We start from the raw sequence: 72089 nt of genomic DNA, 5'->3' as shown, positions 1-72089 counted from the left end.
GTTTAAAGACAATGTAATGGAGAAAAGAGTAGTCTTTTCAATGAATAGTGCTGGAAAATTACTACTTTTGTACTTCCAAGTAAAAAACCTTAGAACACTTTAACACTTATTAGTATATTTCTTTTATTTTTTCATGCATTTTATTTTATAAATTTTGAATATATAAAAATTATCATTAATTTATAGATTTAAAATTTATTTAGTGTTTTTCTGTACATATTTTTCCATTTTTTCTTTCTAAATATCCAAGCTTTCATCTGTTTATTTTATTTTATCTTCTATTTAGCCATAGAAATATCTGACTTTTTATTTCAGTTAGGTCTGATGATCGGTTATTTGTTTTCCTCTCCCTGGAAATGTCTTTATTTTGCTTTCATTTTTAAAGTTATAGGTTGAGGTATAATTCACATGACATGTGATGCACCAGTTAAAATATAAAATTCAAACTGTGTTAGTATATTCACAGAGGTGTACAACTATTATCACAATAAATATTAGTTTATTTTCATCATGCCAAAAAGAAATCTCATACTCATGAGCAATCCGTCTGCATTTCCTCCAAGGTGGCTGACACTAGAAAAATTCTACTGTACTTCCAGGCTTTATAAATTTGTCTATTCTGGACATTTCTTATAAATGGAATCAAAAAAACGTGGTCTTCTGTGACTAGCTGTTTTTTACTCAGTTATATTAAATTTTTACTTAGTATAATAACAGTTCAGGGTGCCAAACTAATGTTTGGGCTATTTTGGGGGGCTCTACTTTTTTTTTTTTTTTTTTTTTGAGACCGATTCTCGCTCTGTCGCCCAGGCTGGAGTGCAATGGCTCCATCTCAGCTCACTGCAAGCTCCGCCTCCTGGATTCTGGCCATTCTCCTGCCTCGGCCTCCCGAGTAGCTAGGACTACAAGCACCTGCCACCATACCCGGCTAATTTTTTGTATTTTACAGTAGAGACAGGGTTTCACCATGTTAGCCAGGATGGTCTCGATCTTCTGACCTCGTAGTCTGCCTGCCTCGACCTCCCAAATTGCTGGGATTACAGGTGTGAACCACCGCGCCCAGCCAGGGCTCTACTTTTTTAGTGAATGCTGAATGCCAAATTTTTAGCCTCTTCTACGACCAGCAACACAATACTGGAGTATATGAAGCTGATTTTTTTATTTACCTTTTACCTCTTCCTAATAATTAAATTTAAGAAGAGTACCAAGTAGTTCCACTACCAAAAATGACACATGATATATTTTGGAGTAACGCTTCCACTAGAATAACTTTAAATTCTTTTAAAAAGAAAAAAAAAAATCAAACTTAATATGTGAGAGTTTTAACAAGGCAATAGGACTTGTGGAGCTAATGTATTAAAACAGTGAAACTTCAGAGACAAAAGCCCATCATTGAAAGACATGTTCCCTAGAGGTGTCTGCCAATTTTGACGCAAAGAATAAGAAGGTAAACATATCTTTAGACAAACTCACTGAGCTGAGGGTTGGAGGGGTGTAAAATATTCACATTCAGTATTCACCAAGAAATAGAGCCCTGAAAAACAGCCTAATATTGTTTTGGAGATATGTAAAAGAGCTTGGCTCTATTCTGCCTAAAAATATTTTTTCTTATGTAAATTATCTCTGAAAACCCTTTTCCTATATTTAGTCAATGCATGCTTAGTATATGCAATCTATCAATTTTACTTCATTTAAAGTATTTCCTTGTCTATGATAATGTCACAGAGTACTTCAAAAATCACACTTACTTTCAATAAGCATCTATAAGTTTCTATATTACTTTATCTTTAAATAAAATAAAACAACACAAATATAATTAATCAAACATTCCTCTTTTCAGATGGAATCAACTTATAAGTGGAGGCATGTTTTAAAGTGGATACAGTGTAATTCTACAGTCTCTGAATGAAATAAGTATAGTTTTTCTATGCCAGAAATTGTAATAGCAGCAAAAATTAAGCACTATCTATGCCATTTTCTAATTAGTGTCCTAGTTAAAGCATTGTAATGGAATAACCACTTTGAAATATGGCCTAAATTTAATCAATGTCTCTCAACTCCTGCTTAGTGATGAGGTGTTCTTTTTGTTTCCTTTTAGCCAGGAAAAGAAGCAAACTAATACTGATAGTCCACAGTACCAATCACTGGTTTCTATCATATGTATTATCTCATTTAATATTCATGGTAGTCCTGCTAGGCAGTTATCGTTTTTCTGGAAGGAATTTCTAGCATAAAGAGGTCACTAACATTTGCAGTGATAGTGCTGGGAAAGTCACTTTAAATTTATTAGAAGAAATTAGAAGTATGGTAGACAGGAAAGGCCTGGAAAGTACCTTTTATGACTCAGAGATCCAAATACTTAACCTAGGTAGAAAGGTTTGTGCAGGCTTAACATTTCAATATATTTCATAAGTGCTAAATTTAATAAATCATAGAGCAGATCATAAGAAAATCAAAAGATACTGTGAGACTACTGGAACTATGTTGCACAATTAGGGGTTCATCCATCATTTATACACATATTTGTAAAAATGAAATCTAGGGGCTATCATTAAAAGTTAGTAGAACACATAGACAAGAATTCCATTCAGGACATAGGCATGGGCAAGGACTTCATGTCTAAAACACCAAAAGCAATGGCAACAAAAGCCAAAATTGACAAATGGGATCTAATTAAACTAAAGAGCTTCTGCACAGCAAAAGAAACTACCATCAGAGTGAACAGGCAACCTACAAAATGGGAGAAAATTTTCACAACCTACTCATCTGACAAAGGGCTAATATCCAGAATCTACAATGAACTCCAACAAATTTACAAGAAAAAAACAAACAACCCCATCAAAAAGTGGGCGAAGGACATGAACAGACACTTCTCAAAAGAAGACATTTATGCAGCCAAAAAACACACGAAAAAATGCTCACCATCACTGGCCATCAGAGAAATGCAAATCAAAACCACAATGAGATACCATCTCACACCAGTTAGAATGGCAATCATTAAAAAGTCAGGAAACAACAGGTGCTGGAGAGGATGTGGAGAAATAGGAACACTTTTACACTGTTGGTGGGACTGTAAACTAGTTCAACCCTTGTGGAAGTCAGTGTGGCGATTCCTCAGGGATCTAGAACTAGAAATTCCATTGGACCCAGCCATCCCATTACTGGGTATATACCCAAAGGACTATAAATCATGCTGCTATAAAGACACATGCACACGTATGTTTATTGCGGCATTATTCACAATAGCAAAGACTTGGAACCAACCCAAATGTCCAACAATGATAGACTGGATTAAGAAAATGTGGCACATATACACCATGGAATACTATGCAGCCATACAAAATGATGAGTTCACGTCCTTTGTAGGGACATGGATGAAATTGGAAATCATCATTCTCAGTAAACTATCGCAAGAACAAAAAACCAAACACCGCATATTCTCACTCATAGGTGGGAAATGAACAATGAGAACACATGGACACAGGAAGGGGAACATCACACTTCGGGGACTGTTGTGGGGTGGGGGGAGGGGGGAGGGATAGCATTGAGAGATATACCTAATGCTAGATGACGAGTTGGTGGGTGCAGCGCACTAGCATGGCACATGTATACATATGTAACTTACCTGCACATTGCGCACATGTACCATAAAACCTAAAATATAATAATAATAATAATAATAATTAAAAAGATAAAAAAATAAAAAATAAAAAAATAAAATACAACCCAAAAAAAAAAAAAAAAAGAATTCAAAAGCTATTTAGCCATGGAATTCAATCTTCATGTAAACTATAATTTGGAAGAAGATTTTAAGTTTAAATTAAGTGTTTCAGTTATTGTTTTACATAAACCAGTATGTTTATTGCGGCACTATTCACAATAGCAAAGACTTGGAACCAACCCAAATGTCCAACAATGATAGACTGGATTAAGAAAATGTGGCACATATACACCATGGAATACTATGCAGCCATAAAAAATGATGAGTTCGTGTCTTTTGTAGGGACATGAATGAAGCTGGAAACCATCATTCTCAGCAAACTATCGCAAGGACAAAAAACCAAACAACACATGTTCTCACTCATAGGTGGGAATTGAACAATGAGAACACATGAACACAGGAAGGGGAACATCACACCCCGGGGCCTGTTGTGGGGTGGGAGGAGTGGGGAGGGATAGCATTAGGAGATATACCTAATGTTAAATGACGAGTTAGTTACTGAGTTCAGCACACCAACATGGCACTGTATACATATGTAACTAACCTGCATGTTGTGCACATGTACCCTAAAACTTAAAGTATAAAAAAAAATTACAGAATGTTGTTGCCAAAAATTTAATGAGAAAATATAAGAGGATAGTAGAGAAACGTCTTCACCTCTCATTCTTGACAGTAAATTTGTTACAATTCCATAATCCTGCAATTACATTGGAGAAACTGAAAGCTGGAATTAGATGGATTAATCTGTACTGAGGTAAAAGTTAATTATAGTATTTTATAAATTCTCATATACGGAGGGCTTATCAATAAATATGTATTTCATATGTTATTATAATTCCTGGAATATGTAAATACATCATTCATGGAAAAGAATGTAAGGTCAAAATTTTCATAGATTCAGAGTAAATCAGTTTATCATATATTTTTGATTATTAGTATTTGAAATTAAATTCCATCCTATTCATATACTATAACAATATATTCAATGTCATTTAAAACTATATGTGGAATTATATAGTAGGAGTCCAGCTTCTTTGACTGAGAATATAGATATTCCCAAAAGATACATTATTCCAATATATACAATGAATTTATATTAAATAATTTGAATAGATTTTATGAAAGACTTTTGGGTGAGAATTACTCAAACATTATTATATTAAAAAATTATTGTTTCTGTGGTGTCTGATGTAAGAAAACTCTTTCCCAGACAATTTCCAGACCCAATCAGCTAGTGGAAAATTGTCACTGGATGTACAATCACCAGCCTTAGACCTTAGTTTGATTGACTGGAGAGTATTAACTGAAGTAGGCATCTGTTATGGATGGTGGGTAAGGCAGGACTGGGAAAAAACTGAGAATGACAATCACCGTGTGGGTTTAACAGCATTATATTCATTTTAGAGTTTATAAAGAGATTAGACACCAAGGTCTCAAATATTTAAATGACTTATTCAAAGTTAAAGAACAATGAGATAATCAATTTTAGCTTTGAAATAAAATCATTTTATTCCAAATTTAATATAGCTGCCTCTCGACGTTGTATTTATGAACATTGAAACAAAATTTTAGCTCATTCTAGTTTGTACTGTAAAATGTTGAATGTGAGAAAGGCAAATACCTTTGTAAAAATGCAACTAATATCTTAATTTTGATTCTTCCTATCTTCTTAAGATAGAAAATTTTTCTTAAAAAGTATATGTTCAGAGTTCAGAGATATGTTCTAATTTTCTTCATGTTGTAATCAGGGCATAATTTGTTAGCACTACTTTCACATTTTAGTGTACTTTTTTTCAGAGTGATCAAAAACTTTCTTTCCAAAGCACCAACAATGAACGAATTTTTTCTAGAAGAAAGCTAGTTTAGAAACGCAGAGGATAATGGATTAATGATTCAAAAAGAAGTCTTTGAAAACAAATTTTTTACCTACCTACTCAAGTTCCCCTTGCTGAGAATAAATTTTTCGAATAAATAGCATGTCATGTCCGGATCTAACTGGAATTAAGGAAGATTTTCTAAGAGTTTCTTTACTTCTTGACTCTTCTTTATCCTAAGAAAATATCTTTTATATATAGAAATGAATCCAACTGATTCCCTGTCATTTGATTTAATTTTAGCCCTTCAGTCACAAGCAATGCCCAGTGAACTGCAGATTCTCATCAGTTCAGAACAAGGCCACACATGGAGACAAAGCAGATGAATAGTCTGTTACTATAACCCAGAGGAGCTGACCTTGGCATTGGTGAGACCCAAATTAGTATCAAAGCTCATATTTCATTGAATAGCCTCTCTCATAGCCACAGCTTTGACCAGATGTATGGAAGCTAAGAAAACAACCTCTTACCTTTAGCAAATATGAACTCAGTCATAAAACTTTTACAAATAATTGAATCATATAAAAGAGCTTATTCTAAGCTTATTTTTCTTTCTTTTTTCCCTTCTCTTAGGACTCAGATCCTAAACAATTTCATTGTAATATTAACAATTACGTGATTCATGGTACATTATTTTAGGTTTCTTGGTTGTTACAGAACAGAAATTTAGAGGTTTTTGCAAATAGGCTCCATTATATTTCAAGTGCTTTTTACTTAATGATTTTTTTAAACAAATTCAGACAAACAATACTTAACTGGCTTCTAGAAAATTGTTCTATTTGATATATCAGTACCTCTCATTTACCTTTTAAATAAATCCTCGAGAAATAAACTCAGGACAATTTCAGTTTGCGTGTGTGTGTGTGTCTGTGTGCACGTATGTGTGTTCCTTCCTAAAACCGTCTTTGTGGACAGTCCAATTCTAAAATGTAATTGCAATTCTGGAATATTGTTGCATGACATTCTGCTGAAATTTGACTACTGAATCCATTTATACAACCCCTTTAGATAATGTATGCATATTTTCCTTTTTCAAATAGAAAGAAGTAAATGTGATGTGAGTACTGTTTCAAATACTAGTACCAGAAGTTTTTTAAACAGGTCAATTTTGCTGATACAATTTTGGAGTCTATTATGAATAAATTGCCCTTTCTCATATATCTTCATTATATGCTATGCTTCCTAATTTCCACCATTTCCCCCCAAATTTGAATAGAGATATTCAAAATCTTGGCTAATAAAAGGAAACATACTCCATTTACTAACTAGAAAAGTAAGTTCCTTTACTAAATTTAAGTTAGATGATATACCAATATATTATGAAAATTGGTTCTGTTAATTTTTCCTTTCAAATTATTTTCTCTATTACAAGTTCTACACCTTTAAGAAAGATTTTTAATGATGAAAAAAATTACAAAGCAGCTGAATAAAGCTTCTGTCTTGGCTTGTCTTGTGCTGCTATAACAGAATACCACAGACTGAGTGATTTATAAAGAACATAATTTTATTTAGAGGCTGGCATCTCACAAGGGCTGTCCTGCTGCTTCATCCCATGGCAGAGGGGGGAGGGGCAAAAAAGAATGAGACAAAGAGCAAGAGGTGGCCAAACCCATATTTTAAAATAAGAAAACCATTCCCATAATAATGGCATTATTCTATTCATGCAGGTGGTGCCCCCATGACCCAAATGTCTCCCATCAGTTTTCATCCCCTAATGCCATCACATTGGGAATCAAGTTTCCAGTATATAAATTTGTTACTGAAACACCTGGCATTTTGTCTAGGTTCTGCTGCTCACTGCACAAAAAGCAAATCACAGAGACAAGTATTGCCAAGGAAGAAGGCTTTAATCAGGTGCTACAGCTGAGGTGATGAGAGATCAGTCTCAAATCCATCTCCATGACCAACTCAAACTAGGGGTTTATATAGCAGGGAAGAAATGTAGCAATGTTTTGTAAAAGAGGAACTAGGGAAGGGCAAAGAGGCAATCATGATGAATGAGGGGTCCTGCATCTCATTGTCTGAATGCAGTGATCGGGTGAGTTTCAGTTCTTTGAGTCTTTTTTTGAGCGGCCCTAAGGTGGTTTCCTGATGAAGGAACTCAGATAAAACAAATGTAAGGTTCAAGCTTTAGGACAAGAAGGGTCAATTTCAATGTTTATTTGAAAAACTATCTGTGTGACTATTGGATCAGTTTCAGAACTTTGGGGGACACATTCAAACCATAGCAACTTCCAGTGAGGAATTACACTTGCTCAAAACTATCACTCTGCAGTGGGGTTCAATTTATCCAAAGCCATTCCCCAGAGGCTGGATTCTGAAAGAGATAGCCTCTTACAGAACATCAGGGAAACCCACTATAGAATAGTTTTTAAAGTAATTAACCCTATAGAGTTCTGACATGGAATATCAAGACTGGAAACAACTACAATGCTTGCATCCCAGCTGATTACATCAAGTCTGGAACCTACACTCTCATAAACATTGAACAATAAGTTGATAGAATAGGGCTCAAGACCAGTATTACGCTCAACCCTTCTGATTATGGATTCCAGTCACTGCCCACATCAAAGGAGGGAATGGCTCTTCTCGAATCACACACGACAAAGGGGAAGTCTCTCATGGTGTCTAATGTCTAGCCCTGTGTTCTGTCCCATAATGCACTGGGTAGTGGGAGACCTGCACATGGGAGATGTATATAATTGATACAGGCAGTTGCCTTTGTTGACATAAAAATTTAATTCAACGCAATTTCTTAATTCTAACATTTCATGGAGAATATGTTTTTTTTTTAAGTTTGATTTTAAAGTTTGTATTCTCCATAGTTCTAGAGCAAGGATTTTCCAGCAGTGTAAAGAAAAATATTTTCATATGATATCAAAATATTTTGTAATCACTGTAATCTCCATTGTCAACCATGCATTCTGTGATAGATAATAAAAGAATGTTGTTTTAGGTAACTAAATAGTCTGATAATGTGTTACCTAATCCATGAGTAAATATATTAAAATGACATCTGAAAAAAATCTATTGTTTAATAACTTGTGAGGAAAACAAGAGTTGAAAAAAATGTTGATGACTCAGAATCCATCAACATAAATCATTGGCACAAATGAAAAAGATTAAACTTTCAAACAATTAAGAATTGTGTTTCAAGCCTATACCATTTTATCATGATTTCTTAACCTCATGCTTCTGTATCTGAAAAGTTTGGATTTGACAGTCTTCTTTCTGTATAGACCACTGTTCTTAACAACAACAGCAAAAATTCTGTGAGCTTCAAAATTTGAGTTATTTTGAATTGAAACAGACCCTTCATTAATTTGTCCATTTATAAATATTTGCACACAATTATTCTATGGAAAGCACCATTCTACACTTTTTTTTTTTTTTTTTTGAGAGAGTCTTGCTCTTGTAGCCCAGGCTGGAGTGCAGTGGCGTGATCTCGGCTGACTACAGCCTCTGCCTCCTGGGTTCAAGCAATTCTCCTGACTCAGCCTCCTGAGTAGCTGGGATTACAGGTACCCGCTATCATGCCTGGCTAATTTTTGTACTTTTAGTAGAGACAGGGTTTCGCCATGTTGGCTAGGCTGGTCTCGAACTCCTGACCTCAGGTGATCTGCCCACCTCGGCCTCCCAAAGTGTTGGGATTATAGGCGTGAGCCACCACGCCCGGCCCATTCTACACTATTAAAGGCACATGAAGAATCTAACGTGCATACTTACTTAAAGAAGACCAGGGAAATGGTTTACAGACAGTGATCACAGCTTTATTTGGTATGTAATCAATTTACAGTTTCTGTATAGAATTTTAAAATATTAATTAGAGTAAAATAGGATATGTTAGGATACCAGATTATGAGATGAGACAGATGGATAAAAAAGAGATTTGGATAGGATAAGGTAGTGAGAAGAGACGAGAAGAGAAAACAAGAGGAAAGGATAGGAGAAGGGAGGAGAGGAGAGAAGACCCGTGGGATATGTGTATTTTGCAATAGCCAGTTGTTTTGCTGACATATTAATAAAACTTATTCCATGCAGTTTCTTAATTCCAAAATGTCACAATTTTTATCGTGCTCTGTAATAACAGGTATACTGTTCTAAGACTAGAAAACAGTAGACTAGAGTAGCCTGAATGGTAAAGGTAAGAATAAGAATGCATACTCTGGATCACCCTGTAAAGTGTATTCCTTACTGAAAGTGTTAGTCAAAAAGTTTGAAAGCTATAGTTGTGGTGCAAACTAAATGAATGCAAAAAATTATGACATAAAGAAGAAAATATTAAATGTTTAAAGAGTCAAAATATGAGGATTCAGAGATGGGAAAAGATTACTTCACTTGGGGAAATATGATGATCATTCAAGTACCCTTGGTAGCATTTCTCTGAAATAGGAAAGAATTTCTTCAGAGAATTAAGGGGTGGAGGCAGTGAGATAGTTTCAATGGAATAGGAAATGATCACCCTATAAATTTTCCTTTAAAGAGACGTTATTTCTTACAAACATCAATAATAGCAAATACATACATAGAATTAAGATCAAAGATTTGATAAAATGTATTTCTTTACATTTTAAGTTCACTTTGTAATAATAATGCCATAAATAAAAATAATTATCACTTTTCACTCCCTAGTATGTCTACAATATCATCCTAGATATTTTATGTAATTCATTCTGTACAAAACCATTATGAGGTAGGTATTTCCTATAACTCCCACTTTAGGTGATGAAAATTAACTCTGAAAGCTTGGGAAACTTACCTCTTGGTCATTCATGTAGCATGTGGATGAGTGGGTACAGATTTTATATGCAACTATATTTCTCCCAAGCTGCTGTTCTGAACCACCACATTCTTCTACTCTTGGAAAGTATAGGGATAATTGACTAGAGAAAAAAAAATGTTTCTAAGTACATACAAATGCATTAATACAGTGATCTTTCAGTTATAAAGAAACTAGAATATGTGAGAGCTGCCTACTCTAAAGAATCTCACAGTAACTAATCTACTCCTATCTTTTTATAGGTTTTCCAAGTTGGTTCAAACTAATGTGAACTTTCTGGATCTGATCCAGTAATCCACAATGCACAATAGTAGCTTAACCTCACTTTTCTCTAGATGGATTTTTGGGTATGAGTTTCAAGTCTTTTGACGTCAAATACTAAAACCTCCAGTAATCCCAATGCAGATGTGCAACAAGACAATTTTAGCTACAGCCTCATGCATAAAATACAGCTCAATTTTTATAAAAAAAAGTTTGGAAGAAACATATTAGGATATCTATTTACATTTTAATGGGATATGGGTCTGGGGCTACATTTTCCATCATATGGAACTAGTTTCCTAGTAAAGTATTTTGAATCCTGCTGACATTTTGCCTTAGTGCCTCTCAATCATTTAAATATAACATTTAAGTTTACGTAATCTTCCAACATATTTAATTTTGTTCTGAAACTCAAATATTAGCCCCTAGAGTATAAGTGCAACATGTAAATATGCATCTTACAAAATGCCAGAAATAAAGGATCAATACCTATGAATGAGAGAAGCATATTAATAATTTTCACAACTACTTACAGAGCAGTTTGTAAAGAGCAGCCTGACAGAAGCTCAGCCATTTCTCTAGCACCGTGATCTTTGAATCTGGGGGAGATTTAAAGTAATGAGGTCGCCAGTATTTTTTAATATGCTCCACTCCAGTTAGAGCCTTGGGTTTTTTTCTTTAATGTGACATAAACCTATAAAATTCTCTTTCATTCAATCCTGCTCCTTTTTACCTAGGTGACACCTATGAATTAAAAAATAATTTGTGCACTATGCATCTGTATAACTTTTCTAAAACAGTTGAAGCCTCACTGTGCATGTCCTCCTTCCTCAGCATTTTCTCTTCACACCTTTCAGAGAAATTCACAGTCTTGAATCTGTTTTTATCATTACCAACATATCTTTATAATTGTCCTACCTATCCGTTGTTTTGAATGTTTTGATAATATTTTAATGGCATTATTTTATACATATATATTCATATCTATAAAAATTAACTCACTGTTCTTTTCAGCAACAACTTTTGAGCAATTTTCAGCAATGAATTTAAGCATTTACATTGAATTGACTTATTTTAATTTTTGTATAGTATATTATTGCAAAAACATTCCTATATTGTTAAGTTGTTCTCTTCTTAAATAAACATTTAAACTTTTTCTAGTTTTATAATAATGTAAATGTCATTCTTGTGCATGTTTCCTTGTTCACGTATGTGGAAAGTTAGTGAATAAACAAAGTGAAATGGCTGAATTAAAGGTTATTTGAATAGACGAGTTGATTAGGTATTGTCATGCCTGTATTTCTCCCCAGTGTGTTTAAGTCAATTTACTTAGCTTCAGTCAATGGATGAGCATATTGGATTTTTTATTTTTCATTTCAGATGATGTTTGCAAAAAGTTTGTTTCTCTTTTACTTATATGATGTTTTATGTTTTGTAGCAGTTTTGATCTGTTCTGAATACTAATCTATGTTCAGTTATAGGCATTGCAATATTTTCTTCCAAATTTGTCTCTAAAACTAAATTATAAAGTCTTATGACAGAGTTCTTTTTTCTTGATATTGTTTGAATGTATTCAAATCAGGAGTCTTTTTAAAAGTTTTATTGTGAAATAATTTTAGATTTTCACAAGAATTGTAAAGACATTGCAGAGTTCCTATAGATCTTTACTCAGCTTTCTATACTGTAAATACCTTAACTAACCAGGGTACATTTTTCAAAACTAAGAAATTAATATTGGTCAAATGCCATTAACTAACCTACAGACTTGATTCCACCAATTTTTTTTACTAATTCTATTTTTCTTTGCCAGGATACCATGTTGCATTAAGTCATCTTGTCATAGTCTTCTTCAATCTCTGACATTTTCTCATCCTATTCATGTTATTTATAACCTTAACACTTTTGAAGGGTAATTATTAAGATTTTGTAGAATATTTTTCAATTTGAGTTTGTCTGAAGTTTTCTCATGGTGAGACTGAGTATATGGATTTTGAGAAAACTGTCCTACTCATTGCATCAAACCAGGGGTATATGATATTTATGACTTAGAAACTTTGATCATTCAGTGAAAGTAGAGGTTGTTAGGCATCTCTACTTTAAAGTCAACATTTTACCTCTCCATACTCCATACCTTAGAAATTCTATTATTTTTAAATTTTTACTTTACCTGTGTTTCTTTAGAAAAAGTTGCTATACTGATATGATAAAATATTATTCTAGTTTTGCTCTCTCTGTTTATTAAACTACATGAAATTGGTGTTTGCTATTGATGAGAGTTATAGACCCAGTACATTCTCAAAAGAGATAATCAATTTTTCCATCAGTATTAATTTCTTTTTCTTCCATTCTGATCTGCAAGTATATTTCTGCCATGTATGAAGTTTCCATAGAAATGTGGATATTTCTTTCTTGGATTTCAGTTCTGTTTAATTGGGAAATGTCTATACCCCTCCAGGATTTTGACAGGGTGGTAACTAATATGATTTTATAGTAAGTTTTCTCATGTTGTGGAACAAGTTCCTCCATCATGTGCAATTTAAAAATTGCCTTTGTTATATTCATTCCTTTGCCCATGCAGATCAGTATTAGAAAGATCTGATAAACTAATTTCATTGGCAGATTAAGTTAAGGAGAATAAAGGCTTTTCTAATTTTTTTAATCTTATTTATAAGCGTAGCAAATTCCTTCTATTGATGTCATTTTCTTAATTATTTTATTTCTATCTATATTTTAATTAAAATCAATAATATTACAGGCTTTATGATTTTTTAGATTTATTAATAGACACTTTATATTTTGCTGTTATTATAACAACAAAATGTGTCACATTTTAAAACCGTATTTTTAAAATATTTGCTGCTAGTGCAGAGGAATGCATTTGATATACTAATGTTTATTGTACATTTGGCAAACATGTTAAATTGTCTTAATAATTTAAATAAATTGTTTGCATACTGTCTTGAATTTTTTACTTTGACAGTTATATCATCTATGAAAAATAATAATTTCTTCAACTCTGTAATTTACCTTCTGCTTATTTTATTTTTATTATTATAATGATTAGGTATCCAGGGAATTTTTACATAGAAGCTGAAATGGTGTGCATCTTTGATTTGTTCTAGATTTTAAGTGGAAAGCTTTTAACATTTAATAACTATATTGAATATATTATGTAGATTTTGAAAATAATTTTTATTAGAATAAAAATATTTCTGTTTTATATAATATGGTTAAGATTTTAAAATTCGTTAGGTGTTCAATTTGATCAAATATTTTAATAAAATAACTATTTATTCCTCATTGTTCTCCCATTTTGATGAAAAACTCTAATAAATTTTTTTTTTTTTTGAGATGGAGTCTCACTCTGTCACCCAGGCTGGAGTGCAGTGGCACGATCTCGGCTTACTGCAACCTCCGCCTCCTGGGTTCAAGCAATTCCCTACCTCAGACTTCTGAGTAGCTGGGATTACAGGTGCCCGCCACCACACCCGGCTAATTTTTTCTATTTTTAGTAGGGACAGGGTTTCACCATCTTGGTCAGGCTGGTCTTGAGCTCCTTACCTGGTGATTCACCCACCTCAGCCTCCCAAAGTGCTGGGATTACAGCCATGAGCCACTGCGCCTGGCCAAATTTTCTTATTTAAACACAGCATAATCATGATGCATTACTTTTATATCCCTTACTAGACAGGTTTTTAATATTTATTTAGAATTTTGCTTATATTTTATAAATGAAATTGATCTATAATTTTGCTTTTTATACTGTCGTTAACTAATTTTGATATTAAAGCTGTAATCACCTCATAAAGGAGAGTTTTTCTTTTCTGATGGGTTGTGTTCTGGTACATCCTGTACAAGTCTGAAAAAAAGTACCATCTTAAATTAGATGCCTGAATAAAAAAATATTATTGGCCTGGTATATTTTTGGCTAGATAACTGCACTATGAATTAGTTTTAAAAGAGTTATATAGCCATTCAGGTTTAATTTTTATTCCAAATAGGATTGGTAATTTTCATTTTTTTTCTGGCAACTTGTTTCCTTTTTACTCTTTGGCTGAATTCTGAATGCATGCCTATAGCAGAGGAAAGGCAATTGCTTCTTGGCCTTTTGGCTGAAGTCAAGTGGAGGAGAGGCAATAAATCAATTCTAATTTCTGAGTTTCTCCAGGAAGTAAAATATGTAATAATTATTTGAGATGTCTTCAAAAATCCATGTTTAATCACTGAAACCTGTAATTATGTTATCTAATACGATAAAGGGATGTTGCAAATGTGATTAGGCAGATTGAGGTAATTATTGTGGATTATCTGGGTGGCTCTAATATAATCACAACATGTCCTATTAGAGAGACATGAAGGGAGTGAGAGTAGTGACAACAAAAGCAAGAGATTGACTCAGGGTTTTCCTAAACCTCCTCAACCTAATCTGAGAATATAGATTGGATTATCAAAAAAAAATCTGTGAAGAAATGTCATGTTTATTGAGAAATCCTAGTGACATATTTGCAGGAAACTATAAAGGTCTGGGGGAATGGGGGAACATTATACCAGCAGAAGCACTGCCAGATTGGACTAAGAGGGAAAGGCCAAGAGAAAGGGTGGGGGGAGAGAGAGAGAGAGAAACTTCTAAGCCATCAGATCTCATAAGAATTCACTGTTACAACAACAGCAAGGAAGAAAACCTACCTCCATGATCCAATCACCTCCTAACAGGTCCCACCCTCAAAGGTGGGGATTACAATTTGAGATGAGATTTGGATGGGGACATGAGCCAAACCATATCATTTCACCCCTGACCCCTCCAAAACCTCATATCCTTTTCACATTTCAAAATCAATCACGCCTTCCAAACAGTCACTCCAATCTTAACTCATTCCAGCATTAACTCAAAAGTCCAAGTCCAAAGTCTCATCTGAGACAAGGGAAGTCCCTTCCACTTATGAGCCTGTAAAATTAAAAACAAGTTAGTTATTTACAAGACACAATGGGGGTACTGACAGTGGGTAAATGTTGCCATTGCAAAAGGGAGAAATTGACCAAAACAAAGGGGCAGTAGGCCCCATGCAAGTCAGAAACCCAGCAGGGCAGACCTTAAAACTTAAGGCTCCAAAATAATCTCCTTTGACCCCATGTCTCACATCCAGGGCATGCTGATGCAATAGGTGGGCTCTCAAGCTATTGGGCAGCTCTGCTGCTGCAACTCTGCAGGGTGCAGCCCCTGAAACTTCTTTCACAGGCTGCTATTGAATGCCTGGAGCTTTCCCAGGCACACAGTGCAAGCTGTCAATGGATCTACCATTCTGGGGTCTGGAGGATGATGGCCCTCCTCTCACAGCTCTACTAGGCAGTGCCCCACTGGGGACTCTGTGTGGGGGCTCCAATCCCACATTTCCCTCCTGCACTGCCCTAGCAGAGGTTCTCCGTGAGGGAGTTGCTACTGCAGCAGACTTCTGCCTGAACATACAGTTGTTTCCATACATCCTCTGATATGTAGACACAGGTTTCCAAACCTCAATTTTTGCCATCTGTGCATCCACATGCCCAATACCATGTGGAAATTTCCAAGGCTTGGGGTTTGCACCCTCTGAAGCCACAGCCTGAGTTGTACCTTGTCCTATTTTAGCCACGAGTAGAGCTGGAGCACTGGGGACACAGGGCTCTATATCTCAAAGTTTCACAGAGCAGTGGGGGCCCTGATCCCAGCCCACAAAACCATTTTTCCCTCTTAGGCCTCTGGGCTTGTGATGGGAGGGGCTTCCATTAAGATTGGCAAAATGCCCTGGAGACATTTTCCCAATGTCTTGGTTAATAACAACAGGTTCCTCATTACTTTGTGCATATTTATGCAGCCAGCTTCAATTTCTCCCCAGGAAATGGGTTTTTGTTTTCTATCACATAGTCAGGCTTTGAATTTTCCAAACTTTAATGTTCCGCTTCCCTTTTAAACATAAGTTCCAATTTCAGACCATATCTTTGTGAACACATATGACTATATGCTTTCAGAAACAGCCAGGTCACATCTTGAATGCTTTGCTGCTTAGAAATGTATGCTGCCAGATACCCTAAATTATCTCTCTCAAGTTCAGAGTTTCACAGATCTCTAGGGCAGGAGCTAAATGCCGTCAGTCTCTTTGCTCAAGCATGGCAACCATGGCCTTTTTTCCAGTTCCCAATATGTTCCTCATCTCCATCTGAGACCACTTCAGCCTGGGCTTCATTATCCATATCACTGTCAACATTTTGGTCAAAACCATTCAACAAGTCTCTAGGAAGTTTCAAACTTTCCCAAATCTTCCTGTCTTTTTCTGAACCCTGAAAACTGCTCCAACCACTCTGCTATAAAGAACTACATGAGACTAAGTAATTTATTAAGAAAAGATATTTAATTGACTTACAGTTTAATTAAACCTGGAGGACGGCAGACCTCTTCTCACAGACCACTAGGCAGTGCCCCTGTAGGGACTCTGTGTGGTGACTCCTACCCCACATTTCCCTGCTGTACTACCCTCGAAGAGGTAGTGCATAAGAGCCCCACCCATGCAGCAAACTTCTGCCTGGATACCCAGGCATTTCAATACATCCTCTCAAATCTAGGCAGAGGTTCCCAAACCTCAGTTCTTGACTTCTGTGCACTCACAGGCTCAACACCACATGAAATCTGTCAGGGTTGGGGACTTGCACCCTCAGAAGCCATGGGACAAGCTGTACCTTGGCCCTTTTTAGCAATGACAGGAGTGGCTAGGACACAGGGCACCAACTTCCTAGGCTGCACACAGTACAGGGACCCTGGGCCCAACCCATGAAACCACTTTTTCCTCCTAGGCCTTCAGGCCTGTGATGGGAAGGACTGCTGTGAAGGCCTCTGACATGCCCTGGAGATATTCTCCCCATTGTCTTAGAGATTAACAGTCAGCTCCTCATTACTTATGCAAATTTCTGCAGCTGGCTTGAATTTCTCCTCAGAAAATGGGATTTCTTTTTCTATCACATTGTCAGGCTGCAAATTTTCCTATTTTCCTAACTTTTATGCTTTGCTTCCTTTATAAAACTGAATGCCTTTAACAGCACCCAAGTCACTTCTCATATGCTTTGCTGCTTATAAATTTCTTCTACCAGTTGCCCTTAATCATTTCTCTCAAGTTCAAAATTCCACAAATCTCTAAGACGGGGTAAAATGCTGCCAGTCTGTAGGCTAGAACATAAGAGGAGTCACCCTTGCTCCAATTCCCATCCCACCTCTTGCATCAGTATGACCTGGATATGAGTCATGGAGTCAAAGGAGATCATTTTGGAGCTTTAAGATTTGACTGCCCAGGGCCGGGCATGGTGGTTCATGCCTGTAATTCCAGCACTTTGGGAGGCCGAGGTGGGTGGATCACGAGGACAGGAGATTGAGACCATCCTGGCTAACGTGGTAAAACCCTGTCTCTACTAAAAATACAAAAAAAATTAGCCATGTGTGGTGGTGGGCACCTGTAGTCCCAACTACTCGGGAGGCTGAGGCAGGAGAATGGTGTGAACCCAGGAGGAGGAGCTTGCAGTGAGCTGAGATTGAGCCACTGCACTCCGGGCTGGGCAACAGAGCGAGACTTTGTCTCAAAAAAAAAAAAAAAGATTTGACTGCCTAACTGGATTTTTTGACTTGCATGGGGCCTGTAGCCCCTTTGTTTTGGCCAATTTCTTCCATTTGGAATGGCTGTATTTACCCAATTCTTGTACCGCCATTGTATCTAGGAAGTAACTAACTTGTTTATGATTTTACAGGCTCATAGGTGGAAGAGACTTTCCTTGTCTTAGAGTAGACTTTGGACTGTGGAGTTTTGAGTTAATGCTGAAAAGAGTTAAAACTTTGGGGGAAAGGCATGATTGGTTTTGAAATGTGAGGACATGAGATTTGAGAGTGGCCAGGCGCAGAATGATATGGTTTGGCTGTGTCTCCACCCAAATCTCATCTTGAATTCCCCTGTGTTGTGGGAGGGACCCAGTGGGAGGTAATTGAATCATGGGGGCAGGTCTTTCCTGTGCTGTTCTCAGGATAGTGAATAAGTCTCATAAGATCTGATGGTTTTAAAATGGGGAGTTTCCCTGCACAAGCTCTTCTGTAGTCTGCCACCATGTGAGATGTGCCTTTCACCTTCTGCCATGATTGTGAGGCCTCACCTGCCTCACAATCATGTGGAACTGTAAATCCATTTAACCTCATTCTTTTGTAAATTGCCGGTCTCAGTTGTGTCTTTATCAGCAGCGTGAAAATGGACTAATACATATGCTTTGTGCTTAAAAATTACTAAAATTCTACTTTAACTCAAAGAAAGAGGGCAAGGAAGGGTGTAGCAGGAAATAAAGTCTGAGAATTAAAAGGCTGAGGCAGATCCTGAAGAACTTTTGGGGTCATTTACATGGATATTGGCTTTTAATCTGCACAACTTAAAAAATATTAGACATTTTTGAGCAGGAATAACACAGTGAGACTTCCATTTAAAAACACAACTTTCAACTGCTATGTTGAAAAAAGACTATAGAAGAGAATGAAAAGATCATGGAAACCAAGCCAAAAATTATTGCTGAAATTTAAGTGAAAGAGAGTGACTTGGGCTAGTGTGATAATGGTGGAGTTGGTAAGAACTAGACAATTTTTTTGTGTTTTTAAATAAGATTTTTTTTTATGAGCATGATGTGGAGTAGGAGACAAAGGGAGGAATCAAGAATAATCACAACATCTTTGGTCTGAGCCAAATAATTGATCTGATATTTACTGAGTTTGGAATGAGTACATAAGATGCAGATTTAAAGAGAAAAATCAGAATTTCATTTCCAAACCTTTTACTTTTCTAGATAGATATCTAAGTGTGGATATCAAATATGTAGTTGTAGACTAGAATTTAGCAATGTGATCTAGGCTGGAAACAATTTTTAATCCTTAAAACAGCATTTTCCAAAGTGTATTCCGTAAGTGTCTATTTCTGCAGCAGGTTAATAAGTACTAAACACACAGCTTATTTAATCAATATTTTTTAGAAATGTTGAATTACTATAAACAGGTTTCCTTACTTTAGTACTGCTCAGAATCATTAATATAATAACATAATTTTGATATCTAATGATGATAACATAGTATATAGAGTTTTCCAAACGGTTCTATCTAGAATATATCTTTTCTAGGAAAATTTGGAATAATTGTTTGAAAGAAACATTTTGTGTAAAACGATGACAACCACCCTTGGCCTTATTTAACAAATGAAACAATTAAGTTTTAAAAAACTTGAATAGTTATTCAAGGTTATATAGCTGGCCTTCAAACCCATGTTGATCTTTCTTACTGTTTAATTGAACTCATGAAAAAGAAAAGGGTGGCAATATACCCAAGTGTGATTTCATTCCACATACAGATAAGCAGAGTAAACCAGACAAAATTTCCCAGGACTTGGTAAAAGAGGCCTAATGGAGAAAATAAAAGTGCAGGGGCTTAGTAGATGCAAAACAAAGTGTCCTGTTTGATTCTATTTAGTTCTGACTAGAATTATTTTAATTAATAATGGCTGTATAATCCAGAGGCTTGTAGAGAGCTTGGAATATATTTTTGCACCAGTATGGATTTTTTTTTCTAGCATTTATAGACTGTATGGGTTATTGAAAGCTTTTCCTAATTCAAGGTACTCTGTATATCTTTAACCACAATATTTCTGAGATGTGTGTCAACAAGGTGACTTTCCTCCAGTTAGACAGGAATCAGAGGGGTGGAGGAATGATGAATAGTGTTAAACGCAAAAAGGAATAAAATATTGGGAAGCTGAGACAGGCAGATCACCTGAGGTCGGGAGGTTGAGACCAGCCTGAGCAATATGGAGAAACCCCATCTCTACTAAAAACACAAAATTATCTGGGTGTGGTGGTGCATACCTGTAGTCTCAGCTACTCAGGAGGTTGAGACAGGAGAATCACTTGAATCCAGGGGGCAGAGGTTGCAGTGAGCCGAGATTGCACCATTGCACTCCGGCCTGGACGACAAGGTGAAACTCAGTCTCAAAAAAAATAAAAAATAAAAAATAAATAAAGTAGTCAGTCAATACAAAGCAAATGTGAGGAAATTACTATTCTTTTTAACAATTTTGAAATGTTTAAAATTAGTATCACCTCAAGTTTTAGTCAAATTAATATATCTGACCTGTGACCCCATTGGAAGTATAAGGTGGTAGACATCACGGTGGGCTGAAAATTGAACCCCCAGTGACTTTAGCTTTTGCTAACAACCAATTCTTTAGATTTTAATATTGAATTCTGAACTTCAGAATATTTGCCAGTAATGTATTGAGTGATTAAGGATTATAAAATTTGCTATTGATAAGCTAATGCTTTTCACATTATTATTATGTTCTGATGGCTTTAATTCCATGTTCTACAAAGATGATTGCCTGCCATGCAATACTTGGCAAGGTCACAAATCTTTTTTTTTTTTTTTTTTTTTGAGGCAGAGTCTCGCTCTGTCGCCCAGGCTGGAGTGCAGTGGCGCAATCTTGGCTCACTGCCGCTCTGCCTCCCAGGTTCACGCCATTCTCCTGCCTCAGCCTCCCGAATAGCTGGGACTATAGGCACCTGCCACCAAGCCTGGCTAATTTTTGTATTTTTAGTAGAGACAGAGTTTCACCATGTTAGTCAGGATGGTCTCGATCTCCTGACCTTGTGATCCGCCCACCTCGGCCTCCCAAAGTGCTGGGATTACAGGCGTGAGCCACCGCGCCCGGCCAGGGTTACAAATCTATGTCTGTGCATATGCCAATACAAGTAACAGAAACACCAGAAATTTCAGGTTGTTGTTTGAGTTATAGAAAGTAATATCTTCAAAAATTATACAGTACCGTACTGATACCTCAGCCTGTGAAGACTCTTCAGGATATTCAGGGTAAATTTTACATTCTCCTGTTATCTATTTCCTAATGCTGTAAATTCATATTGTCACTACTACCGTAGTGACAAAGCATGTGTAAGGAATCCACCCTAAAAATATACATATAAAACAAACTTAACAACGAGTACACTTATATGAGGCAATGGATATTGACTCATGAAGGGAAAGAATTCTTTAACAGGCAGTCTAGTAATGCAAGTAAGAGTATAAGTTTTGATATCAGGAAAGCATGAGTCAAAATTCTGGCTTTATAATTTATTATCTTAGTGTTCTAAGGTCTCTTATCATAACTCTGTAAGCATTAAATCTCTGATATGTAAATCCAGATACAAATCACTGCTTTATGGAGTGTTAGAGTTATCGCTTACTTTAGTAGCACATATACTAAAATTGTGATAATATAGAGAAGATTTGCATGGCCCCTGTGCAACAACAACACACAAATTTGTGAAGCATTCTATGTTTTGCAAATTGAAAAAAGGCACAGACAAAGAGAGAATTATAAAAAGAGCAAGTCCAAAATACAGAAGGGCAGTACAATCTTAAAGCTCCAAAGTGATCTTCTTTGACTCCATGTCTCACATCTGGGTCACACTGAAGCAAGAGGTTGGTTCCCATGGTTTTGGACAGCTCCATCTCTGTGGCTTTGCAGGGTACAGCCTTCTTCCCATCATATTGTTTCTTTATGACAGATGTGTTATGAACAGCATGGGATTGGGATTGCTATCATCTATCCTTAAACTGGGTGAGATGTTCCCAGAAAGAGAGAAGACATCATTATAAGACAAACCACCTATCTTAAAATGCTGAGAAATATCAGTGAATTGGATACATGCTGATGGCCAATATTTGGTGGAGGAAGGAAAAAAAGATAAACAAGCAGGGATGAGAAATAAAATAGGGAGAACACAATTTAGAAATATAGTAAAAAGAAAGAGGAGAAAGAAAGGAACAAAGAGAAGAAGATTAAGAAAAGACAGAGAAATATAAATATAAAGGAAGAAAAAGAGGCAGAGAACAGAGGGAAAAAGGAATCAGAAAAGAAGAGAGAAATTAAATTTAAAGACAGTGAAATATGAAATAGAGCTGAAAGCAGAAATAGAGTTTGAAGAATATTTTAGGGAACTCGGATTTGTTTTAAAAAGAAATGGGACACTGTGTCCTCTAAGATTGAAGACCATGAAGGACAATGTAAAGAAGCTTAAGGTACAAGTTTTCAATTCATGGTTTCAATTAAAAATAATAAGGTATAGCAAAAAAGCCCCAATTATTCATGATATTCCTTGGCTAAATCTGATATTAAGATTGAATTAGGTAACCCCAAAGCAAACTGCTCAGAAGAGTGCCTGACATCTAGTAAGTATTCAATAATTGTTGGATATTATTATTTTTTATGATCTAGTTTAGAGGTTTTTCAGACTGTGACCAACCAAGGCAGAACATAATTCAGTCTAAATAAATTCCAGGCAATAATCTGCAAGTGAAACAATACTCTAAATAGTCTTATAACCTGAAATGTACATTTTAACACTCTACATTTTTCTCAAAAATTTTAGAGTTATAAGCATAAAGCAAGATTCTTAAATTATATTAATTTGTAATAGAAATTATGTGATTTTATTTCAAAATTACATAATATAGGGAATGAAATTGCTATTCTTAAATAAACATAAACTTCTAGGGTAATTTTAGTGGTAATTTTGAAGAAAAATTACCAAAACATGTGAGCAAGACTAAGTGGCTTCCTACATACCTCTAATAGAAATTCCTCCTTGAATTTTACAGACTTCTTTAAGGAAATAAAATAATTTTTATTCTAAAAGAGTGTTTCTTGATAGGACTAGGGTTTATTTTTCTCATGCAGTTAAAGGAATATCTTTAGAGATAAAAATTATGCAGGTATTTTAATGACTTATTTTCAGCAGCATCATTCACATTTTGTATGTATCAATTCAAAGAAACAGGTGCAAACATTTACTTGTCAATTATCAACAATCGGTGAGAGGGTTCTTCAAGCCTCATTTTCTTAAAGAATTTGAAAAATGGAAAGGGGAAAAACAAACCAAAGTGAAATTATTATTTTTCTTGTAATTACAGGAGAGTGAAATACATAAGAGAATACAACTTTTTATTTTTAAATTTTATTTTTAATTGCCATGTAATAATTATATACATTTATGGGGTACAGTGTGATGTTTCAATACATGTTTACATTGTATAATGATCAAATCAGGTTATTTAGCATATTTATCACCTGATACATTTACCATTTCTTTGTGGTAAGGACATTCAAAATGCACTCTTCTACCTATTTTGAAATATACGATGAAATACTATTAACCATGGTCACCGCAGTGTGTACTAGAACACCAGATCTTATTCCTCCCATCTGGCTGCAACATAGTACACATTGACCAATCTCTCCCCATTGCCAGTTCCCCCACTACCTTTTCCAGTCTCCAATAACCACTATTCTACTATATCTATGAAATTATTATATTTTAGATTCTATATGTAAGTGAGATCGTGTGACATTTGTATTTCTGCACCTGGCTTATTTAGTAAACGTAATGCCCTCCAGGTTCACCATGTTGCCAGAAATGACAGGATTTCATTCATTTTTTATGGATGAATAGTATTCCTTTGTGTATGTATACCACATTGTCTTTGTCTGTTTAACCATTGATATGCTGATTCCATATTTTGGGTATTCTGAATAGTGATGGAAGAAAACAGGGGCAACACTTTATGACATTGGTCTGGGTAAGGATTTTTTGGATAAGGCCTCCACCAGAAAGGCAACAAAAGCAAAAATTGACAAATGGGATCATATCAAACTACAAAACTTCTGCAAAGCAAAAAAAAAAAAAAAAAAAAAAAAAAAAAAAAAATATATATATATATATATATATATATATATATATATGGAGTAAGGAGAAAACCTACAGAATGGGAGGAAATATTTGCCAACTATCCATCTGACAAGGAGTTAATATTCAGAATATAATTAACTCAATAGCAGAAAAACAAATAATCTGATTTAAAAATAGGCAAAAGACCCAAATAGACATTTTTTCAAAAGAAAACAAACAAATGACCAACAGGGATGTCAGAACATTCTCAGCAGTAATCATCAGGGAAACACAAATCAAAACCACAATGAGATATCATCTCACTTAGAATGGTCATGAATAAAAAGAAAAAATAACAAATGCTGGCATAGATGTGGACGAAGTGGAACTCTTATACACTGTTGGTGGGAATGTTCATTAGTAAGGCCATTATAGAAAAAAATATAGAAGTACTTCAAATAATTAAAAATAGAGTTGTTTTATGATCCAACAATCACATTTCCTAGTATATATCAAAAGGAAATTAAATTAGTATGTCAGAGATATCTGTACTCTCATGTTTAAAACGGATTTATTAATAATAAAATTGTCAGCAAGCAAAATTTAAGCCATTTACAATGGAGAGCCACATTGATTCATTGTGGTTCAAAGTCCTTCAGAATTAAATGCATTACCTCTCCCATTACAGTTCATTGAAACACGCAGCTCTCATGTCTAAGTTGCTCTAATTCTTGTGATAACCTAAAATTGAAAAGGTTATGATTTTTATCCAACTCAATACAATTTCTAATTTGGTGTTTTCTTATGTTCACCCATCAAGTTTCTTGGAACCACTTCTTATTCTGTTGGTACTCAGCAATAATTTTTATGCGTTCTGAATTATCAGGTGTGGTATCAGTTTTGTCTACTCCAAAGGAAGGGAAATATGTCTATAGAGCCTGTGGGACCAACCGCTGTCTTAAAGGTCATTCTGTTGATATCTAATTCTCACAACAATCTTGAAAGGTGAGAATTTCAACCCATTTCACAAGTGAGGAAACTGAGTTTGGGGGTAGTGAGTTGCTAAAGTTCATGGAATCCATTCTACTATCGCGATTTCATAGGTGTTTTTTTTTTTTTTTTTTTTTTTTTTGAGACGGAGTTTCGCTTTTGTTGCCCAGGCTGGAGTGTAATGGCACAATCTCAGCTCACTGCAACCTCCGCCTCCCGGCTTCAAGCGATTCTCCTGCCTCAGCCTCCTGAGTCGCTGGGATTATAGGCGCGCACCACCACACACAGTTAATGTTGTATTTTTAGTAGAGACGGGGGTTTCTCCATGTTGGTCAGGCTGGACTCGAACTCCCGACCTCAGGTGATCTGCCCGCCTCGGCCTCCCAAAGTGCTGGGATTACAGGCGTGAGCCACCGAACCTGGCCAATTTCCTAGTTCTTATGCTTTTAACAATACTACATTATTTTTTGAATCAGCAGAAGAGATCATGAATTAGCTTAGAGTTTTATTATTTAGGATTCAAGCTTCTTAGTCTTTCATATGTTTCAACTAATTATTAGCCCTTTTTCTTGGCCGTGTCACCATAATCACATTTCTCAGTTTAAAACTGGGGAAGCTTTTTGTAGTGTCTACAATTTATTTTGAAATATATGACTTACTACTTAGTCAAGTTTTGTGTGGGCAATTTAGGTTAAGCGATAATCCAGAGCAACTAATATGCTATAAAGAAAGCAGTATCCACAAGCAATCTGTCATCCATTTATCAATGAAAATCCAATGTTTTCCTAATTACTATAATGAATGCTCAAAAATGGATTTTAAACAGTAAAAATAATAGCTTGTTGTTATGATGAGAGTATCAGAAATGGAATACCTCTGGTAAAATTAAAGGTATTCAGGTTATTGCAGATTGGCTGAAAATATTTTGAAGGTGTCTATTAGTTTTGTCTATTTATCTATTATTGTAGATTGGCTGAAAATATTTTGAAGGCGTCTCCTAGTTGGCGTCTCCTAACACAGGATAAGAATTCAGTAAATCTCCGCCAGGCGCGGTGGCTGAGGCCTCTAATCCCAGCACTTTGGGAGGCCGAGGCGGGTGGATCACGAGATCAGGAGATTGAGACCATCCTGGCTAACACGGTGAAACTCCGTCTCGACTAAATATAAGAAGTTAGCCGGGCGTGGTGGTGGGTGCGTGTAGTCCCAGCTACTCGGGAGGCTGAGGCAGGAGAATGGCGTGAACCCAGGAGGCGGAGCTTGCAGTGAGCTGAGGTCACGCCACTGCACTCCAGCCTGGGCGACAGAGCGAGACTCCGTCTCAAAAAAAAAAAAAAAAAGAATTCAGTAAACCTCCATTCTTTTACTCTCAAGGATGTATCACAACGTTTGATTCCTAACTAAACGTATTGTTCACCTGTGGAAGTTCCTGCCTGCTAGATGCTAACTATACATCACAAAACATCGTCTATGGAGATTTGTTCCATCTGCCATAGGAACAGAGCACCCGAAAGGACAAAATGAGGAAACTTCACCCAGCAGTTGGGTTAATATTTATTTTGTAAATGTTTGCTTTAATCAGACAATTTATTCTTTAGGCTTACACTTTTAACCTGGAGGTGTGGGGAGCATGGGTACGCTTCATTCACCTAAAATATTGTTGGTGCTTACTAATTCTCTCTTGAAAATAACTTCATAGAAGTACAGACTCCAGTTGCCTTAAGGCAGTTTGCAACAGTTTGTGCAATGACTCATACGATACTTTCAATATATTTAGAAGCAGGAAGCAAACGCTAAAAAGTCTTTTGGTTTTAGAGAGAAATTCATTTTTTTTCTTGTGTTAAGCACCACAGAGTTTACTATTTAACTGTCAATTTTGTGTTTTCTTTTTCTTTTTTTCAAACCTTTTGTTTTTAATGGCACTCTCATTGGCATAATTCCCTATTATACAGACACACTTATACCTCATAAAGCAATTTACTGACTGAAGGATTCCTTATCACTTCTGCTTCCTTGCAGCAGGGCTGAAGTTTTCTAATCATGACAACATGGAGAGGAAAAACATCTGTGCAGCCAATGTTGCACAGCAGCTTCTAGTAAGTGAAGAAAAGAGCCTTCAGATACTTTAAATATTTGAGGGATTTAATGAAAGTTTGCTACTGATGTCTCCTTGAATAGTTTTTTGGGAAGCCTGTGTGCATAACAAAATTAGTAGGAAATTAAGAAAAAGAAAAAAAGAAGCATTTATTGCACAATGATTTTTAATAGCCATTTACAGCCCCATGAATAAGATTTAATAGACGTTGTCAGAGATACCAGGAAATCCTTCCACTAAATTCTATAGGCTCAGCTTTTGATTCATAAAGACATTGCAAAATGTATTAGAATTAAGTCAGATTAGTTAACCAATATGCCTTAGTTGACATCCTCAATGCATACATACCTCCATTGTTCCCTATATTACTTCAGAAAAGTCCTAAAATCATTATTATGAAATGCATCACCCTTAATGATTGAAGGTGAAAATTTGAACGAGGACCTTACTGGTTTCAAACTAAATTTATTCACTAACCCAGAACTGTAAATTTTCCCCTTTCTAGCTGGAGTCCTAGCTCCCTAGCAATTCACCGTATTGATTTCTTAGTCACAAAATCTGGTTGCATGAAACTGTGTGCACAGTGGCAACTGGCAGAGACACTACCACTGGCTATATTGTAATGAATACGTCCTGAGCGACTATATTTTCTATGATACTAATAAGTGAGTTGCATAAATGAGCAAACGAGCAGGTGAATAATAATACCATCAACATTCTCTTTGATTAGTCTTGTGAGAGATAAAAAGCTTAATCATTGTGGTAGAGCTTGGATTACCTTTCCAAATATTTTACCTTAAACTGTACTTGTACTCACTAAAACATACCCATTCCTACACATCAAATCCAGACAGCCCCAAAATACATCTCTACAGTGTATTATTAGCTACTCGACATTTCCTTACACCAAAATACAGTCTGCTGCAAATCTGGATATTTCTCAGTAAAATACAAATTATTTATAAGAAATGTTAAATAAAACTGTTCATATTGCTTAATCTAAAAATGATAACTTTTACATTTGTATAACATACTGTAGAGCAAATCTACAAATTAAAAATATGAGAGAAAACATATAAAATAGTCATAAAAGGCCAAATGTGGTGCCTCACACCTATAACCCCAGCACTTTGAGAGGACAAGGTGGGCAGATTGCTTGAACCCAGGAGTTCCAGACCAGCCTGGACAACACGGTGAAACCCTGTCTCTACAATAAATATAACAACAACAACAAAAATCAGCTTGGTGTGGTGGTGTACACCTGTGGCCCCAGCTACTTGGGAAACTGAGTTGGGAGGACCACTTAAGGCCAGGAGGTTGAGGCTGCAGTGAGCTGTAATTGTGCCACTGCACTCCAGCCTGGACAAAAGAGTGAGACCTTATCTCAGAAAAAAGGGCCATCAATATGGAAAGCCTTATTCTAATGTAAAATATGATAATTATAATTTGATTATACCTAACCCTCATATATTCTTTAATCAAGTCCCATGCAAGGGAAAACTGGCCAATAATTAAAGGCACCATATTTTTAAGATTGTTTTAAAAAGAATATGTACATTAAATTCATTAGATCCCGCTTGTAGTCATTCATATTTATTCTTGATTATTTATCAGGCATGGGTTTCCTACCAACTTCCAAGATGGTTCAATATTCCTTTTCTTTATCAGTATGCATGTGACATGTTGGTACAGATACATTCTGAGCTTTTTCAGGTAAAAGAGTTATGATGACCAAATATAATAAAGTTATAGCAGAAAGAATAATGTGCTTAGTGTCAGAAGGCCTAGATTTAGGTCCTGAACTTTTCATTTTCTGTGTGTGTGAATGAATGGTGATGAGGGGGATCACATTACTTACCTGAGCCTCAATTTTCTTGTTTGTTAGTTGTAAATAATGATGCTAAATTCATTTTTATGCAGAAAAAAATTATGTATGTCAAAATGCTTTGGAATTTGTAATATATAAATATTATATATTACTACTGATTGTATTCTACAGTCTCAGCATATATTGGAAGAGTTTAGAATAAATCAATGTCATTTAAGTCATACGTTGCATCAGATTTATTTCAGGCCAATAGAAGTAATCACTGAGTGCTCCATATGTGCCACACACCAAGCTAAATAGTTTACATGGATGATCTTAGTCAAAACTCATTAAAAACCTTTAAGAAAAGTATTATCATAATTGCATTTATATTAAGTCACAGCAAGCTTAATTAATTAACCCAAATGTTGAACTAAGATATTAAAATAAATTGAACCTTTTATTTATTTATTTTGAGATGGAGTCTCGCTCTGTCACCCAGGCTGAAGTGCAGTGGCGTGATCTTGGCTCACTGCAAGCTCCACCTTCTGGTGAGAGGTGAAGCCAGCTGGACCTGCTGGGTCCACTGGGGACTTGGAGAACTTTTCTGCCTAGCTAGAGAATTATAAACGCACCAGTCAGCACTTTGTGTCTAGCTAAAGGATTGTAAACACACGAATCAGCCCTCTGTAAAAACGTACCAATCAACACTCTGTGTCTAGCTAAAGGATTGTAAACGCACCAATCAGCGCTCTGTAAAATGGACCAATCAGCACCCTGTAAAATGGACCCAGCAGGATGTGGGCGGGGCCAAATAAGGGAATAAAAGCTGGCCACCCAAGCTAGCAGTGCAACCCTGCCGGTCCCCCTCCACGCTGTGGAGGCTTTGTTCTTTTACTCTTCACAATAAATCTTGCTGCTGCTCACTCTTTGGGTCTGCACTACCTTTTTGAGCTGTAACACTCACCAAGAAGTTCTGCAGCTTCATTCCTGAAGTCAGCAAGACCACGAACCCACCAGGAGGAACAAACAGTACAGACGTGCCACCTTTAAAAGCTGTAACACTCACCGTGAAGATCTGCAGCTTCACTCCTGAAGTCAGTGAGACCACGAACCCACTGAAAGGAAGAAACTCCGGACACATATGAACATCTGAAGGAACAAACTCGGGACACACCATCTTTAAGAGCCGTAACACTCACCGCAAAGGTCTGTGGCTTCATTCTTGAAGTCAGCGAGACCAAGAACCCACCGGAAGGAATAAAGTCCAGACACACTGGGTTCACGCCATTCTCCTGCGTCAGCCTCCCGAGTAGCTGGGACTACAGGTGACTGCCACCACACCCGGCTAGTTTTGTTTTTGTATTTTTAGTAGAGACGGGGTTGCACCATGTTAGCCAGCATGGTCTCAATCTCCTTACCACATGATCTGCCCACCTTGGCCTCCCAAAGTGCTGGGATTACAAGTATAAGCCACCATGCCCAGCCCTTATTTTTATTATTATTATTATTTTTTTAAATACATATAGGCTAAGATGTTGAAGTACTTTCACAGCCAGGTAAAAGGAAGTAAAACTTTTATGTGTGGTCATTACTATCTTCAGAAATGAGACACTTTAGAAACACAAAATAAAAATAAAAATGATTTATTTAATGCAAAACATGCAAACAAACAAAAAGAGAATTCCAGTTTCTGATATTTAATTTGAAATGCAGTTATTGTCAAATCACGTCTCAGGGGTTGTATGGCCTTTAGAGGTTATTTGTCCAGTGCCTTCTGTTTTCAGCTCATAGCTCCATCACCTTTGAAACATTCTCCAGAAACAGTCTTCTAGATCACTCATTTTCAGCTGCTATGTTTCTCTCCACCATACATGATAAGATATTCACAGGCATAACAAACACACATAGACTCAAGAGCTGAGGCAATGAAAAGAAAAAGTTTTGAGTTATATGCAATTCTTGCCAAGATTATTAAAATACTCCTTTTACATCTAAATGATAGCTATATCTTTATATAAAAACGCTAAATTTTATTTATTTTAAAAAGAAAGGTTTCTGAATTTTAGTGATTCAAATTATAATTGTAGCAATTTCCCTCCAACACAACAGTCTGTTATGATGCTAATTTTAAGAATCTCTGTCCCAGCCTACATGTCTGCAAGTCAAGTGTCAGGTTATATTAGTTTGCTTTTGGTTTCAAGTGACACAAAGCTTCACTCAAACTCACATAGAGACAAATTGGAAATTTACTTGCTGATGTAGTCACTAAGTTCAGAGATATGGCTTATTTCAGGTATTATTTGATCCAGAGGCGCACCATGGCATCAGGCCTCCAGTTTCTTTCTTATGTTTTTCTTTCCTGTCTTTCCTCTTTCCTCTACCCTCATCCTCATATTGCCTTCTCCTTGCACTCTGTAGCAAGCATATTTCCAATAGTTTCAGACATTCTCCTATCATACATATTGATCATATTGTCATATTGATGAAAAAGTAGAGCACATTTGTCATAAAAGTTCCAGAACAGATCCTGAGACTGATTCTGTTACTTGCCAAACATAAGCCAATAATTATACACATGAATGAAGTGCATTGATGGCTTAATTTTTTTTTTTTTTTTTTGGTGATGCAGTCTCACACTTTTGCCCAGGCTGGAGTTCAGTGGTACGATCTTGGCTCGCTGCAGCCTTTGCCTCCTGGGTTCAAGCAATTCTCCTGTCTCAGCCTCCTGAGTAGCTGGGACTACAGGCACCTGCCACCACACCCAGCTAATTTTTGTATTTTTAAGAGAGACGGGGTTTCACCATATTGTTCAGGTTGGCATCAAACTCCTGACCTCAGGTGATCCCCCAGCCTCAGCCTCCCAAAGAGCTGGGATTACAGGTGTGAGCCACTGCACCCAGCCGATTGCTTAATCTTGATTACACGTTTATACCTGGAGGAGTAAGTTGACATCCTAGTAACCACATAGACCTTCTCCAAAACTTAGAGGCTATTGGAAGAAGAAAAAGAAAATCAGTGCTGGGAATATGAACAGAAAAGTCCACTCTTAAGAACTCAGTCTCTTGGAAAGAAAGTCTTTCTCTTTTAAGCAGCCTGATATAAAGTCCTTCTCTTCTTAAACGTGTTTGCCCATGGATTCCACTCATTAACTCATGTTTTGTCTCTGCAAATCCACAGAACAAGTTAAATCCTTGGTATACACTGAGTATGGTTGATGGATTAGGCAATTTAAGCTACTATAATAAAATATCATAGAACAGGTAGGTTATACACTCAGAAATTTGTTTCTCACAGTTCCAGAGGCTGGAAGACCAAGATTAAGACACCAGCAGAGTCTTAATGACCTAATTACCTCCCCAAAGCCCCACTTGCTAATACCATTATCTCAGGGGTTAGGATTTTAGCATGTGAATTTTGAGGGGACACAGATATTTACACCACAGTAGTTGTAATTTACTAATAGGATATCTTACTCTCATAGTTTACTTTGTGAATAAACCTCCCTAGAATAGTAAAGGCTTAGCGTCGTGTATATTTGGTGCACTTAAATAAGAATATCCAAGGAAAATAAATGCTATATGAATATTCTACTTATGTCCTTATTTCCAAGGAAAACTAGCAATTTATGAGGTCCTATCTTGACATTACATAGAAAGAGTGTACTTACGAAATAAATATTAATCAAAATGCATTCAGTATTCTCTAGTTTATGGGACAGATTATAATGTGACTAGCACCTTTATTTCTGGATTGGGAAAAGTAGACTTTAGCTTATTTAATGCCAGATTAATAGAGGCTCATTGGAGCAGATTAAGTCCTTGAACCTTGAGTACAATCATCTTAGGCCTTAGTTTTTCACAACAGGCAGTCAGAGAAAGTGTTGTCAGTTCTCTTTTCAATTTATTGAAAGGCCTTTCCACTCTGCAAGAGTTTAGAGATGTAGCTAGATCCTTACGTCTTTCTAGACTACAAAATGGCATTCCGTTGCAGTTAATCTTTTAAGATTCCTTTATCACAGTTTAATCATTCTCTTAAAAGGTCTGTGCCTTTCTCACACGAGGTTCTGTCTCATTATTAATGGAAAGAAACTATATTTTCCTTTTCTATGGTAGAAGAGGAATTGATCTTAAAGGAAGCAAGAAACAGAGTTAAAACTGAGGAGGCTTCTTAGAATGTTGCTGTTAATTACATTGGATGTCAACCCCAGCAAAGTATTTAGAATTACACTAACGATTTTTCTTCATCCCAAACTTGACAAATGAATTGATAGATGTGTCACAAATAATTTCCTTCCTGGTTAACAGATGGCATGTTCCAATTAGATGTTAGAACATTTTGAATTGTGATAGGGCTACTGGAAGGAAAATCTGTGGTGTCTCAACCATAAAACAACTACTCTAAGTTCTTTTTTTTAAAATAAAATGCCCTTTTTCATTCCTACTATGGGTATAACTAGCGATCAAACCTGTCCTTGCATGCACACAGAAACACACGCACACATGTTTAAACACACAAACTACATACTTTTAATTAAATTACTAACTCATGATAGGACAGGTTCATGTATTCCATTATACCAAACATGGCATTTACCGAGAACAACATTGAAAAATTAAATCATTTAATAACTTATCAGGGAAGGAAGAAACAGTACAAAGGTGAGTTCTAGGTGTCTAAACTATCATCATTGGAAACATAAATGGACACCAAGAGGACAACTTAACTTTTAAAAATTGTTAGTTCAACTCAGAATAGGCTGTTAATGGCATTGAGTTGGCAGTTTATTGTAATTAGATTAGAATATGACTGTTTTTAAAAAGTATATAGCTGTAATTTTTGTATTGTCTATTTTAAAATATTCATTTTTAAAAGACTAGTTAAGATTATGACTATATTGAATGAATAATTAACACAGATATTAAAGTTCCAGAGTCCTAAAAATGGTCTTTATATTATTCTTCCTAATAGGAACAGTGAAATATATATCATAATGAAATTAATGTGTCAGACTCCTGACGAAATAACATTCTTTACATTTGTGAGTGCTTAAGACTCAGAATACACAATTTAGACACTTTGCAACCACAAATCAGCATTTTGTCTAATAACATGAATTAAAAGGTGTTTACAAGAAACTGTTTTCAATATAATGAAACTAAAGGTACACTACTGTGATTTTTACCTAGCTAAAACAGAAAATAACTTTTCTTGTGAACTTAGTGTTATGAGTTGAATAATGTCCTACGAACAGACATATTGATGTCCTAATATCTAGTGCCTCAGAATATAATCATATTTGTAAATAGGGTGGTTGCAGATGTAATTAGTTAAGATGGGGTCATACTGGAACAGGATGAGCCCTTAATCCAATATGAATTGTCTCCTTATAAGACAATGTGAAGACATAGAGGGAGAATGTGACAACAGAGATTGGAGTTTTAAAGCTGCAAGCTGACAAACTTCTTGGATTGTTGGTTACACCAGAGCTAGGAGAGAGGCATGAAAGAGAGTCTTTCCTAGAGCCTGCAATAGAGTATGGCCCTTGCCACAGAGTTTATCATACTTTGTCATGGCAGCCCTAGGAAACTAATGCAGATTTTAAAGCAATGGAAATTTGTTCTTGAGATTTGAATTCCAAAATCAAGCTCTCAATGGGGTCATCCTTCCTCCAAAGCCTTTAGGGAAGGGTCCTCCTTCTCCCCTTCCAGCTTCTGGTAGCCCAGACATTTCTTGGGTTTTGGCATCGTAACTCCAATCTCTGCCTCCATCTTCACATAGTTATCTTTCCTCTTTGTCATTGTGTCTTCATATGGTGTTTCCCCTGTGTCTGTTCTCATATAAGGACACCAGTTACATTACATTAGGGCCCACCTTAGTTGAACATAAGCTTATTATAATTTAATTCTATCTACAAAGACTACTTGCAGGGAAGCTCATATTCACAGGTTCCTAGGGTAAGACTTTGACATATATTTCTGTGGGCCAAAATTCAATCCATAACACATAAGCAAAGAAAGGTAAGGTTAAAATAGAATTTTAATATGTTAACTTTTAATTATCCATCTAATTTAAGTGTATGCTCTTCACCACCCTTTTTAGATGGTAGCACAGTATAGAACCTAAATCATACTTCGTAAAATATAAGATTAAATTGATTGCTATTGAAGTATTAGTTTATTTACCATTTGAAAGATAAAAAACAGACACTGCCAATTAAACTTTGATACAGTATTTTCCCAGAATTTAAGTTCTATATTTATTAAAGCCTTTGTCTAGACTTAAGTAGTCATCATTTTTTATACATTACCTTTGAATAACATCAAAGGAAAATAAAAACAAAATAATTGGTTACACAATTCTAAAACTTCTATACTCCCAGCTCCTTATTTATTTGAATTAACTAAAGATTCAAATGCTTATTTTTTATATTTTTTTCACTCAAAATAATTTTCTGGTTATCAAAAGTATTGGCAAGACAGCATCACTAACCTATTTCAGGACTTCTACTATACATCGGATCACCACCTCCCTTCCTATTTCCACAGCCCCATTTAATGCCTGGGGTGACTCTACAATTATCTTTCAATCCAGTGATAAGTATTCTTAAGTTTAATGCTGACACTGTCTGATGGTCAGGAATTCATGGAAAGTAACAACTACAATAGCAATTTTAAGACACCATCACATGAAGGAGGCATTCCAATTTCAGAGACTTTAGGAAGTGAAAATAAAAGTGTTCCTATGAAACAAAGAAATTAGGTTTATTAACGTATATAATGACCAAAAAAATCAGTATTTCAAGCAGTAATCTATTATTCAAGTAATTATTCCACTTAGAAACTTTCCCAAATATTTAGCTAAACTTTGACCTGGTAGCTTTAGTTTTTTTTTCTAATTCTGCAGCTTGGTATCTCACCAAAGCCACTTAATAGATTTTCTAAGATAAAGCCCTCCAAATATTTTAAACAACATACTCAATGCTACCCTCTACTCCCAAGAGTCTTCTGTCTGCTTAAGCATACTCATTTATTCAAAAACATTCATTACATCATTTATTAAACAAGTACTTATTGAATGGGTCATACATTACAGGTACCATTTTAAACATTGGGGAAGCAAGTCTTGACACAAGTGTACCAGTGTGTGCACACGCATACAAGCATGCAAGTAAGTGCTTACATGCACCTTTGCATCCCTTTGGAAGAACTGAGTTGGCTGGTTATACTGATGATAGGGTTAGAAGGGATGGAAAGTTAAGGAAGAGAGAGAACCAAGTTTAAAGTTCCTAAGACCTGAAAATGTTTGGTGTTGTAGAAAACCAGATAGAAGGCCTGTAGCACATTCTCACAAATCGGGATTTAATTCTAGACCAATAGGATGCCAGCCACTATTGATAGATGTTAAGTATGTGACGTAACTTTAAATCAACTGCCTGTCCTGTCTTTATCCTGTAAAAGCCTGTAACAGTGAAACAGTTAAAGAACTAACTATTATGTTACCTCCATTTTGGTTAATCGGCCTTTACCTATTCCTGCATGTAAGCTAGGGTAGTTTTAGAGAATTGAGATGATATGCAAAAACAGCAATCATGTAGTTTTTAAAACTCACTCTGGGATTAAAGGGAAATTAGGTAAGCAACTAACTATGTTTTGTTAAAGATTTATAGGAGCATTGTGATCTGACCAAGGACAAATGATTTCCCAATCTTTTCAGATGCTTGCTGGTGCCCAGATGTGGGCAGTTGTTGGTCATCTCTTGACTGCAACTCTCTCTTCTTCCTCCTGCCCTTAACATAAAAAGAGCCTGAAATGTGTACTGACCTAAGGTGATATTGTAGGATGCTAGTTCACCATCTTCTCATTTTTCTGGCTCTCTGAATAAACCTGCTTGTCTTTCCACCAACTCTTATCTCTTGTGCTTGGCTTTGAAGTGGCAAATCACAGAACCTAGGTTCAATTACAATTTAATGGCATACAATGTGGGACTGTGTGGCTTGAGTTTTCCAGCCTGCTGTGTTTCCAATGGACCAAGCAATTGACCACAGCAGCGTGCCAGGGGTTAACCATTCATGCTATGGGGCAAATAGGAAACCATTCATGAGTGCCTGCTGCTCATGACTAGGGACATAGCAGCAGCTGTTAAGAACATTTTGCCTTAGGAATTCTCCCTTTCTTCCCCTTCGTGTCATTACTGCCTGCAATGCCTTGTTGGTATAAGGAAATGCGGTGTCTGATGGAGTCCACAGGCTCCAAGACTGGGTAAATCACTCTAGTATGCACAACTGGCAAGTGTCTTTCCTTCCACTTAGGCTTTTCCTTAGAATAAACTACTCTGTGTATTTGATTGGGGTACCTTGTTGCAGAGAGGAATAGTTGTTGGACTATTACCTAATTTGAGAATTGGTCATTTGCATTTATGTCGGTTGTTTTTGTGGAACCTGGACTTACATGTTTAAAAACATGGGCAAGTTTAAAGGCATGTCGGGTTTTCTGGGACTCCAACTTTTTATGGCCTACTTTTATACACATTTAAAAACTAATGGACAAATTACAGTAAGAAAAATTCAGAGCTCAAATAGTTAATCTGTAATTATAGTTAAGTAGAGTCTTCCAAACATCTCTATTTCTCTTTTCTTTTCTGCCTATTTTAAATCCATTGTTATTAAGCTACTAGTGTTGAGATAAAACTCAATAATTCAATGTTACTTGAAAATTTTGTTTTTCTTATATAGTTCATCCAGTTCTAGCTAATATATAAACATTAAAAACTAAAACTAAAAAAAAAGGTAAAAGAGGTTTTAAAATCAAACTGCCATAGAAACTATTTTACCCAGAATTTTAGTCCACAGTCTTCACTTGATTACCTATAATGGCAAACCAAGTTTAAACATATAAACAGGTCCCAATTTTGACAGAAATACCATTTGGATCCGGCTATCTCATGTAAACCTGTGAATTGCTATCTCATGGCTAGAGTTCCAAGGGGAAAAAAAATTCAAGTCCTTATTTGTGTGTGTATATATGCATTTAGGTATGTTTTTATTATATATATGTATTATTTTATTTGCTGTATCTACATAGTAACAAATTGACATACAAATAAAAGAGCACATACAAATTAAGTAAATAAGTCCAAATGCTTTTCAAATTCACAAGACTTTAGTGAATCTTTAATAAATAAGATGGTTTTAAAATTATTGGTAAAATAAAAATTTAGAAAATATATTCAAAATTGTTAGCATACATTTTTGTCTGTGTTAAGTATTTTATATTTGTCTCTGCTAGATATTTCAAGGAGTCAAGGTTTGGCACAAAGATTACAAGATTATAAACCCAGCCAAAACCAGAATAATCTTTGTGTGATCTTTTTGACAAGCAAGAATAATTTAGAATTGTGGTTCAATGAAAACAACTGAATCTTCTGAGTTACTGGCAAAATGCCTATGTGTTTAACTTTAAGGTTCTTAGGGAAACAATTGATGATTATAGGCTTTAAAAATGGTTAACAGAGAAATAACTTTAAATAATGGCTAGCTTTGTCTAATATCTCAATTTTCAGAGAAATTCTAGGGAAACTATTCAAAAAATTGAGTACATGTAAATGGGATTAATGCTTGTAGGTAACTTTTTGTGTAATTTAAGATCTTAACGTTACTTTGAATTGAATAATAAATACTCATTGTATGTCTGGGTCATTTCCAATTAAAAAACGGTTTTAAAGTTGAGAAACATGTTTTTAAGAATTGTGGCGTTGTTTTATCTATAAAATGCTACCATCTCATAAACACTTCAGAATTTCTTAGTTCCTAGGTTTTTATCAACAGTTAAGATTACTAAGAATAATAATTCTAAGTAATATATAATTCTGTAAGTTATGTTCTTATTGAGAAAAAGAATAATGGTATATAATTTGAAAGTTATATAAAAGTTATTTGAAAAATAAGGTAAAAGAGGGCCGGGCACGGTGGCTCACGCCTGTAATCCCAGCACTTCGGGAGGCCGAGGCGGGCGGATCACGAGGTCAGCAGATCGAGACCATCCTGGCTAACGCGGTGAAACCCCGTCTCCACTAAAAATACAAAAAAGTAGCCGGGCATGGTGGTGGGCGCCTGTAGTCCCAGCTATTCAGGAGGCTGAGGAAGGAGAATGGTGTGAACCTGGGAGGCAGAGCTTGCAGTGGGCCGAGATCGCGCCACCGCACTCCAGCCTAGGCAAAAGAGGGAGACTCCATCTCAAAAAAAAAAAAAAAAAAAGAAAAAGAAAAATAAGGGAAAAGTGAACCAGAAAATAGGAAAGTGAGATGTGAAAAGAGCTGTAGCAATAAAGATGTAGTTTTGGTAATAAAGATTATAAAGAAAAGAGAATAATTTTGTATGAAAGGGAATCTTTTATGGTAAATTTTTCTGCTAAATAAAACGACTAGTTATTTTAAAAAGAGGAAATATAGGATGAATCGAAAACATCCAACCAAGTTGTAGTTGGTCTTTATAAGTCATATTATGGTTCGTGGAAGGTATTTTATGAAAGAAATGTTGTATATGATTAAGCTTATAATTAAAGGGAAATTATTTATGATAGTATTATTATATTGTAATATGTTAAAACAAGGTTTCTTAAGGTATTGATTTAAGCTTAACAAAATTATAAGAGCTTTTAATTTTTAATTTTGTAACTTAATTCTTTTGAAAACTTCTCAGATTCATATCTCAGAAATTCAACTTTTGTGTATCTCTTTGCTTTCAGCTTTTTCGCCCCTTCAGAAAGCCTAAGATTATAACTATTTTCTTCAATGTTTTTGTCAGTTCCTGCAACTTTTTTCCTCTGGTCATAACTATTGTTGTGGCCTGATGCTGAAATATTTTATCCTGAAGGACTAGAAAAATCAATGTTTTCCTCCATCATAACTTGATTCTATACTCTTGCTTTTGTTACTATGTCTAAAGTTTTCAGAAAAATCATGCAGTTACAAAGAGTCACGTATTTCACTGCGATACTCATAACCTTAAACACACTTTTCCTATACCTGATTAAATTTAAGTACTCATTTCATCAGGTTTGACTTCTATGTTATCTAAATAGGCTTCTCGTAAGTAGAAGCACTCACACTGCAGAAAGTTTTCTATTGCCTTTATGATAACCAGCTTAAAAAACACGATTTTACATTTTACCAAGATAATTACTACATTGTCTTTATTAGGTTTTTGATTACTTAGGAAAACTGAGATTTAAAATGTTTATGGTTTTTACATTCATGTAACTATCTGCATGGCCTTTAAGATCTTTTAACTATAACTCAGCCAAATGAATGACTATTGTTTTACAATAACCTATGATTCTGTTTTAATTAAATGTTTTCAGTCTTTTAATATCTTTGATTAACATCTTCAAAACCAAAATTCTAAACTAAGCCGTTGACTTATTACAAAGCTATAAAAATTAATCACTGCAAGGTTGTAGACTATTTTTATAACTTCCAGTCAGGACATGGACTCCAGTATCACTACCTCCAGCCCCTTGAAAGGGTCTTTATCAGGTGCTATTAATGAATCCTGTGCTGTTAAGTTACAGGGTTTTGACTTCTGGGTATATCCATCTCATCTAAAAAGGCACAGACTGCTGCTAAATCTTGAATGTTGCCACCAAAATTAACCAAAGCCACATCTTCAGGCCCAGGAAAGAGTGACAATCAAAATAAACTGCTTTAATGAGACACAGGGACAGAACTATATGTAAAAACATGAAGACTTGTTAATTTGCTTCTATCTAAATTCTTTATGCTAAAAAAATGAAATGTTTAGCTACCTGTGAGCTTCCTTTTCCTGTCTTATCAAAACAAGGCAGGGGTTATGACCTTTTTGTTTAAAATGTTGCCAATTCTTTGTGGTTTTTGCATTCTACAATCAAGAAAACAGTTTTTTTCTTTTTGAACTATTTACAGCTTACAGAAATTGAATAAAACAACAAAGATTGCCTTTCTCTTTCTACCTAATATCTTCAGAATTTTAAAACTGTTCAATTCTACTGGGCTAATGTGTTTTATATTGCCGACATGCTGCTGTTAAAGCTATACAATATTAATCATCCTCCTTTTAATCCCAGGGACAATCTCAGAAGGTGGGTGCATGAGATTGCAAGGGCCAGTTTTGTGGGATAAAATTAGTTCAGACATTCCAAATCAAATATGGGCACATAGGTGCCTAAACAGCTGATGGCTCAACACATAGAACTAAGTCAATTTTATAATCTTGCTTTTTGGCTTTTGGTTTTTGGCTCTTATGTTAGTTTAAAACGTTCTAAGGATTAATGAGCACCTGGCCACCTCCATTCCCATTTGGATTAGAATGATTCATTGTCTATCAGTCTTTTGACTCTAAGTCAGTTAGCAATAGGAGTTCCAACAGTGGATGGGATGGAGCAGGGCAATGATATGGGACAAATTAAAGGTTGGTCATTGATACTGCCTCTGGCATATGCTAACAAAAAACAAGGAAGATATAAACTAAAAAAATAAAATCCTAAGACCCCACAGATGAAATGGGTCCCTCACTTTTCCAAAGAAAAATGAAACCTTAAAAACTTAATTCCCAGTTATGTCAGGCATGGTGGCTCACACTTGTAATCCTAACACTTTGGGAGACTGAGGTAGGTGGATCACTTGAGGCCATGAGTTTAAGACAAGCCTGGCCAACATGATGAGATCTTGTCTCTACTAAAAATACAAAACTTTGCTGAGCATTGGTGGCACATGCCTGTGGTCCCAGCTATTTGGGAGACTGAGGCACAAGAATTGCTTGAAGCCAGGAGACGGAGGTTGCAGTGAGCTGAGATCACAACACTGCACTCCAGCCTAGGAAACAGAGCGAGACACTGTCTCAAAAACTAAAACAAATAAACAACAACAAAACAAACAAACAAACTTTGATCCCATCCATGATGGGTTGGGAGGTTAGACAGGCCTTATTCTACTCGTTCCCTTCTATGGTTTAGGCACAGCACCTGACCAGCATTACTGTTAAAATAGAGACTATAAGACTGACAGAACAGACTTTTTGAGACAATAAGATAGCAAATTATAAACGAAACCTAAGTCCACACAGGCAGGTGTTAAGTCACACACCCCTATACTTAAACAATAAACTATGTTCTAACAGCCAGGAGGTTTTTCTTTTTTCTCTAGCAGGTACACAAGCACTGCCTTCATACTAAGCAACATTAAAACTTAAAACAATTTTCAACTTTACCAGATCCTGACTAACTGACCCCAAGCCCCTCCCTGTTCCACCAGTGAAAAACTATAGCTTTCATTAAATAAGAGACTGATTACAGTAACTTTCTCCTAATATAAAGACCACTGACCATAAACTAGTTCAAAGTGGCTTATAGAAATTTTGCATTTGTGTGCTTTTGTGTCTTATATATATGGCTGAATTGTAATACATATAAATGTTAAGTCTCCAAGGTGAATATGGGTTGCACGTTATATACATGCTTGTTCAGTATGTGTGTGTCAAGATTACTTTTATAAATATTCATAGCTTCTCCTATAACCTAGTAAATATATATGTTTAGTCAACCTGTCATCATATTCCCACAGGAGCCCTTGGTGTATAATTGATAGTGAGGATATTAGTCTGTCCCCACACTGCTAATAAAGACATACCTGAGACTGGTAATTTGTAAAGAAAATGAGGGTTAATGGGCCCATAGTTCCAAATAGCTGGGGAGGCCTCAAAATCATGCAGAAGGCAAAGGAGGAGCAAAGGCATGTCTTACATGACAGCAGGCAAGAGCTTGTGCAAGAGAATCCCCATTTATAAAACCATCAGATCTCATGAGACTTATTCACTACCATGAGGACAGTATGGGGCAAACGCCTCATGATTCAATTATCTCCACCTGGCCCCACCCTTGATATGTGGGGATTATTATAACTCAAGGTAAGATCTGGGTGGCGACATATCCAAACCATATCATTTGGCCCTGGCTCCTCTCAAATCTTATGTCCTCACATTTCAAAACCAATCATGCCTTCCCAACAGTCCCCCAAGTCTTAACTCATTCCAGCATTAACAGTCTGAAGTCTCATCTGAGACATTGAAAGTCCATTCAGCCTAGGAGCCTGTAAAATCAAAAGCAAGTTATTCACTTCCTAGATACAATGGGGATACGGGAATTGAGTAAATACACCCATTCTAAATGGGATAAATTGGCCAAAACAAAGAAACAACAGGCCCCATGCAAGTCTGCAATCCAATGGAGCAGTCAAATCTTTTTTTTTTTTTTAGATGGAGTCTCGCTCTGTCACCCAGGCTGGAGTGCAGTGGCACCATCTTGGCTCATGGCAAGCTCCATCGCCCGGGCTCACTCCATTCTCCTGCCTCAGCCTCCTGAGTAGCTGGGACTGCAGGTGCCTGCCACCACGCCTGGCTAATTTTTTGTATTTTTAGTAGAGATGAGATTTCACCATGTTAGCCAGGATGGTCTTGATCTCCTGACCTCGTGATCTGCCTGCCTCGGCCTCGCAAAGTGCTGGGATTGCAGGTATGAGCCACCACGCCCAGCCAGGGCAGTCAACTCTTAAAGCTCCAAAATTATTTCCTTTGACTCCATGTCTCATATCCAGGTCATTCTGATGCAAGAGGGGGGCTCCCATAGCCTTGGGCAGCTCCACTCCTGTGGCTTTACAAGGTACGGCCACCCTCTCAGATGCTTTCATGGGCTGTTGTTGAGCATCTGTGGCTTTTCTGGGTGCACAGTGCAAGCTGTCAGTGGATCCATAATTCTGGGGTCTGGAGGATGGTGGCCCTCTTCTCACCGCTCCACTAGGCAGTGCCCCAGTGGGGACTATATGTAGGGGCTCTGACCCCACATTTCCTTCTGCACTGCCCTAGCAGAGGTTCTCCATAAGGGCTCCACCCCTGCAGCAGACTTCTGCCTTGACATCCAGGTGTTTCCATACATCTTCTGAAATCTAGGCAGAGGTTCCCAAACCTCAAATCTTGACTTCTGTGCACCTGCACTGCAGGCCCAACACCACGTGTAAGCCTCCAAGGCTTGGGGCTTACATCCTCTGAAGCAATAGCCTGAGGTCTACAATGGCCCCCTTTAACCACCCCTGACATACAGGGCACCAAGTCCCAAGAAGGCACAAAGCAGCAGGGCCCTGGGCCCAGTCTACAAAATCACTTTTTTCTCCTAGGTCTCCAGGCCTGTGATGGGAGAGACTGCCATGAAGACCTCCAACATGACATAGAGACATTTTCCCCATTGTCCTGGAGATTAACAGTTTGCTTGTCACTATTTATGCTAATTTCTACAGCCAGCTTGAATTTCTCCTCAAAAAGTGGGTTTTTCTTTTCTATCACATCACCAGGCTACAAATTTTTCTGAACTTTTATGCTCTGCTTCCCTTTTCAACATAAGTTCCAATTCCCAAGCATATCTTTGTGAATACATAAAACTGAATGCTCTTAACAGCACCTAAGTCACCTCTTGAATGCTTTGCTGCTTAGAAATTTCTTCTGCCAGATGCCCTAAATTATCTCCCTCAAGTTCAAAGTTCCATAAATCTCTGGGGCAGGGGCAAAATGCTGCCAGTTTCTTTAATAAAACATTGAAGAGTTACATTTACTCCAGTTCCCAACAAGTTCCTCATCTCCATCTGAGGCCACCTCAGCCTGGATTTTATTGCCCATATCGCTATCAGCATTTTGGTCAAAACCATTCAACGAGTCTCTAGGAAGTTTCAAACTTTCCCACATCTTCCTGTCTTCTTCTGAACCCTTCAAACTGTTCCAATCTCTGCCCATTACCCAGTTTAAAAGTCCCTTTCACATTTTTGGGTATCCTTATAGCAGCATTCCACTCTACTCTATTAACTTACTGTATTAGTCTGTTCTGATGCTGCTAATAAAGACATACCTGAGACTGGATAATTTATACAGGAAAGAAATTTAATGGACTCAAAGTTCCACATGGCTGGGGAGGCCTCACAATCATGGAAGAAGGCAAAGGAGAAGCAAAGGCACATCTTACAAGGTAGCAGGCATGTGCAGGGGAACTCACATTTATAAAACCATCAAATCTCATGAGACTTATTCACTACCATGAGAATAGCAATGGGGGAACTGCTCCTATGATTCAATTATCTCCACCTGGCCCCACCCTTGACATGTGGGGATTACTATAATTCAAGGTGAGATTTGAGTGGGGACAAGCCAAACCATATCAGTGGGAAACAAACTTATTGACTTTCTTATTGACATAGTGTGCTATGTATTCTGTAGTTAATGCCTGCCCATACCCTGATTTGATAAAGACTATAATAGATACAGGAATGCCAGGGAAAACTGTGACTTACTTCTTTCCACAATCTTTAGATTGTCATTTTGGAGAACACAATTGATGAAAAAAACTGGTAAGTCATGTCCTAAAAAAAGGTATTGTCAAAATATGTCAAGAAACTAATCTGACGTGGGATAAGGTGTTTCCAGTTGCTCTGTTGTGTATTAGAACAGCTCTCCAAAATAGGCTCAAATTGAGTCTCTTTGAAATATTATATGGTAGGTCATTCCAGGATTCTATCCTGGTGGGAAAACCAACTGAGGTGTTAAGAAAGTTAACAACTGCCAAATATGTTAAGACACAGGGCACTATACTAACTTCTGTTCGTGTTTGCTTCTTGCAAGACCACTCATCCCATAGATGTGGCCCTACATCCTTTTTGACTGGGAAATTGAGCCTTCATAAACATTTAGGAAAAAAACAAGAATCTGGCATCCAGTTGGTATTCAGGTCCTTGATTTCATTCCACAGTTGCCCCCTATTGATTTTTTGAAGCAGGAAGTAGGCAGATGAAAGACAACATCCCATTTCCAAGGTACCGCAAGATAGTGAAATAAGCCTTTGGACAGTGGGGAATTCTAACAGTGAACTTGCAAACGAACTACCATAACTAACTCCATTTTTAAGGGTCCCTTGCAAATTCCTGCACATAGGCTAGTATAATTTCAGAACACTGAGATAATATGCAAAAACAGCAGTCATGTAGTTTTTAATATAAACTTTAGGATTAAAGAGAAAGTATGTAAGCAACTCACTATTTTTTTAAAAAAGATTTACAGGAGCATTGTAACCTGACCAAGGACAAAGAAGTTCCTAATGTCAGAACCTCACGGGTGCTCAGATGTGTGTGGTCATTGATCATCTCTTGATTACAACCTCTTTCTCTTCCCCCTCCCTTTAACAAAAAATGAGCCTGAAATGTGTACTGACTTAAGAAGCTATGTTAGTACACTAGTCCGCCATTTTCATGGCTTGAGGAATAAATCTGCTTTTCCTTCCACCAACTCTCATCTCTTGTGCTTGGCTTTCAAGTGGCGAGCAGCCAAATCTGGGTTAGGTTACACTTAGATCCTCCTTTGCATCTCTTCAGAAACACTGAGGTGGCTGCTTGAACTGATTATAGGGTGAGAAGGGATGGAATGTTCAGGGAGAGAAAGGAGCAAGTTTAAATTTTCTGAGACACAAAGGTGCTTGTTGTGCTTGAAAACCAGAGAGACGACATTGTGGCACATGCTCACAATTTAGAATTTAATTCTAAGACCAGTAGGATGCCAACCATTATTGATGGGTGTTAAGTATGTGGCACAGCTTTAATCACCTGCCTGCCCTGTCTTTATCCTGTAAAAGCTCTTGAATTGTCAATGATCTTTTTTTAAATGTAACATTCCAAATATCAGTGCAGTACTGCCAGGTTTTTTCTGGCCATAGCAACACAGAATGTGATTCTCACCATCTTACATTTACAATGTTGAAATTGTGAGAAAAATCTTTTCCTATTTAATTTTTTGTAGTTTGCCCTAGTAGATACTTAAGATAATTTTGGATTCTGATTCTTTAATGTTTTGAAACCCAAACAGTCAATTTCTCCCATCAGCTTCTTACTACCTGCTGATGTTTCCCATTGACATTTTAAATCATTGATTACAAAAAAAAAGTTGAATGAGATATTTTTAAGCACAAGTTCTAGAGATGTCACTTTAAAGTTGCCAGTGTACTAACATTGATTAATAATTGAATAATTTTTTGGCAAGGCCATTCAAAAAGTTGAAAATTCATCAATTTATACTACAACAAAGTCACTTCCTTTCACCTCTTTTTCAAAGACATCATAAGGACAATTGATGGATTTACCACATTGTATAATTATGTTAATTTATTTTAATACTCTTTTATTTCTTCTTTACTAAGATGTGAATCTAATAAACATTTTTTAAACTTTATGATATAACTAATTCTGGGGGAGAAATGTACCATCTCAGGGAACACCTTCAAAGGAAGCTTCCTTAAAATTGAGTTATTCCTTCTGATAGTCTAGAACTGAATTCTTACTTGTGACAGTCACAAAGATATGCTACTCAAATCTCTTCATGAGATCTTTCTGTAAGGAATCAGCCTGCAGGCTGAGACAAGTATTTCCCAAACACTGAGGTCATGTTCCTCAGCCATTAACTAATCATTAGCAGGGTCTAGAACTTTACTGTTTTTGCTTAGCAAAGGACTTGGGAAATCTTTGTTTGAGTGTTCCCTATCATTATGTCCCAAATGTTCTCAGAGCTAGACTACACTCTGAGGCTCCTTCTATATAAACTTCTCTCTTTCCATCATTTCTTTAACAGGTTTCAGCCCTGCATTGAGGCCTGAAGTTTCTCTCTGACTACTAACTGCTTGCCTACATTTATCTTTCACAAAAAATTCCTTATAAAAGTTATCTTTCACATCAAATTCTATCCTGCTGTGTGCAAGATAGAACTCAGACTGATACAGGTATCTTCTAAAAGCCTATCACAATTTAGACTACCATACCTCCCAGATATGCTTACTCAAATCATTGCTAGAAGGGTAAGCCTCTCCTACATTCAACTGTCTTTCAGACATTTACTCCCATTCTTTCCTCTTAATGTGACCAAATAATTCAAATAATCCCCCCAAACATTCCCTTTCTTCAAAGCCCTTCTATTGTGTCCTCTGGATTCCCTAAAAGATGATGATACAATTTTCCTACATTGCAACTGCTTCTCAAATATTTATATCATCTCTTTTACTGAAATGCAGCTGCTGTCAGACAGCACTCTTTCTCTACTGGCACCTGAAGTGCTGGCTAATTTTTTACAGAAATTGATAGGGCAATTATATATATTGTTCACCACTTAAATTTTAGAACACCAACTTTCTACCCCCTTGAAAAGATCCTACTTGCCTGATATTTGCAACAATCAGAGATACCCAGCTTCTCCCTTCCTTCTCTACAAACTTCCTGGTCTCATCATTTGGCTTCAGTGAGTAACCCTACTGATTCAAATAAACTTCAGTTTTTAAAATGGTTCAAACTGGTTCACAGTTTTTCTTTCTCTGTGAACTCCCGTAATTATCAGTGGAGCTATAGTTATCTGTCTCAATTGATTTTGTATTGCTACAAGGGAATACCTGAGGCTGAGTACCTTCTAAAGAAGGGCTTATTTTGTTCATGATTCTGATGGCTAAAAAGTTCCAGATTGGGAATCTGGATCTGGTGAGGGCCTCAGCCTTCATCCACTCATTGGGAAACATGAAGGGGAGCTGGCTTGTACGCAGGTCACATGGAGAGAAAGCGAGAGAGAGGGAAGAGCAATATATCAGGTTTTATAACAACCAGCTCTTGGCAGGAACGAATATAATAGAACTCACTCAATACCCCCCATGGAAGGCATTACTATACTCAGGAGGGATCCACCTCCATGACCCAGACATCTCCCATTAAGTCTCACCTCCAACAGTAGATATAAAATTTGAACATGAGGTTTGGCAGAGACAAACCTTCAAACCACAGCAACATCTTTGTAAATGATCTCACCAATACTCTGATCTCAGGTTATTCACCTCTTTATCATTAACCATCAATGACCTTCTCTCCTCCTCTTCCCCAAACATCGTATGTCATAGTCAATTCCAATGACACTTTTTAGGATTTATTAGAAGCAAATTCTAAGTACTGTCAAATTATTGAATGTATGCCTTCTATTCTGGCACCGTAATTCCCTGTCTTTACTCTCTACTTATTCAAGTAACTCCACTTAAATATTTTTGAACATGTAATGACCTTCACATTATGTTATTGATTTATATCTATCAAGAAATGCCTATCTTCACTTTTCATTTTATCCAGATTAATCTGTGATTCATCATTTTGACCATAACCTAATAACATAACCTGGCAGACTGGATTTACTTTAAAATTATAATTCCATGTTTCAAACAAACACTCAACACAACTTGGCAATTCCAGTGCCATGTTTCTTAAGAAAATTTACATTTCCTACCAGACTCTCCCAATTTCTACTCTCCATCTTTTTTTTTTATTATACTTTAAGTTTTAGGGTACATGTGCACAATGTGCAGGTTAGTTACATATGTATACGTGTGCCATGCTGGTGCACTGCACCCACTAACTCGTCATCTAGCATTAGATATATCTCCCAATGCTATCCCTCCCCCCTTCCCCCACCCCACAACAGGCCCCAGTGTGTGATGTTCCCCTTCCTGTGTCCATGTGTTCTCATTGTTCAATTCCCACCTATGAGTGAGAATATGCGGTGTTTGGTTTTTTGTTCTTGTGATAGTTTACTGAGAATGATAATTTCCAATTTCATCCATGTCCCTACAAAGGACATGAACTCATCATTTTTTATGGCTGCATAGTATTCCATGGTGTATATGTGCCACATTTTCTTAATCCAGTCTATCATTGTTGGACATTTGGGTTGGTTCCAAGTCTTTGCTATTGTGAATAATGCCGCAATAAACATACGTATGCATGTGTCTTTATAGCAGCATGATTTATAGTCCTTTGGGTATATACCCAGTAATGGGATGGCTGGGTCGAATGGAATTTCTAGTTCTAGATCCCTGAGGAATTGTCACACTGACTTCCACAAGGGTTGAACTAGTTTACAGTCCCACCAACAGTGTAAAAGTGTTCCTATTTCTCCACATCCTCTCCAGCACCTGTTGTTTCCTGACTTTTTAATGATCACCATTCTAACTGGTGTGAGATGGTATCTCATTGTGGTTTTGATTTGCATTTCTCTGATGGCCAGTGATGGTGAGCATTTTTTCATGTGTTTTTTGGCTGCATAAATGTCTTCTTTTGAGAAGTGTCTGTTCATGTCCTTCGCCCACTTTTTGATGGGGTTGTTTGTTTTTTTCTTGTAAATTTGTTTGAGCTCATTGTAGATTCTGGATATTAGCCCTTTCTCAGATGAGTAGGTTGTGAAAATTTTCTCTCATTCTGTAGGTTGCCTGTTCACTCTGATGGTAGTTTCTTTTGCTGTGCAGAAGCTCTTTAGTTTAATTAGATCCCATTTGTCAATTTTGGCTTTTGTTGCCATTGCTTTTGGTATTTTAGACATGAAGTCCTTGCCCATGCCTATGTCCTAAATGGTAAAGCCTAGGTTTTCTTCTAGGGTTTTTATGGTTTTAGGTCTCACATTTAAGTCTTTAAACCATCTTGAATTGATTTTTGTATAAGGTGTAAGGAAGGGATCCAGTTTCAGCTTTCTAAATATGGCTAGCCAGTTTTCCCAGCACCATTTATTAAACAGGGAATCCTTTCCCCATTGCTTGTTTTTCTCAGGTTTGTCAAAGATCAGATAGTTGTAGATATGCGGTGTTATTTCTGAAGTCTCTGTTCTGTTCCATTGATCTATATCTCTGTTTTGGAACTAGTACCATGCTGTTTTGGTTACTGTAGCCTTGTAGTATAGTTTGAAGTCAGGTAGTGTGATGCCTCCAGCTTTGTTCTTTTGGCTTAGGATCAATATTGTGAAAATGGCCATACTGCCCAAGGTAATTTATAGATTCAATGCCATCCCCATCAAGCTACCAATGACTTTCTTCACAGAATTGGAAAAAACTACTTTAAAGTTCATATGGAACCAAAAAACAGCCCACATTGCCAAGTTACTCTCCATCTTTATATCAAATGATGACATTAGTGTATATTTTGATTAGATTAAAATATAAGACAGACACATCATTAGCTTTCCTTTCTTAATTAAAGTATTGACTTTGCCAATCTTTACCTTTATCCATCTGATATGGTTTGACTCTGTATTCCCACCCAAATCTCATGGTGAATTTTAATTCCCAGTGTTGGGGGAAGACCTGGTGGGAGGTGATTGAATCATGGGGGTGGATTTCCCCCTTGCTGTTCTTATGACAGTGAGTGAATTATCAGGAGATCCGATGGTTTAAAAGTGTGTAGTACTTCCTCCTTCACTCTCTGTCTCTCCTGCTCTGCCATAGTAAGATATGCTTTCTTCCACTTTGCCTTCTGCCCTGATTGTAAGTTTCCTGAGGCCTCTCAGCCATGCTTCCTGTATAGCCTGTGGAACTGTGAGTCAATTTTACCTCCTTTCTTCACATATTGCCCAGTATCAGGTAAGTCTTTATAACAGTGTGAGAATGGACTAACACAGACTCCTTTCATATCTAAGGATGTATTTCTTCAATCAAAGACCGCTTGCTCAATCTACACTCTTTATCTCATTCCCTCTTTCCTTTTTAAATATTATTGAATTTTTTTTTTTTTTTTTTTGAGATGGAGTCTTGCTCTGTCACCCAGGCTGGAATGCAGTGGCGTGATCTCGGCTCACTGCAAGCTCCACCTCCCGGGTTCATGCCATTCTCCTGCCTCAGCCTCCTGAGTAGCTGGGACTACAGGTGCCTGCCACCATGGCCGGCTAACTTCTTATATTTAGTCGAGACTGGGTTTCACTGTGCTAGCCAGGATGGTCTCGATCTCCTGACCTCGTGATCCGCCCGTCTTGGCCTCCCAAGGTGCTGGGATTACAGGCATGAGCCACTGCGCTCGGCCAATATTTTTGAATCTTAACTGGTTTTTGTTTGTTTGTTTTGAGATGTAGTCTTGCTCTGTCACCCAGGCTGGAATGCAGTGGCGCAATCTTGGCTCACTGCAACATCTGCCTCCTGGGTTCAAGAAATTCTCCTGCCTCAGCCTCCCGAGTAGCTGGGACTACAGGCATGTGCCACCATGCCTGGCTAATTTTTTATTATTAGTAGAGATGGGGTTTCTCCATGTTGGTCAGGTTGGTCTCGAACTGCCTACCTCAAGTGATCCGCTCACCTTGGCCTCCCAAAATGCTGGGATTACCAGTGTGAGCCACCGTGCACAGTCGAATCTTAAATTTACTAATATCTATTAGTCTCTCTATCCTTTAAAATATTTTAATCAGCACAGAAATGTATGTTAATGTCTGTCATTCTAAAAGCAAAACAATGAAAGAAAATCATTATTTGGTAAATACTTGCTTCCCGTTACTATCCAAGTTTTCTACTTTCCTTTAGTGTCAAAGTTTTCAAGAGTTTTATACATACTCTGTACAAAATCCCATACCCCATTTACTTCTTGACAAGCTGCAGGGAAGCTTATACTCCCACAAATATAATGAAATAGCTCTTCATTTTACCAATGACTTCTAGGTTTTTAAAGTCAGGTAGTAAGGCAGGAATATTGAGTACATCAGCAAGTATGGTGGCAGACCTATCTGATTCTTCCGAATGAATGAAATGAAGTTCTTACTTTCCATACCCTAATGTCATAGATGGCAAGTTTAGTGAGGTGGCAGCTATAGTATTTCAGGATGAATCTGGGCATTTTATCTGGCTAATTTCTTTAGGGATGTTACAAAACCAAGCTCAATTCTGTTATCTTCCCAAAGACACTGTAAACTACATAATGTTTTTAAATAAATATATTTTGGCTTAAACTAACTAGAGAAAATTTACTTGTCTTCAACTGAGAGCCCTTAGTATTAGAGTTTTCAAGATATTACACTCTCCTGAGTGCTTTCTTATAACTGTAGTTTTGTTTGGTCTCCTTCCAAATCTCTTTCTTCTCCCTCACCACAACTATAAATGCTAGAACTCCTCATGGTGTTTTTATGATTCTTCTTTTTCCTATAGGAAAACCATTATTTTTGTAGGTTATTTTGGCCTTTAATATGCCCTTATATTCATTCTCCATATGGTCAGAACATTTAAATAAAACTCCTCTGAGCTCCAATTTGATGTAACAGAATACTGTTTCAGAATTTCCCTGAAGCCCTAAATTTAAGAAAAATAACCAATAATTATCTCCACATATCAGAAATATGCTAGAGAATATTCTGCAACCATAAGTTTCATGACATAATGCCAGACTATTTAATAGATACTATACTAATTACTATATGTCTAGCATATATATAGTAATTATTATACTATATTGAATAGATTAAATACTATTAAATAGTATTTAGTAGAATGACTCATTGAAAAAGGAAAGACTCAGTTATGAATTGCAGCCACAAGAGAAGAAGGTCAAAACTTCCCCTCTCTTCCATGTTGAAAATTAAAGAAAAGAAAATAATTTCTCCCTCTTCATAACCAGCATTTGTCAAAAGGAGAGGCTGACATGGCGGTCTGGGCTGTATGTTTGCTGAACTATGACATAATGAGGAATCATTGCCATCATAGTAGTAAGGAGCTCTTGAAAGAGGTGCCTATGGATCCTGTGGAGTTTGGAGATATATGTGAACATAGAATTGGAGACTGCTTCTCTTATAAGCTGTCATTAAGAAAGGAAAAAAAAACATGAGAGCAAGAGAGCAGGGCAAATACAGAGTTCAAAAGTTGGCAAGCTGGCTGTCTACTTTTTGGAGTAATGAAGTTGAATTAATTTTTTGCAAGTCAAGTGGATGGGACAAATTTAAACCATATTTAAAGAAATGTTCACAAGAAAATTGCTGTTGGGGCAAACAATAGAAATTTTTAATAAATAGAAACTTTAGGTTGAATGACCAATAGTAGGAAGTGCAAAGTATGTCACCATCATCAAGAAAATACAGTTTATAAGATCCTGTAGGCCATATCCTCCCATTCCCCTCCAACCCCACAAAAACTTCCCATATCTGTCTTATGGGAAAAAAGAAACAGACCTTGAGTGTCAGCTAGACAGAAGGTACTGATGGTGACATTACAATGGCACAGGTCAATGGGAAACTTATTTTCCTTAATTTTTCTAATTGCCTCTTTCCTTGATTTAATCCTAGAGAATCCTGCAAAAATAGGGTGAAGCAATAAAGGGAGAAAAAAATCACCACATCCTCCTTACCCACTTTGGGTGAAACCTGAGCTTGAGAAGAGGAGATGCTTTGAACGGAAGAGATAAAGCTTTTTTGACTTGGTGAACTTTTATAATTAATTGATTACTTTTATTTTATTATTAATTAATTCTGAATCAAGTAATTTAATATAAAATATATAATTATAATATAATTAATTTGTATTTAATCATAGTTTGTAAGTAGACTTAGTTAATTATAACAAGATATATTAATTATATCAAATATATAACAAGATATATTTTGTTAATTATAACAAAATATATGTTACTTCAAAAATAACATATATTTTGAAGTATATGATAAGAAATATACATTATACTAACAATAGTATAAACCACTGGCATGACCTAAAGTGCTGAAGGAAAAAAAGTGATCTAAGAACAGTGTATTTGGTTAAAATATTCCTCAAATATGAAGGAGAAATAAACACTTTCTCAGATCAAACAAAAGCTGAGGAATTTTATTAACACCAGACCTGTCTAACAAGAAATGCTAAAGGGAGTCCTTCAATCTGAAACAAAAGGACATTAATGAGCAATAAGAAATCATCTAAAGGTAAAAAACTCATTGGTACAGTGTACTGTAAGTGTGGCATATAAACTACCCATATCTTAATTAGAAAAACTAAAAGATGAAATTTTAAAAAATAATAGCTACAATAACTTTTCAAGATATAGACAGTACAAACAGATATAAACAGAAGCAACAAGAAGCAACAAGAAGTTAAAAAGCAGAGGACAAAGTTAAGGTATAGGGTTTTTATTCGTTTTCTCTTTGCTTTGGTTTTGTTTGTTTAAGTAATCAGTATTAAGTTGTCATCAGTTAAAAAAATGGATATGAGATATGATTTGCAAGCCTCATGGTAATCTCAAATCTAAAAACATACAATGAATAGACAGAAAATCAAAAGCTAAAAGTTAATATACCACCAAAGAAAATCACCTTAACTATAATGAAGATAAGAAGGAAGGAAAGAAGAGAAGACCAGAAAACAAATAACAAAATGACAAGAGTAAGTCCTTAATTATCAATAATTACACTGAATTTAAATGGACTAAACTCTCCAGTCCAAAAACATAAAGTGGCTGAATGGACAAAAAAGTGAGACCCAACAATCTAGTGTTTACAAGAAACACTACACCTATCAAGACAAATACAGACTGAAAATATGAAGAGATGGAAAAAGATAATGCATAAAAATGGAAAGCAGGGCCTAGCGCGGTGGCTAATGCCTGTAATCCCAGCACTTTGGGAGGCTGTGGCAGGCGGATCACAAGGTCAGGAGATCGAGACCACCCTGGCTAACATGGTGAAACCCCGTTTCTCTACTAAAAATACAAAAAATTAGCTGGGCGTGGTGGCAGGCGCCTGTGGTCCCAGCTACTCGGGAGGCTGAGGCAGGAGAATGGCATGAACCGGGGAGGCAGAACTTGCAGTGAGCCGAGATCATGCTACTGCACTCCAGCCTGGGTGGCAGAGCGGAACTCCATCACAAAAAAAAAAAAAAAAGAAAAAGAAAGCAGGAATAGCTATATGTATATGAGAAAAATACAGAAAAATAGATTGTAAGAAAAAACTATAAAAGGAGACAAAGAAGGTCATTATATAAAAATTAAGGGGTTAATTCAGCAAAAGGATATAACTATAAATATATATGCACTCAAAACTGGAGCACCCAGATATACAAAGTAAATATTATCAGAGCTAAACAGAAAGATAGACCCCAATGCAATAATAGTTGGAGATTTCAACACCCCATTTTCAGCACTGGACAGATTATCCAGACATAACAGTAAGAAAGAAACACTGGACTTAATCTGTGCTATAGACCAAATGGACATAATAGATTTTTTTTTTTTTTTTGAGACGGAGTCTTACTCTGTTGCCCAGGCTGGAGTGCAGTGGTGTGATCTTGGCTCACTGCAAGCTCCGCCTCCTGGGTTCACACCATTCTCCTGCCTCAGCCTCCTGAGTAGCTGGGACTACAGGTGCCCACCACCACGCCTGGCTAATTTTTGTGTATCTTTAGTAGAGACAGAGTTTCACTGTGTTAGCCAGGATGGTCTCGATCTCCTGACCTCGTGATCTGCCTGCCTTGGCCTCCCAAAGTGCTGAGATTACAGGCATGAGCCACTGCACCCAGCTAAGGCATAACCAGTATTTACAGAAAATTTCATCCAATGGTTGCAGAATACACATTCTTCTCCTCAGCAAATGAGTAATTCTTAAAGTTATACCATATGTTAGGTCACAAAAAAGTCTTAAAAATTTTTAAAAATTGAAATAATATCAAGTATCTTCTCTGACAACAATGGACTAAAACTAGAAGTCAATAACAAGAGGAATAGTGGAACCTATACAAACACATGGAAATTAAACCATATGCTCCTGAATTACTAGTAAGTCAATGAAAAAATTAAGAAGGAAATTGAAATTGAAACAAATGATAATCAAAGCAAAATATACCCAAAATATCCCAGATCCCAGGGGATACAGTGAAAACAATAGTAAAAGGGAAGTTTATAGTTATAAGCACATACATCCAAAAAGCAGACAAATTTTAAATAAACAACATAAAAATTTATCTTCTAGAACAGCATGAACAAACCAAACAGATCAAATAATAAATAAATAAAGATCAAAACAGAAGTAAGTAAAATTGAAACAAAGAACATGATACAAAAGATCAACGGAACAAAAAGTTGTTTTTTTGTAAACAATGAAAACTGACAAACCTTTAGCCTGACCAAATAAGAAAAAAGAGGGAAGATCCAAATAAATAAAATCAGAGATGGAAAAGGAGACATTACACCCAATACTGCAGAAATTAAAAGAATCATCAGAGGTTACTATGAGCAACTATAAACCAATAAATTAGAAAACCTAATAGAGATGGATACATTCCTAGGCATATGCAACCTACCAAGACTGAACCATGAAGATATTCAAAACCTTAACAGACTGGTAAAAAGTAATACAATCTAAGCCATTAAAAAAAAAAGTCTCCCAGGAGAGTAATGTGCAGAACCTGATGGTTTCACTGCTGAATTTTACTGAACATTTAAAGTAAAGAAAAGCTAAAACCCATCCTACTCAAAACTATTCTGAAAAAGAGAGGCATGAAACTCATTCTATGAGGCCAGTATTACTGGTAAAAAAAAAAAAAAAAAAAAAACCAGATAAAGACACATTAAAAAAAGAAAACTACCAGTCAATATCCCCGATGAACATTGATGTAAAAATCCTCAACAAAATAAAAACAAAACAAATTCAACAATAACTTAAAAAGGTCATTCATCATGACCAAGTAGGACTTATCTCAGGAATGCAAGGATAGTTCAATATTTGTAAATTAATCAGTGTGATACATAATGTCAACAAAATGAAAGACATAAACTATACAATCATTTCAGTTGATGCAGAAAAAGTAGTTGATAAAATTCAAAATCCCTTCATAATTAAAAACCCTCAAAAAGTGGGGAATAGAAAAAACATAACTCGACATAATGATAGCCATATATGACAGATCCATACCCAGTACCATACTGAATGGGGAAAACTGAAAGCCTTTTCTCTAAGGTCTGGAGTATGACAAGAACACCCATTTTCACCACTGTTATCCAATATAGTACTGGAAGTCCTAGCTAGAGCAATCAGACAAGAGAATAAAATAAAGGACATCTAAAATGTAAAAGATAAAGTCAAATTATCCTTGTTTGCAGATCACATGATCTTATATCTGGAAAATCCCAAAGACTCCACCAATAAAGAAACTTATGAGAACTGATAAATTCAGTAAAGTTGCAGGATACAAAATAAACATAGAAAAACAATAGCATTTCTATACACCAACAGCAAACAATCTGAAAGAGAAATAAAAAAGTAATCCCACTTTATATTTATATCAGTAGATTGAAGAGATCTGCATTCCTATGTTCATTGCAGCACTATTCACCATAGCCAAGATTTGGAAGCAACCTGTGTTCATCAATAGATGAATGGATAAAGAAAATGTGGTACATATGTACAACCTAGTACCATTCAGCTTAAGAAAGAATTAGATCCTGTCATTTCCAACAATGTGGATAAAACTGAAGGTCATTATGTTAGGAGAAATAAGCCATTCACAGAAAGATAAACTTCTCATGTTTTCATTTATTTGTGGGAGCCAAAAATTAAAACAATTGAAGTCATGGTAACAGAGAGTAGAAAGATGATTACCAAAGTCTGGGAAGGATAGTGGGTTAGGCTGGGGGTGTAAGTGGGGATAGTTAATGGGTCCAAAAACATAGTTAGATAAGATCTAGTATTTCATAGTACAACAGGGTGACTGTAGTCAACAATTATTTTATAGAAGAGTATAATTGAAATGTTTGTAACACAGAGAAAGAATAAATGCTTGAAGTGATGAATACCCATTTACTCTGGAGTGATTATTATGCATCATATACCTGTACCAAAATCTATCACATACCCCATAAATATATGCATCTATTATGTATCAAGAAAAAATTAAAAATTAAATTTTTTGTTAAAAACTAATTGTATAGGCTGGGCGTGATGGCTCATGCCTGCAATCCCATCACTTTAGGAGGCTGAGGAGGGCAGATCATGAAGTCGGGGGTTTGAGACCAGCCTAACCAACATGGTGAAACCCTGTCTCTACTAAAAATACAAAAATTAGCCGGGCATGGTGGTGCATGCCTGTAATCCCAGCTACTCAGGAGGCTGAGGGAGGAGAATCGTTTGAACCTGGGAGGCTGAGGTTGCAGTGAGCAGAGATCTCACCACCATACTTCAGCCTGGGTGACAGAGCGAGACTCTGTCTCCATAATAATAATAATAATAATTGTATAAAATATATACTTTCAGTATAAAATGTATACACTATTATACTATATATACATAGAATATGTATATAGGTATAAAATATACGATATATAAATTAAACTTTAAAATTTTACCATTTTATATCTGAAAATGAATGGAATACTCTGGGATTTGCCAAGATGTTCTGAGATCAAGGAGCAGCAAATATTTTCTTAAAAGCGCTTGTTTGTCGGCAAGAGTTGGAGACAAATTAGAAGTGTTTACTGATTATAGGGTCCGATTTTCCCATTCTGCAGAACAAATTTTTTTTTTTCTTTGAGACAGAATCTGGCTCTGTTTCCCAGGCTGGAGTGCAGTGGCACAATCTCAGCTCACTGCAAGCTCTGCCTCCCGGGTTCACGCCATTCTCCTGCCTCAGCCTCCTGAGTAACTGGGACTACAGGTGTCCGCCACCATGCCCGGCTAATTTTTTTTGTATTTTTAGTAGAGACGGGGTTTCACTGTGTTAGCCAGGATGGTCTTGATCTCCTGACCTCATGATCCACCTGCCTCGGCCTCCCAAAGTGCTGGGATTACAGGCTTGAGCCACTGCACCCAGCCATAAATTTTATTATAAGTATGTATGTATAGGCAAAAGCATAGTATATGTAGGATTTCACATATTCCTTGTTTCTGGCATCACCGGGAGTATTGGAACCTATCTCCCACAGATATGGGTGGGTACTATAATTTAATGCAGGGACTGACTCAGAGTTAATATTAATATTTATTCAATGGAGGCCAGGGGCATTGGTTCATGCCTGTAATCCCAGCATGTTGGGAGGCTGAGGCAGGTGGATCACTTGAGGTCAGGAGGTCAGGAGTTCAAGACAAGGCTGTCCAACATGGTGAAACTCTTGTGTCTACTAAAAACACAAAAATTAGCTGGGTGTGGTGGTGCATGCCTGTTATCCCAGCTACTCAGGAGGCTGAGGCATGAGAATTTCTTGAACCTCGGAGGTGGAGGTTGCAGTGAGCCAAGATCACGCCACTGCACTCCAGCCTGGGCAGTGGGAGTGAAAAAAAAAATTCAGTGGCTGTTTAAGGGAAAAAAAAGTGTCAAGTAGTATTTTTCTGTAATTTCTCCCTAATTATTTCATTTTTCATTCATATAAGTTTATGGGGTACAAGTGCAGTTGTGTTACATGCATAGTGGTCAAGTCAGAGTTTTGCGGGTATCCCTCACCTGAATACTGTATATTGTATCCATTAAGTAATTTCTCCCCATCCCTCCTTACCACCCCTGCACCCTTCCAAGCCTGTCTATCATTCCATACACTCTTTCCGTGTGTACACATTATTTACCTCCCACTTATAAGTAAGAACCTGTGCCACTTGTCTTCCTATGTCTGGCATGTTTTGCTTAAGACAGTTACCTCCAGTTTCATCCAGGTTGCTGCATGTAACATGACTTTACTCGTTTTTATTGCTGAATAGTATTTCATTTTGTATATATACCATTTTTTGTAATCTAATCATTTTTTGATAAACATTAGGTTAATTCTATCCATTTAGCAATGCAGTGTACACTTTTATATGAGATACATATCAACTTAACATTTTGTATAGCGAATTCCCAACTAATGCCCTATCGTCAACCAAACTGATTCTTAAATATCAACTTCTGGAATGTCTTTAAGGGCCACTGTTATGTAAACGTGACATGTTCTAATGGCACTATTGCAAATGTAGCAATAACTACATTACTTCTATAGTGTAAATCCTGAAATAGTTAAGTAAGTGAAAGGTCCAGGCAGACGTTTCTGTTAAGAACTGTCAAGATTTATAGATTATAACTGTAGAGGCAACTTTTTCATAGCCTTGACATAGCTTTGACATAAACTTTGTCATTATGAGCTTTGGAAGCTTTTGATACAGTCCATTCTTCATGTTAACAATTGGAAGAGAAGAGTGAAAACATCATCTTCCTAGAATTCATCAGATATCATTTAGAATCATTCTACTAAAGACTAGCATGAGAATTCTCTTACTGTGGGAGATTGATGATTGCCATAAATTGTTGATATTTGTCCCTTTGAGAGTTGGGGCCTAACTCTCTACCCCTTGGTCTCTGTAAAGCTTTCTTCTGTTTTCACAAACAGATAAGTTACACAGTAACATTGCACCAGTTTTCAAGTATGAGCCATAAAGGTTTGACAGCTTCCGCTTTCTGTTTTTTGGAATACTTGCTCTTAGAAGCCAGTCACCTGGTAAGAAAATAACTGCTCTGGGACCTCTGGACTGTGAGAAGAGATAATCAGGCCATGTAGATTCTCTGGAGGATAAGATGTCTTCTGGAGAACTGGAGAGGCAAAGGAAGCTAAATATTCAGATGTGGCGAAGAAGCCACTTTCAATATAGATTCTCTATTTCTTTTTTTTTTTTTCTTGAGACGGAGTCTTGCTCTGTCCCCCAGGCTGGAGTGCAAGTGGCAAGATCTCGGCTCACTGCAAGATCAGCCTCCCGGATTCACGTCATTCTCCTGCCTCAGCCTCCCAAGTAGCTGGGACTACAGGCATCTGCCACCGCGCCTGGCTAATTTTTTGTATTTTTAGTAGAGACGGGGTTTCACCTTGTTAGCCAGGATGGTCTTGATCTCCTGACTTCGTGATCCACCTGCCTTGGCCTCCCGAAGTGCTGGGATTACAGGTGTGGGCCACCGTGCCCGGCCATAGATTCTCTATTTCAAATCACTCTAGTTGACACTGCTTAAGTCAAACTGCCTTAGATGAGTTCTGCAATTCTTTACCATCAAAATTATGAAGAAAAATCAAAGTGATTGTTTTAAGCCACTAAGAATTGAGGTAGTTTCTTACTATGCAATAGATAACAAAATAATTATAAAACAACCTAAAGATAACTTCAGAGAGTGACAAATTTTCTCACTCTCAGATTTATTTTGTCCTATAGCTATCTTCTTATTTATTTATTTATTTGTTTGTTTTTAGTGAGCTATATTTAAAACCTCATGACTTAGAGACAGACCTGTGCTTTCAGATGACTGTTAAAATTGCTAGAACCACAAGGGCATAGCTAGACAGCAGTGTTCATGTCACCTTAGCTCTTTAACAAGGAAGTGGCTTTTTTTTTTTGCAATAGAAAGGAATAACAATCAGTGGTGGGTTTAAAGTTGCAAATTAACAGACGATTATAAAACGCTTACTTAGCTGTGAAGGCAGAGCATACTCGGGTAATAATTTGACATAAATATTTTCCGTTAAGAATCTCGGCCAGGAGCGGTGGCTCTTGCCTGTAATCCCAGTACTTTGGGAGGCCGAGGTGGGTGGATCACGAGGTCAGGAGATCGAGACCATCCTGGCTAACACGGTGAAACCCCGTCTCTACTAAAAATACAAAAAATTAGCCAGATGTGGTGGTGGGCGCCTGTAGTCCTAGCTACTCGGGAGGCTGAGGCAGGAGAATGGCATGAACCCAGGAGGCAGAGGTTGCAGTGAGCCGAGATCAGGCCACTGTACTCCAGCCTGGGCAACAGAGTGAGACTCCGTCTCAAGAAAAAAAAAAAAAATCTCCACAGAGCACTGCCGTGGTACCTATCACCCACAGTATCTTGGTGCTTGGCTGGGTTCAGTGGCTCACACCTATAATCCCAGCATTTTGGGAGGCTGAGGTGGAGGATTTCTTGAGGCTAAAGTTAAAGACCAGCCTTGACAATATAGTGAGATCTCATGCCTACAAAATATAAAAAAAATGGCTGGGTGTGGTGGCACATGCCTGTATTCTCAGCTACTCAGGAGGCTAGCTATCTTCTTAAACACTCCAGTTGTGAATAATTGGTCTGCAGATATTTTAATTGTAAATGCTTCCTTTTCTATAAAATGATGATTATTTACGTTGCTAATGCAAATTAAGCAGTTGCTTATAAAATGAAGATAAAGAGAATGACTATTTCAGAGTGTTTTATGATTTTTAGATGTGAAAAAGGAAGATGTGATAAATAGACTCACATTGTATTTGGATGTGAATTTTAAACAAAGCTAATTTTATACATAACAGTTGTTCCAGAAAGATTCTATTTACAGAGTTTATGTGGTTAGCAAGAAACTCTCTCTGCTTTATAAGCTTACCCAATGAAAAGATGCAGTTACAGTCATACTTAACCAACTATTATTATCAGTAATACATACTGCGTTATATTTGTAAAATAAATAAAAACCCTTCCTTTTGAATTTTAATTTTAAGAAGGGTTAAGTGGATAGTCATTACTAAGTGAGGACTGCTAGAAATCAATAAATTTGAATTTCCAAATGTGTATGTCAATTAAAACCTTAGCAAGAACAGAGAAAACCTTTGAAATGAGGTAGGATTGTTAGTAAAATTGCTTTGCTCGGTATTCTGCTGTGTCCTATTTACTTGAGATAAGCCTTCCAGGATGCAAGTTAAGAATAGAGATGGGTTGCCTGGATGCAAAGGAGAATAAGAAAAAACAGCAACAACATCTAAAATATAAGACTGCTGATATTACAGTAAGTTTGTGTATAGCAGTGGTTTGAAAAGAGAGAGAAGAATCTGTAAGTTAGGCTTTCTCTGAGTATTTGGAATACTCTTCAGACTTTATATTATCTTCTGGAAGGATATTGCGTAGATTAGGTCATAGCCATATCATTCACATCCATCCCTTTGAGGGAAAAAAGTGTTCTATCATCACAGAAGTGTGATTGTGGGGAGAAGAATCTTTAATGGATGAAAGCAGATTACTTTTAGATTTTTGATTTGTCCATGAAGAACTCTAATAAGGGCACTGGTGCTGCAAAGTTGAGATTCTCACATAAGTCACTTCAATACCATCCTCACTTACCCTGGGAATGGCTGTAACATTACTCAATAAATCATTTTCTGCTAAGAAGCAAAACACTTAGAAGGCTATTACAGTAGCTTCAGGTATTCAGTGGCAAGGAAAAGATCAACAAGACTATGTAAACTGTATATATAAAAAATGATTTATACCCCAAACCCCTCCAAATTCCAAACTTTACACATTGTGAGATACAGTTAGTGTTTTTTGTTTGTTTGTTTGTTTAACTGAAAATAGGAGCATAGCTATTCACTAGGAGGTGCCAGGTCTGCAGTTTCAAAAACTCACCAAAGACAGGACACAGCATTTTTAATGTCAAGGGGGATTCAGGGGAGATTTTTGATGAGAGAGGAGACAGCCTACTCAAGGTCTCTTTGTGGGAGACAGCCTTAGTAAATAGCAATGAAGAAGCACCACCTCTCAACGGATATTTGGTCACTGATCTGGCATGAATCATTCAACCAAGGTTTCCAAAGTCCCTGCTACCCTGGGGTTGTAGGAATTCATGGTGAATAGGAAATGAAATAAGGTTCATGTCTGTTTCTTCCTGTAATACCTTATAGACATTTTTTCCAGTAGTTTTAAGCAATATTTGCTGGGAGCTATGCAAGCAAAGCAGAAACTGCTGCTGCTCATATAATTGTTTTCTTCATGAATAAAGACATTTTCTTTCCTGAGGTTGTCAATTCTATATCTTTCAAAAGCACAGTAATGACATAGAGAATAATAAAATAGTTTTTCATGATGCAGAAAATGAAAAGAAAATAACAACTAATAAAATGGGGAAACAGCAGTGTTTCATTACATTTCTTACTTTTGTATGAGTCTTTTAAGTTTTACACGTGGTATCACTTAATTCAATTAAATAACTTGGCCAAGCTGAGATACAGCCTCTAGCATTTTAACATTTACCCACCAATCAGATTCAGAACATCAAGATTAGCCCCAGATTGTTGTCAATCTTGGGTACGTGGAGAGATTGATCATTTTTGGGTACACAAAAATCCCATGGAGTCTCTAGTAAAGCTTACAGTTTAGGTGTGTTAAAAGTATATCGGGTCAGCTTTATACACCATTTGGCTTAACAGAGTCTAAAGATGGGGGTGGGAGGTGGGGAGAACAGATGTTTCATAATAAGAGGTGGCCAACCTCTCAGAAGTCTTGTCCTTTCAATTTATCCTAGATTTAAAGAGTGTAAGTCATGCTACATGAGTTCATTGGTTTCATCTCTGAAACCTTAGCATGAATATCTTTTAATAAATATTTATCTAGCACATTTGAGCAATTACAGTTAACAACCAGGGAAAAGAAAATTTGCCAAATAATAGAAAATTAGGTTGGATAACTTATAACAAATTATAATTTGACTGTTCCTAATATAGGAATTTCTAATAGAATGATGTTGTCTTTTTCATTTACACTCCACCAAATTCCTTTTACTCATGAGTCAGTGGTCTAGCACCTCCATATTTCACTTTTTACATGGGATGCAATAACCTCAATAAAATGACCATATTTTTAGTCTACTTAAATAAAGTCAAGTTTAGATAAATGAAGTAAAGATACCAAATCCTAATATATCCCCAAAGAGGGATTACATTAGTTCTAGTATTTAAAAAGCAGATTAGTGGGGTTCTGAATTCAACTCATGTCTCAGATTAAACTAATGTCTACATTCAGTTGGTGACTCAGATTTAACAAGTTAATATATTTAATTGTCAAACGATTGTGGATCTTTTATAAGAGACATGAGAATATTGTCATGGTGATGGTTATTTTATAGAACAACGAAAGCTTGGAAAATAGGAATTTTGGCTACTTTCCCAAAGTACTCCAAAATAGGATGAAAAAGCCGTAGGTGGTTTCACTTCTTTAACAACTACAGGATTTCCCTTTAAAGGATTTTCACCTTCAAAAATAGAACTAAATGCCTAATCTCTGAATATAAATAGGACGCAGCTTGATATCACAAGTCAATTCTAATTTTACACAAAAACATAGTGGGATATAACACAAAACAGATGATGTTAGGAATGAAGGGCTGATATAACTATAAATATAATATTTATATCATAAAATTAGTGAGAATTGATTATAAGTGGACTATCCTAAATAGCTTTCAAGGATCTTGATCATAAGTGATGTAATCTCCTGGTTTTGTAGGGATATGCTCCTTAGCTAGAAGTGAGTGATTAGAACATCTACTAGAACATTCTCTGCATTAACACCTCTCATGGTTCCCATTTTTCTCTGGTACACAATCGCATCTTCTGAAAAATGGCAGAAAACAATTTGCTTCATAGAAACAGGCATGGCCAGGTTGTTTGACTCCTTTAAAAATATAGAGTGAGGGATTCCATCATCCTACAATAAAAAACGTAAGACAGGTCCTGTCATGCATAAATCCAGCTGGCAGAAGTTTACTTTCTAGTTTGCCTGCGTGGATTGATTTTGCACAAAGTTTGCTATAATTCCAAGTGGTAATAGCTACTCTGGAGGTGAAGAGGAAGAGAAGTCCAAGATTAGTTCCTGGAAGAAAAAAAGACTGAAGAGATAATAGGCTTCTGAACACCACACAAATCAACAGAATGGAAAAGGGCCCAAGGGGAGAGTTACCTCCATGCAATTGTTTGCAGAGTGATTATCAAGCCCTGGCATCTGGAGCTTAGAATGATTACTGAATTTCTTGGAATTCAACATAGAGCTGAACTGAAGTTTGCAGGTTGATTTACTGAGGAAGTTCCCTGAAATCCTTACCAACTTAAGTTTTGGGAGCTTCAGACAAAACTCCTTGTCCCTTCTCTTACCTCCTTATTTAGAGTTTTCTTTCAGTTCCTCACTTTTCAATGCAATATGTAGATGCCTCAACGTCCTGGAAAAATTACTTCTTTTTTTTTATTATTATACTTTAAGTTCTGAGATACATATGCAGAACGTGCATGTTTGTTATGTAGGTATAGATGTGCCATAGTGGTTTGCTGCACCCATCAACCAGTCATCTACATTAGGTATTTCTCCTAATGCTATCTCTCCTCTTGTCCCCTACCCCCCAACAGGACCCAGTATGTGATGTTTCTCTCCCTGTGTCCATGTATTCTCATTGTTCAACTCCCACTTATGAGTGAAAACATGCAGTGTTTGGTTTTTCTTTTCCTGTGTTAGTTTGCTGAGAATGATGGTTTCTAGCTTCATCCATGTCCCTGCAAAAGACATGAACTCATCCTTTTTTTATGGCTGCATAGTATTCCAGGGTGCATATATGCCACATTTTCTTTATCCAGTCTATCATTGATGAGCATTTGGGTTGGTTCCAAGTCTTTGCTATGGGAAATAGTGTTGCAATAAACATACATGCATGTGTCTTTATATTAGAATGATTTATAATCTTTGGGTATATACCCAGTAATGAGATTCATGGGTCAAATGGCATTTCTGGTTCCAGATCCTTGAGGAACCACCACACTGTCTCCCACAATGGTTGAATTAACTTACACTCCCACCAACGGTGTAAAAGCATTCCTATTTCTCCACATCCTCTCCAGCATCTGTTGTTTCCTGACTTTTTAATGATTGCCATTCTAACTGGTGTGAGATGGGATCTCATTGTGGTTTTGCTTTGCATTTCTCTAACGACCAGTAATTATGTGCTTTTTTTTCATATGCTTATTGGCTGCATAAATTTCTTCTTTTGAGAAGTGTCTGAACAGACACTTTTTGATGGGGTTGTTTGTTTTTTTCTTGTAAATTTGTCTAAGTTCTTTAAAGATTCTGAATTCTGGATATTAGCCCTTTGTCAGATGGATAGATTGCAAAAATTTTCTCCCATTCTGTAGGTTGCCTGTTCACTCCGATGATAGTTTCTTTTACTGTGCAGAAGCTTTTAAGTTTAATTAGATCCCATTTGTCAATTTTGGCTTTTGTTGCCATTGCTTTTGGTGTTTTAGTCATGAAGTTTTTGCCCATGCCTATGTCCTGAATGGTATTGCCTAGGTTTTCTTCTAGGGTTTTTATGGTTTTAGGTCTTACGTTTAAGTCTTTAATCCATCTTGAGTTAATTTTTGCATAAGGTGTAAGGAAGGGGTCCAGTTTCAGCTTTCTGCATATGGCTAGCCAGTTTTCCCACACCATTTATTAAGTAGGGAATCCTTTCCCCATTTCTTGTTTTTGTCAGGTTTGTCAAAGATCAGATGGTTGTAGGATGATGGTTGGTGTTATTTCTGAGGCCTCTGTTCTGTTCCATTGGTCTATATCTTTGTTTTGGTACCAGTACCATGCTATTTTGGTTACTGTAGCCTCATAGTATAGTTTGAAGTCAGGTAGTGTGATGCCTCCAGCTTTGTTCTTTTTGCTTAGGATTGTCTTGGCTATATGTGCTCTTTTTTTTTTCAGTTTTTTGGGTTTTTTATTTCTATTTCTTATTTTTATTTTTATTTTTTTTCCTTTTTTAATTATACTTTGAGTTCTAGGGTACATGTGCACAACATGCAGGTTTGTTACATATGTATACATGTGCCATGTTGGTGTGCTGTACCCATGAACTCATCATTTACATTAGGTATATCTCCTAATGCTTTCCCTCCCCGCTTCTCCTACCCCACAACAGGCCCCGGTGTGTGATGTTCCCCTTCCTGTATCCAAGTGTTGTCATTGTTCAATTCCCACCTGTGAGTACAATAGCAAAGACTTGGAACCAACCCAAATGTCCATCAATGATAGACTGGATTCAGAAAATGTGACACATATACACCATGGAATACTATGCAGCCATAAAAAAGGATGAGTTCATGTCTTTTGTAGGGACATGGATGAAGCTGGAAACCATCATTCTCAGCAAACTATCACAAGAATACGTGCTCTTTTTAGGTTCCAGATGAAATTTAAAGTAATTTAGTTTTAATTCTGTAAAGAAAGTCAATAGCAGCTTGATGGGCATAGCATTGAATCTATAAATTACTTTGGGCCATATGGTCATTTTCACGATATCGATTCTTCCTATCCACGAGAATGGAATGTTTTCCTATTTGTTTGTGTTTTCTCTTATTTCCTTGAGCAGTGGTTTGTAATTCTCTTTGAAGAGGTCCTTCACATCCCTTGTTAGTTGTATTCCTAAGTATTTTATTTTCTTTGTAGCAATTGTGAATGGGAGTTCACTCATGATTTGGCTCTCTGTTTGTCTATTATTGTTGTATAGGAATACTCATGATTTTTGCACATTGATTTTATATCCTGAGACTTTGCTGAAGTTGCTTATCAGCTTATAAGATGATTTTGGGCTGAGGCAATGGGATTTTCTAAATATGCCATGATGTCATCTGCAAATAGAAACAATTTGACTTCCTCTCTTCCTATTTGAATACTTTTATTTCTTTCCCTTGCCTGATTGCCATGGCCAAAACTTCCAATACTATATTGAATAGGAGTGGTGAGAGAGAGCATCCTTGTCATGTGCCAGTTTTCAAAGGGAATGCATCCACCTTTTGCCCATTCATTATGATATTGGCTATGGGTTTGTCATAAATAGCTCTTATTATTTTGAGATATGTTCCATTAATATCTAGTTTATTGAGAGTTTATAGCATGAAGCAGTGTTGAATTTTATCAAAGGCCTTTTCTGCATCTATTCAGATAATCATTTGGTTTTTGTCAATGGTTCTGTTTATGTGATGGATTATGTTTATTGATTTGCATATGTTGAACCAGCCTTGCATCCCAGGGATGAAACCAGCTTGATCATGGTGGATAAGCTTTTTGATGTGCTGCTGGATTTGATTTGCCAGTATTTTATTGAGGATTTTTGCATAGATGTTCATCAGGGATGTTGGCTTGAAGTTTTCTTTTTTCTTTTTTTTTTTGAGACAGAGTCTCACTCTGTTGCCCAGGCTGGAGTGTAGTGGTGTGATCTCGTCTCACTGCAAGCTCCGCCTCCCAGGTTCACACCATTCTCCTGCCTCAGCCTCCCAAGTAGCTGGGACTACAGGCGCCCACCACCATCCCCAGCTTTTTTTCTTTTTTGTATTTTTAGTAGAGATGGGGTTTCACTGTGTTAGCCAGCATGGTCTTGATCTCCTGACCTAGTGATCTGCCCACCTTGGCCTACCAAAGTGCTGGAATTACAGGCATGAGCCACCATGCCCAGTCAAAGTTTTCTTTTTTTTGTTGTGTCTCTGCCAGATTTTGGTATCAGGATGATGCTGGCCTCATAAAGTGAGTTAGGGAGGAGTCATTCTTTTTCTATTGTTTGGAATAGTTTCAGAAGGAGTGGTAACAGCTCCTCTTTGTACCTCCTGTAGAATTTGGCTGTGAATCCATCTGATCTTGGGCATTTTTTGGTTGGTAGGCTATTAATTACTGTCTCAATTTCAGAACTTGTTATTGTTCTATTCAGGGATTTGCCTTCTCCCTGGTTTAGTCTTGGGAGGGTGTATGTGTCCAAGAATTTATCCATTTCTTCCAGATTTTCCAGTTTATTTGTGTAGTGGTGTTCATAGTATTCTCTGATGGTAGTTTGTATTTTTGTGGGCTTGGCGGAGATATCCCCTTTATCATTTCATTTTTTATTGTGTCTATTTGAATCTTCTCTCTTTTCTTCTTTATTAGTCTGGCTAGCAGTCTAGCTATTTTGTTAATCTTTCCAAAAAACCAGCTCATGGATTCATTGATTTTTTTTTTTGAAGAGTTTTTCATGTCTCTGTCTCCTTCAGTTCTACTCTGGTCTTAGTTATTTCTTGCCTTCTGCTAGCTTTTGAATTTGTTTGCTCTTGCTTCTCTAGTTATTTTAATTGTGATGTTGGGGTGCCTATTTTAGATCTTTCTCACTTTCTCCTGTGGGCATTCGGTGCTCTAAATATCTGTATAGACCATCAAAACTATGAAGAAACTGCATCAACTAATGGACAAAATAACCGGCTAGCATCATAATGACAGGATCAAATTCACACTTAACAATATTAACCTTAAACGTAAACCGGCAGGCTAAAGGCCTCAATTAAGACACAGACTGGCAAATTGGATAAAGAGTCAAGACCCATCTGTGTGCTGTATTCAGGAGACCCATCTCACATGCAAAGATACACATAGGCTCAAAATAAAGGGATAGAGGAATATTTACCAAGCAAATGGAAAGAAAAAAAAAAAAAAAAGCAAGGGTTATAATTTCTAGCCCCTGATAAAACAAACTCTAAAACAACAAAGATCAAAAAAGACAAAGAAGGACATTACATAATGCTAAAGGGATCAATGCAACAGGAAGAGCTAACTATCCTAAATATATATGCACCCAATACAAGAGCACCCAGCTTCATAAAGCAAGTTCTTTGAGACCTACAAGGAGATTTAGACTCCCACCCAATAATAGTGGGAGACTTTAACACCCACTGTCAATATAAGACAGATCAATGAGACAGAAAATTAACAAGGATATTCAGGACTTGAACTCAGCTCTGAACCAAGCAGACCTAATAGACATCCACAGAACTCTCCACTCCAAATCAACAGAATATACATTCTTCTTAGCATCACATCACACTTATTCTAAAGTTGACCACATAATTGAAAATAAAACACTTCTCAGAAAATGCCAAAAAGAAATGGAAATCATAACGAAGAGTCTCTCAGATCACAGTACAATCAAATTAGAACTCAGGATTAAGAAACTCACTCAAAACCACATAACTACATGGAAACTGAACTGATCCTGAATGACAACTGGATAAACAACAATATTAAGGCAGAAATAAATAAGTTCTTTGAAACCAATGAGAACAAAGACACAATGTACCAGAATCTCTGGGACACAGCTAAAGCAGTGTTTAGAGGGAGAAATTACTCCTTGAATAGTTTAAGATCTCTTTGTGGTTCCTAGAGATAGTAGAAGATTTTTGTTTGTTTGTGTTTTGA

General features: G+C 36.6%; 1 non-coding gene across 1 annotated transcript; it reads left to right on the top strand.

The window, feature by feature from the left end:
* The first annotated feature begins 21906 nt into the window (after positions 1 to 21906).
* LOC129009097 (U6 spliceosomal RNA) lies at positions 21907 to 22009 on the top strand. The gene has a single exon (XR_008492640.1). It is a non-coding gene; the product is annotated as a U6 spliceosomal RNA (small nuclear RNA).
* The last annotated feature ends 50080 nt before the right edge of the window (positions 22010 to 72089 follow it).

This window comes from Pongo pygmaeus, chromosome 9 (assembly GCF_028885625.2).
Source record: "Pongo pygmaeus isolate AG05252 chromosome 9, NHGRI_mPonPyg2-v2.0_pri, whole genome shotgun sequence".
Lineage (NCBI taxonomy): Eukaryota > Metazoa > Chordata > Mammalia > Primates > Hominidae > Pongo > Pongo pygmaeus.
This window is presented reverse-complemented; position numbering and strand designations above follow the sequence as displayed.